At 41.7% G+C, this 72,089-nt stretch overlaps 2 protein-coding genes across 2 annotated transcripts; one reads left to right on the forward strand and one right to left on the reverse strand.

The window, feature by feature from the left end:
• Nucleotides 1-26,146: 26,146 nt before the first annotated feature.
• Nucleotides 26,147-47,888, forward strand: cnpy1 (canopy FGF signaling regulator 1). The gene is made up of 6 exons (XM_079173861.1): nucleotides 26,147-26,285; nucleotides 29,335-29,437; nucleotides 32,788-32,903; nucleotides 45,172-45,384; nucleotides 47,105-47,201; nucleotides 47,733-47,888. Exons 2-6 carry the CDS (start codon nucleotides 29,344-29,346, stop codon nucleotides 47,771-47,773), a joined length of 561 nt encoding a protein of 186 aa, XP_079029987.1. The 5' UTR covers nucleotides 26,147-26,285; nucleotides 29,335-29,343; the 3' UTR covers nucleotides 47,774-47,888.
• Nucleotides 47,889-58,358: 10,470 nt separating this feature from the next.
• LOC306705804 (homeobox protein engrailed-2b-like) lies at nucleotides 58,359-61,897 on the reverse strand (the record flags this gene model as incomplete). The annotated part of the gene is made up of 2 exons (XM_079172660.1): nucleotides 58,359-58,675; nucleotides 61,399-61,897. The coding sequence occupies 2 exons, from the start codon at nucleotides 61,895-61,897 to the stop codon at nucleotides 58,359-58,361; spliced, it is 816 nt and encodes a 271-aa protein (XP_079028786.1).
• Between the last annotated feature and the right edge of the window lie 10,192 nt (nucleotides 61,898-72,089).

Genomic DNA, 72,089 nt, shown 5'->3' on the forward strand with positions numbered 1-72,089 from the left:
GAGGCCACTCTCTCAGGAGGCGTTTCACTGTCATTGACTCTTTAATTTTATCTCTGTATTTCAGGCGTTCGTTCTGTTGTTTTAAAGTGATGACTCTGCTTATCACTTCATCCTCTCTTTGACTTGCCTGAATCTCTTCGACTGGTATTGGTTTTACAGTAGTTTCGCATGTAGTGGTTAGTTCAGGTAGCACATCTACATTACATGTGATGGCTGAAATCCAATCAGTGTCACCTTTGTTCTGAGCTCGCAGTCCTTCTCCAACTGCTGCGATGTCATCTGGTTTACACTGCTCTGTGCATTCTTTTATCATCTGGTCCATTTCTGCTGGTTGACGGGATAAGAAGTCTGCATCGCGGTTGACAGTTCCTGGTCTGTATTTCAGAGTGAAGCGGAAATCTGCTAACTCTGACACCCAGCGATGTCCCACCGCATTTAGTTTTGCTGTCTTCATCACATACGTCAGGGGGTTATTATCGCTGTACACGGTGAAGTGAGGGGCATGGAAGAGATAATCCCGGAATCGTTCAGTTACAGCCCATTTGAGAGCTAAGAATTCCAGCTTCCCTGAATGGAGTCTGTAGTTCTTCTCTGTGGGAGTGAATGTTCGCGATCCGTATCCTATCACTCTCAATGCTCCTTCTTGACGCTGATACAAAACGGCTCCAAGACCTTCCTCAGACGCATCAACATGTAGCACAAATGGCTTCTCAAGATCAGGATATGCCATTACTGGAGGATCTGACAGTGTGTCAACCAGTCTATCCAACACTTGCTGATGTAGTGCTGTCCACTCCACTGGCTGAGATGGAGGTAGCTGGGGAGAACGACTGCCTCGACCCTTCTTCATCTGTTTCTTCTCAGTCTTTGGGTGCGACAGTAGCTCATAAAGAGGCTTGGCAATCCTGGAAAAATCAGCAATGAATGACCTGTAGTAGCCCAAGAAGCTAACCAGGGATCTCACCTCTCTGACTGTTTTTGGTTTTCTTTTTTTTAGAGCTTGAACAGCCTCTACCTCTGTCGGGTTCATTCGATATCCATCCTCTGAAATGACACGTCCCACGTAGCAAACTTCCTTTTTAAAGAAGTCACATTTTTTTGGTCTGAGTTTGATTCCACAGTTCTTTTGCCCTTGCAGCACCTTTCTCACATTCTCTACATGGAGGTCAAAGTTCTTACTAAACACCAAGACGTCATCAAGGTAAGGCACGCATACCTCATCTCTCAGGTCTCCAAGGCAACCCTCCATGTACCGCTGGAAAGCAGCAGGAGCATTTGTCAGTCCAAAGGGGATCCTGAGCCATTCATATAATCCCCAGGGCGTGATGAAGGCGGTACATGTCCGGCTCTCTTCACTGACAAAGCCCTGATGATAGGCTTTACCTTGATCAAGCACTGTGAACCATGAGTTTCCTCCAAGATTCTCCAAGATTTCCTGGATTCTTGGGATGGGGTGTCGATCAGGATGTGTCTTTTCATTTAGCTGTCGATAGTCTACACAGAGTCTGATAGTAGAATCCTTTTTCCTCACAATCACGATCGGTGATGAGTAGGAAGAGGTTGACTTCTGGATCCATCCTCTGCTGAGGAGGTCTTGTATGTGTTTCTTCACTTCCTCATACAGGTGACGTGGGATGGAATTGTATTTCTTTGTCACTGGGATGTCATCCTTCAAGCGTATTTTCATCTGCAGATCAGGAATACATCCAGTGTCCCAATCATCCCTCGCGAAAACTTCACTCTCTTCCCTAAGCATCTGTCTCACTTGGTGTTGCTGCTCTGATGTTAGGTGGGAGAGATCGACAGGTGGATCCCAGAGTTGCTTTTCTGGTTTACTTTCATTACAACTTCCGACTGTTGTTTCCTGACATGGTCTCACTTGTTCATTTTTGCTCAAATCTGCATTTTCATTTTGTGTTTCAGATGTGGCTTTTTCCTTAACTTCCTTTACAGCATCTACAGCATATAACCAACCAAGTACAGTTCTGTTTTGTAGTCTGATGTCATCATCTGTGTTGTTTTCAATCACAACCAAAATGGTGGCTTTATCTTCACTGGGTAACTGTACCAACTGTTGCTTTATATCCAGTCCAGCAGGCCATGGGGTGTCTTCATTTGGTTCCAGTATTGCATACTGCTCCCTCAATATACTCTTGTTGAGTTTCCCACAGACCACCTTTACCATCTTGTGCTTTGGGATGATAACATCCTGTCTTCCGAGCCTTGCAATCTGACTCTCTGAGATGGTGTTCTGCTTTTTCAGAACTGAATATACTGCTCTTGCCTTTTTGTGTCCGACATCGAGGGCTGATCCAAGACTGTGCACAAATTTGCTTGCTACTGTTCTGTTAGTAGACAAGTTGCTAACTAAGAGTGCTAACTCTTCAATCACATTGAACCCTATTATTGGTTTTGCAAGTGGGTTAGTGGTCACCAATAGCGGCACTAGTAGTTCACTGTCCTTATTTTCTGGTAGGCTGAACTTCACTCCTATCCATCCCTCATAAGATATTTTTTCCCATTTGCAGCAGAGAGATCCAATATACCCTCATCAAAGAGCTCTTGCACTGGTCGAATCTCAGCATCTGGTAAGTGTGTCATTTTCCAATCCATGTCAACAATAGACACTTGGGATCCTGTATCCCATAACACTGTAGTCTGAATTCCACCAAGGTTACACTGGACAAGACTTTTGCGTCCCACTAACTTTGCTGTTCTTTCTTGTTTTCTTGTCAATATGGTCTGACTAGTTAGCATAGCATCATCGTTCAACTTAACATCGGCCACTTCTATTTTGCATGTGCTGGCGGTGGTATCTTTTCTCTTTCGACAGCCAATAGCCCAATGTTCACTGCTGCCACACTTGTAACAGTGTGTACATCGGCTGTCTGGGTTGGATTTTTCACACTCAGAACACTTTCTCGGGTTTCGTGTCACATTACCAGAGTTGTTCTGCTTAGCTTTAGCTGGTTTGTCTTCTTCTTTATTTCTCTTTGCTTGGTTGAGACCAGCCACATGTGTAGTGAGGTTCTGGAGCGCTTCACAGATCACTTTATTACCAGCATCAAGCTTCTCAAGTATAGGATTAGGCTTAGCTGTGTGGCTTTTATTGTTCTTCACACCACTAACCTGTTCAACTTCACTGTTCTCCTCTTCTTGAACCATGGCCACTTTCACTCCTTTTGGTTTGGAGACAGATAAGAGTTTATTTCTCCTCTCCAGTTCCACACTGTAAGCGGCGCTCATTTTCTCAAGTAACACTTCGTCCTGTACAGATGGATCCTTCAGGTAAGGCTTGATATCGGTGCGTACAGCATCATCTTGTAACCCTGTCACCAATGTTTGCAAGAACTGGGTCTGTATGAGTTCTGGATTATACTTCAGCCCTACCTTGGCTCTTTCTGATGCAAATAGAACTTTCTGTCTGAGGTCCATAGTGCGGATTAGAAACTGCACAGGGGTTTCTTTTGGCTCTTGGACAGCACGGGTCAGTGAATGATAAAGTTCTGTGGCATCTTTCTCGACGAAATGAGTCCTAAGGACTTGTCTTAAAGAGTTCAGTGATAGTTTTTGTCTGCTCTCCAAGTAGCTCTTCAGTCTGACTTCAGGTACAATAGACTGGATTACTGCTTCTACAATTTCACCTTCATCATAGCCTTTTTGTAGTCCACGTTCAATCTGTCTTTCAAGGCTGGTGAAATTCAGCTTGTCTTTTTGGCCCACTTCACCAATTTGACCAATAATCCTGAAATCCTTCCTGTACATGGGATGCAGATTCACGTTGTTTCTGGTTTGTTCTGAGTCTCTTACTGAGCCTGTTGAGCTGCTTGACCTCTGTGGTGACAAAGCTGGTTGCGGTGTAGTACCATCTACCGTCGACAGGGGGCGCCCCATAACTGCCTCTGGCTGCCCACTCGTCTCCTCCACACGTTCCGATACGTTCTGTCCACCAGCATCGTCAGTCCCTTTTCTCAAGTTGTCAATAAAATCGTTTGTGGCTAAAAGCACTGAAAATCCTGTATCCTCCAAACCAGTAACATCTTCACTCTCCAGGTAACCCAGGATCAGCCTTCTCAGTAACCGACATGAAGATTGTATCTCCTCACTGGGCTGAAGTCCTAGCTCCTGACATACTGCACTGAGATCAGTTACTGATAAAGTTACAAGTTTCTTCTCAACATCAGCCAGTAGCGATTCCCACTCACTCTCCATATTTGTTCAGTCTTTTAATTACTCACAGCTCGAAGAAAGCAAGAGTGCTTTTTTTATTTTCCTTCCACGTGTGTCTTTTCTGCTGCATCGGTGAGCTGGTAGCTGCTGCTAGCCGCCATAACAAGCTAGCTCGGCTACACTCTCGTCGACAAAAACACACCCTTTTCCGTCTGAAAACTTGCTTAGACCGGGCGGAAACACCAAAAATTATGTTGCACCCTTAAAATGAACTGTCCAACAACACGCCCATCTTCGTTTGGCAACTTTTATTTACGATCCCACGGTTAAGCACAAGCACATCTTTTCTTCAGCCTGCATACATCACGTTCTTTTTTTCAACTCTCTTAAAGCGACAGCGCAGTAATACCAATATGAATGAACTTAAACACATATTGACAGCAAATGATTTTACATAGACACCGTGACACTACATCAGCAAGAAATATGAAATTAAATATTCCAGTGCGCTACATTTGATAAAACTTGCTATATCTGTATCATAACTGTTGGAAAAACTTGTAATCTAGGCAGCTGATTCCATAAAGTCTGTGTCCTTGTGTGAAGCAATCTTCACACAAGCTTTCTCAGCTGTGTTCTTCATTAAAGTGTCTTAGTTGGCTTTCTTAATGGCTATCTCATCTGTTTGTTTACTTATGACCAGGCGTCAAGGGAAGATAGTAAATCTGTTCTGTTCACGTCAGTATATACGTAGGCTGATTTGTAACCATGACATCTTACGAGATTAGGATAAGATGACCCTTGACAGAACGAATTATCAAAGAAACGGGTCCAAACGATGTCCGGACTTTGTGTAAATTATTCTGTTTCAACGCCTATGTATGTGATATCTGCAGTATATATATCAGAGACTCAGAGACAGGCTTTGAGCAGCAACTTGAAGCATAACCTGTTTGTGTTTCAATTCTTCTTGCAAGAATAAATGTCCTGATTAATGATTTTTACATCGGTGTCGAGTAAGATTTTTCTAACAGTAACACAGCCCCCTTCGCATTATGAACTGATAGTTAGTTTGTTTTCAGCTTCTTGTTTGTTTTTAGCATGCACATTAAGAACTGTGTCATCGGCTACATTTCAATGTTGGCAGATGGGCAGTCTAAAGGCAGGTCATTAATGTACAAGCTAAACAAAATAGGGCCCAGTATTGATCCCTGAGGAAGACCAATATTGCAGTTAAGGTATTAAGGTTAAAGTATTGCCAATACATGCTTCTTGTTTGTTAGATATGATTTCATCCATTTAATGGCATCAGAGAAGAAATTAAAAGAGGACAGTTTTGACAGGAGTACCTCATAGTTCTCTATATCAAAAGCCTTTAAATAAAAGAAAACTGCATATATTTCACCACCATCATCTAATTTTGATTTTACATTTTCTAGACAAAAAGTGGTTGGTGCAAAATCCCAATTGTGTGCAGAGGGGTATGACCCATGTTCAGTTGAGCGCTCAGCTGCTTCGATACCCAGTTCTCTGACATTTTGATGGGTGTATAGTTCCCAACTGTTGTTTGCTCACCAGCATTGAAAATGAGAGTTACAACAGTTGATTTCTAGGTACTTGGAAAAATCCCTTTCTTAATTGACAAATTGATCAGATGAGCAATACACCTACAGTAGCATGCATTTTTCCTGATCCAGATAAGATGTCTAGATTCAAATTATATGTTAACACCATCTGGAAACAGGGTCAGATTCTTTCCTGCCTGTGAATCATATCGTTGTTATTTTGCATTCACTTACTTAGTACTGATTGCTTTTATCTATGCCATGTGTTATCACATGTTGATGATGAAAGAATTGTGCACACAGAGCTGTACAGGAAAGCAATATTACATGACAAAAGTTATTTCCATGTGTTTTTTTATTACTGCAGTATTTTTTATTCTGAAAGTTCACCCCTAACCTTGGAAGTTATAGTCCCTTTCACATGCATTTCGTAGCCTTGTTTTCAACTGAGTTGCGGAAAAGGCCGAACCTTGGGTTGAGATTATTTTTTCAAAATTGTTTGTACATATTTAGAGCAAATAGGCTTTTAAATAAACATGTTTATTAACACAATTTTCTCAACCTTGTGTTAGATATTACGATATTTGTACAAGTGGCGCAGTAACAGCTGAAAACAGGGAATAGAAATTTCTGTAGAAAAAAGGGAACTTTGTGGTTATCTAGAAATAATACACCCCCTCTGGCCAATCAGAATGCAGTGCTCACCATGGCTGTGATTTAATTAAACTTAATATTATTCTCTCTGTTTCCAATATATTGTGTCTTAGTCTTCTGATGTTGTCTGTCCTGTCTCTTTATATGGTCTATCACACACATGCGCACACACACACACACAAACAAAAACACACACAAATCTACAGATGTATAGTATGGTATAGCAGTTATCATGAAAAGATTAGCAGGAGCATTGTGCACCTGCAGGGCTGAAAGCAAATTGATGACCGTGACAGGATACTGTCCTCAGGCCATATGCAGCACATTGCATCCTACATGCACGCACACACACACACACATACACATACACACACACACACACACACACACACACACACACACACACACACACACACACACACACACACACACACACACACACACACACACACACACACACACAGGCTTCAGTGAAAGGTTCCAGTGTTTGAGTGTGTCGGATTATTGCGACAGGCAGTGAATGAAGATGTTGGACTGTTCAGCCATGGTACTGCTTCTCCTGCTGACAGAAACACACACCGGGCACACTCAGCAGACTGCAGCGTTCTGACTGAAATGGCTTGGATAGTGTGTTTAGTAATATACTGGCAGAATGTGGAAAATGTGTGGTATGTACAGTGACTGTACACAGGAACACTGCTTCTTAACATACTCAACATAATAGCTTACAGTAGTAATGCGTTTTTGATACCTTCATTGTTTTGCATTAAATCATTCTGGGATGTTTGCTGAAATTGATTGGATGTGGCACAGCCCTACCTAGAACATTTTCCACCAGCCGCCACTGCTACAGAGTGACTGATGATTTAAGTGACTCACATCACTGAGGCCACGTCCACACCACTCCGTTTCCATTTGGAAACGCATATGTTTTGCTACATTTACACTGAGCGTCCACACTACACCGGTGTTTTCGAGCACCAAAAACGGAGGAGTTTGAAAACGCTCCCGAGGACGGATAAGTTTGAAAATGCCGCGGTTGCGTATTCGGGTGGACGGTCGAAAACGGATACGTTTGGAAACGATGACGCCCAGACCCGTGTTCACTACTTGATTGGTTCTTAGCAGTCATGACGTTTCCTTCCCTGATTTGTCACATCCCTATCACGTGACCGTTACCCGGAAATCATAAACAACAACATTGATTGCCGATCGACTACCAGGTGAATTTAACATGGATAACTGATTACAGGCGATGCTGACCTTGTTGTCTTTACTAGCAGCTGTTGTGCTGTTAAAGTCTGCTTTATTACGGAGGAAGCAGCTGGAGCGATTAGTGAGCGGCGTGACTAGCAGCGTTATCAGCCCTACGGAGCGGACGTCTGAAGTCACGGTTAGCGGCTTTAGGGAGGGTGATGGACACAAAACGGAGGACTTTCCTGTCCTTATAATGCTTATTTTGTTCTGCACAACTATTGTGAAGTCCGCAGATAAAATGTAAAGGAACAAAAGCAGTAATTGCTCTCAGGTAGGACAGATAGTTAAGCCACCAGCAGAGCTACGAGTGAGAACAGACAACGAAACCGAGAGGGAACTTGTGAGAGACGTGTGTTGACAACATTTATGGACCCATAATCTAGTAAACTTGTATGTGTAAGTGTTGATTTTAAAGTAAATTTGATGTGTGAGACAGAGAGATAGAGCAAGACCTGCAGCGCTGTAACTAACGTTAAGTCTGAAAAATAAAACTTCTAAAACTTTCCACGAACTGTGTCTGTTTGAGTTGATAGAGGAGATTTTTAGAGAAGATCTTACGTATCAAACACGATATTTCATTATTAGAGACTACTTTATTGCTCTGTCGTATTCTTTTTAACTAAGCAACCTGTAAGGATTACAGATACTTGAACCTAAAAGCACAACTCGGAGACAAAATACAAGTTTAGTTATTTTTACTAGTGTTCAGGCAGGGTAAAAAAAACGGGAGGTCAGTCAAACAGGCGAACAAATCCAATAAGGGGCAGGCAAAAATCCAAGGTTCGGAACAGGCAGATCAGGAACAATATAAAGATACACTGGAGAACTTGGCAATAACACACAAGACAATCTGGCAGGGAACAAGTGCAAGTGAGTGGACCTAAACAGTGAGGGGCTAATGAGGGAATGGCTGCAGGTGAGATGGGCGTGGAGGACCAGGTGAAGGGAATGAGATGATAGGGTGTGAATGGCAGGATCTGAAATGACAGGAGAGTTAATAAAACAAGCAGACAGGATGAAAACAAACTAATAAGAAGGGGAATTCGTGACACAACCAATCTACTTCCTGTTTACATCGGCACCCACACGCATGCGCAGTGTACGTGAAGAGTCACGTGATATTTGTTTTCATGCGTTTTAGTGTGGACGGAGATCATCTCGAAAACAATGCTGAAACGCCGTGTGGATGAGATCGTTTTCGGAGTAGTGTGGACATGGCCTAAGGCTCATGTGACTAATGACACTAATGACTTAGGTGAGTAACAATTGACATGAAAAAAATGTCAACTTTATAGTTTAGCACGGGAAACAAACTGCAGCCTCCTGGACTTTAGCCGTGTGTTTATTTAACCCATCCACCTCCCCTCCCTCCCGCCCAACTTATTTGGACTATCTCTCACTTTAAACCATATCAGTTGCTCTGCGTGCAATGCTGTGGTTGGGTGCATTGCATACACACGCTAAATGAGCGTCAGTGTCAGACACAGAGGAGCACTGACCAAGCTGCATTATCTGCTGGGTCAAGCCAATATGTTACGTAGTCTGACCTGCACATTAGAATCACTATTCAGATTTTTTTTATTTTAAAATTCCCTGTCCAAAATATTGCAAGAAATGTGTCCGTCTACCTTTAGACTTCTGGTCTTTGTCTGATGTAAATGCTTTGGAAGCAGCAGATAGACACTTAATCTAACAGCATGTAAATATGGATCGCTCCCACCCGTCCAGTGAAACCAGGACAATATTCATGATAAAACATATACTGATCAGAATTTGAAGCTTCTTGCATTCAGCGGTGCTTTGTGCTGTAATCCATTATATTACATTCCAGTCAGGAGAAGCACACCAACTAAATATCACTGGGACCGATTTGAAATGTCATGTTGTAGACTTTGATTACAGGAACAGTGCCAAGTCATCTGGTGTGTAATCCCATATACCAACATAGAGGAGGCGAGCTGACGATGGGGTTAATTGGTATTTTGTGGAAGACAAACACTTGCAGCATCACTGAGGACACACTGTAAACAGAAGAATAAGCTCTGTTAAAACCATCTATAAACAACAACTGACAGTGGGTGTCACATTACTGGGATAAGAAGACCAAGGTGGAATAGTTTCCTGCAGGTTTCAAGCACTTCATAAACCATCACTGTCACCTGGTTAAAGGGAAGTAGTGTGCCAGAAGAAGATTTCAGAATTACAGAAGCCACAGTGTCCTGGCTTTTCACAGGCAACCATCCGGTTCTGGCCACCGTTATTGGCACTGGTGTTTTCTTTTCATAACCAGTACAATATCTTCAGAAATAGACAGAAATGTACCACATTTGTATCATCAAAATATTTAAATAGGACGTCCAAAGTAATTTAGCAAAAAAACATTATTTGTCATGGTATAATTTCAAAGAACAAATAGAAGATATGACATGGACAGTAATAAAGGCACCCTTCCTTAATATTTGGTTGCACACCCTTAGGCAATGATGACTGCCTCCAAATGTAATTTTTTTTCCTTTTCAACCACTATTGTGTGCTTTTGGTCTTTATCGTGTTGGAGAACCCATGATCTTCGACCCAAACCAAGTTATCTGACGCTGGGCACATTTCACTTTAGAATCCCTTGGTAATCCTCTGATTTCATGATTTCTTCGATACGGTCAAGGTCTCCAGTACCAGAGGCAGCAAAGTACCCCCACAACTTTATGGATCCTTCACCATGCTGAACTGTAGGTAGGGTGTTCTTTTCCTTTAGGTTGTCTGTAGAACAAAAAACTCTATTTTGGTTTTAGCTCTTTGGACTTTTTAACATTGTTTTTTTCCACAGTATGCGCCAAACTTGTCATCGATATTCCTCTTACCCTCAAGTCCAAGGAGGTTCTTGACAGTTGCATGCTTAGCAAACCTTTTAATAACATTGCGCACTAAACCCTTTAGAGGTCTTGTGTTCAGTGATAATAGCACTTCTGATCCTCTCAGACAGCTTCCTTGTCTTAACCATTGTGGAAAAGGAACAGGGAATAACAAAGCTTTATCTACTGTATCTACCCTAAACCACATAGTGGCCACAACATGGAACATTTTGGGGGCGTCAGTACAGAGAGATTTTAGGTGATAGTACATACTTTGTCAGCAACATTGGATGTCTTTAAGCTCCTGGGCCACATCAGACTACAGTAGTGGATTTTCTTTCCGTAGGGCTGTTTTTGGTCTTCCAAAATTATAAACAGTGCATTTTGTACCATAATTTGTTCATTTTGGCGTGGGTACCCACATATAAGAGGTTCACCTACAGAATCAGAATCAGCTTTATATGCGTACGCATACAAGGAATTTGACTACGGTTTTCACGTTGCTCTCAACGTACATACATACAGTATACAAATAAACAATACAAATATAAAAAATAAAAAGGACATTAAAGACAACAAATTAGAACAGAGGGGGGGGGGGTAGGGTATGTACAGGTACATTTGTAGGTTAGTTGTGATCTGTTTTACATTGTTGTGAGTGTATAGCAAATTGTAAACCATATAAAATTGTTGGCTACCTAAGGGGGTGCTGTAAGGTATAGCTTTTGCCTGTTAACAATTGAAGTCAGTAATTGGTGTCACCTGCACTCATGGTAGGAACTAGATCCTGCTGATAGGAGGCTCTATATAACGAGATGACTTTGACAGAACAGGGTAGAAAGGAAGATCAGTGTGTAGCTGTGTGCATGTGATGATGTTACTTTATGATGAGTTGAGTTTATTCAGTTACGCTAAGTTAACGTTTTGTTTGTATATATGTTTGGTTAAACGTGTAGCAGGGCACTTTTGTAAATAAAACACCTTTTGTTATCAGAACAAAGTCTCTCGTGTCTGCCTCCTACCACTTCAGAAGCCACTCCGGTCAGCAGAAAGAAGCTGTTCCTGTGTCTGGTGGTTTTGATGTACAGGGCTCTATAGCACCTACCAGAGGGGAGGAGTTGAACAGCTTTTGTTCAGGGTGTGATGGGTCTGCAGCAGTGGTGGGCCAGCAAGGCCTTCTCTGCTGGCCTAGACAGAATGACAAAGTTATAGCTATTTTATAATTTTTCATAAATAGACTACATGTATTATTATTTTTTTTCCATTAGCTTATTTTGTCATTGCACAGCTACTGTCTTCCTCAGTTGCTCTGCATCCAGTGCAGCTTGTTTTAAGTAGAGCTTTTATCCAATCAGATTTCACCTCTGTGTCTCTAGGTAGAAGAGAGGCCCCAGGCCTGCAGACTCACCATTGAATCCATGTGCAGTTTGAATGAATGGGGACAATATTGTTGATTGTCATAGTCTTCAACCAATCAGATCTTTAGTTTGACATGTTGGGCGTATTCTTTGACGTGCCAGAGCCTGCTAGCTGGCCTACAAGTACGTGATTGGTCAGTGGGCTAGCATGACATGTTGGGCGGTGACAATCCCAATATCTGCTGCCTCTGTCAAGCGGACATTTTCAGCCCTCAAACACATTAAAACGTATTCAAGAAATACAACTGGGGAGGCTCGACTGTTTTCACTGGCGTCCATGAATCAAGAAGGACTTCTTACTGGAACAAAAAAGAACGGATGTACTGAACAACCGTGAGATTAAACTCTTTAACAAACAAAGGAGGATGGACTTTGTCTTTAAGTGAACAGCATTTGGTAAGTCATCTGCATTTGTTTTTACATCTGCAGTAGCTTTAATATGCTTGTTTATATATTATTATTTGTACAACTTGTTTTTATGAAGATGGATTTTTGTTTGGTTTTATATGTGATAGGAACTATTGTTGTGTCCAATGTTGCTCTGGGGACATATTTTGCTGGTGCCAGTGTTGCCAACATGGCGACTTTCTCGCTAAATCTGGCGACTTTCCAAACCCTCATGGCGACTTTTTTTGTCAAAAGCTACTAGCGACAAATCTAGCAACTTTTTCTGGTGTTGTTGGAGACTTTTCTGGTGTTTCTACAGTGGTCACATGTCAGATCTACACTCTCTACACTCTCTTGAGTATGGGTATGCAATTTTTGAGCAGAGGCCTAAAAATAGGCTTATGGTTTAAAAGGTTTTAACCCAAACTCTCCCAGCTCACTGTGCCAGCCTCCACCTGTCAGTGGATCACAAACTTTCTGACAGACAGGACAGCAGGTGAGGCTGGGAAAAATCACATCCAGCACCTGGACTATGATCTCCCTCTACACCAATGACTGCACCTCAAAGGACCCATCAGTTAAACTCCTGAAGTTCGCCGATGACACAACAGTCATCGGCCCCATCAGGGACGGGGACGAGTCTGCGTACAGATGGGAGGTTGAACAGCTGGTCCTATGGTGTGGTCAGAACAACATGGACCTGAACAATCTCAAAACTGTGGAGATGACAGTGGACTTCAGGAGGAGCCCCCCTTACCATACTCAACAGCACTGTGTCTACGGTGGAGAGCTTCATGTTTCTGGGATCCACAATCTCCCAAGAACTAAAGTGGGCCTCCAACATCTACACCATCTTGAAAAAGGCCCAGCAGAGGTTATACTTCGTGTGCCAGCTCAGGAAGTTCAACCTGCCTCAGGAGCTGCCGATTCTGTTTTACTCCACCATCATCCAGTCAGTTCTTTGCTCTTCTATCACTGTGTAGTTTGGATTGGCCAATAAACAGGACAGAAACAGACTGTCAGGTCTGCAGAGAGAATCATTGCTCTAGCCTGCCCTCCATCCTGGACTTGTACACCTCCAGAGTCAGGAAACGGGCAGGAAAGATCACTGCAGACCAGTGGCGGGCCATGCATTTTATACCTGGGCCTTCACTGCTGTCCTGCAGCTAAAACACAGCTACGGTTATTATTTGTTTTTGTGTAAAAATGAAAGGGTTATTTCACTGTTATTTCACTGATTTTAAAAAAAAGGAGGGGCCAGGAAAAGGCATTGTCGCACCCCAAAGGGAATGGGCCATGGCTTAGTTAGAAACCCACATTCTCAACCTGTGGTCCCTTCTTTACAGATAAGGTGCAACCATCGAGTTGCATTACTCTTGCCAAGTGCTTTTATTTTAGAAAGAAGAATTTATTGTCACATCTGACCTGCTTTATTGCAGATTTAGTTTCTTTATCAAATCTGATTCAGGTATAAAAATGTTAACTTGGAACAAGATTTCCTAAAACAAAAACATAAAGAACATTGTGTTTGCAAGTGTACCAGATGTTCCCTCAAACAGCTCTGAAACACTTAGTGGTAGATGGAAACCCTGGAGTATGTTTAGTAAAAAGCTGGCACTGGATCAAACCTGACAGGCAATCTTTAACGCTGTGAATCCTAAATTACAGCCCTGCTACTGAACGTCAAGGTTAATTCCCTCACCCAGTGTAATGAAATGATTCCACATGACACCTCCAATTGGTGCCTTTGGAACGCTGCCCACTAGAGAAGCTCCTTGTTATACAGGCTTTAAAATAGACATGAAATGGAAATAAAATTGGCACGGGACATTCAGAAGGAAAATTACTTTTTTTGTTGCAAAATTCCCTGCAGCTCTGTGTTCTTGTGTTATTAATTATTATTATTAAGGTGGTTGAAAAATATACATTTGACCAGAAAGAAGTTCAAAATATAAAGCTCTCCTTTAGATGTCTCAAAATAATATATTATATATGGTATTCTTATTCAAAAAATGTAAAGGCTCTTAGTTTGCTCAGCAAAACAGTAATATTTGGATGATGATGAGAAATCTGGTCGCAAGCCAGCTGTCATATTTATGTGGCAACCAATCTGCCATTTCCCTGCTCCCCCTCTTTCCATGTTCCACCAGTTTAAGTGCCCCCCTTCCCCTAACCATCCCCCTAAAACCATCCAAATACCCTGCCTCCTTTCAACACCCCTCTCCCCTCAGCTCCCTCCCTCCACCCTGTGTCTTTTGTGTTCAATGCCACCAGGCAGATAATGTCACAGGCAGTCAGCTTCATTGGCTCTATACCTGAATATAGTTTGACTGAGATCAAATAAATGTACAAATGTGTCTCTTATTCTCTCTATTTTGGTCTACCATCCATGCTAAACTGATGATTTACACCTCTGTATGCTGGTTGAAACACTCTCCAGGGTGGATTCATTTGAAAACGTCAGAAACAATGTGGAGAAAACTGGGAAATGTGGATGATGGAGCACTAGGAAAACATTGAGTGCGCACATCACATGTGGAGGTCGGAGTGGTGGATGATGTAGCTCATCAGACTTTCCTGCAGGAGACCAGTGTCCCGTCACAGACATGCAAGTAATGTATAGCTACAATCTTTAATATTTGTATCTGGACCACTAACCTTGACTGCAGTTTATTTGCTGTAAAGTGGCGGGCCGTGCATTTTATACCTGGGCCTTCACTGCTGAAATACCACCTTATAACCACATGATGGCGCCACAGCTAGGGTTATTATTCGTTTCTTGGGCTGTAACTATATAACGTTACGTATTCGTATTAAACCGTTCGGTACGAGGCTTACAAACCGAACAATACGTTTGAATAATACTAGTGCATTTGGAAAATGCAGAAGCTTAAATTGTAGGAAATATAATGTTTTCTGCGCTCACTAGGAGACAGCGGCCTGTGTGACCTCTGAACCGGAAAACAAAAACAGCTGAGTATCCGCAAGTGTTCTGAGAGGCTAGGCTAACTAGCTTAACGGGAAAACAACAGCAGTAACATGCATTCTGCTACACACTCAAGGGCCATTCAGATATTAGATGTAAAAAAACGAACCAGTTGACTTACCAAATGCTGATCACATCCTCTTTTCTTTGTTGACAAACCCAAAGAACCCACGGTTAAATCCCAACTCACAAATCCGTTTCTCTTTCAATTTCAGCCATTGAGTGTTAAAAAACAAAGCTAGGTAAAAAAAACAACCGACTATGCCTCTGCTGTTAAGTTTCGTTTCACGATAGTCACATGCTCACCCACTGACCAATCACAGCACACGCTGAATCTCAGAGCTGCACGTAATGCTGACGTAGCTGTAGGCCTGCAGGCCGCTCTGGCGCGTCAAAGAATGTTAAACTAAAGATCTGATTGGTTGAAGACTATGACAATCAACAATATCGTCCCAATTCACTTAAACTGCACATGGAGGCACTTGTGAGTCTGCAGGCCTGGGGCCTCTCTTCTTACCTAGAGACACAGAGGTGAAATCTGATTGGATAAAAGCTCTACTTAAAACAAGCTGCACTGGAAGCAGAGCAACTGAGGAACACAGTAGCTGTGCAATGAGAAAATAAGATAATGTGAAAAATATTTTTATGAATTAAGATACATGTAGTGTATTTAAGAAAAATTATTGAATTATAAAATAGCTATAACTGTGTGATTCTGTTTAGGCCAGCAGAGAAGGCTTTGCAGGCCCTGACGGCCCACCACTGCTGTAAACTAACTTTAACTGTGCTGTTGCTGAAAATTTGAATGTGAAAAAAAAGAACACAAAGACAAACAAAAAGAACAAAATCATAATCCAGGGTTCTGCAGAATCATCAAACATAAACAGTCTTCTTTAGCGATAGAGGTATGGGGATTACCGAGCTTGTTTTATAAAAGGGATGCTTATAAATGGTTCCGCCCAAACCTAATTGCTGTCGGGATAACGTTCACTGGCAACACTTTCTACATCTCAGGGAAATACTTTTTGGAACTCTACAGGAGGGATATTGAAAAGATAAGAATCATCTCAACATTGTCAGTCTATTCCAAATGTCAGTTTCTATTGATCCAGTGAGCACAGCAGTTACTCTGAAGCTTCGTTATAATACCCCTGTCTGTATCAGGAATACACTGCCACCGGCCCAAATCAGTGTGTTTTCTTCTGCCACAAAACATACAAAAGCAGAAACAATTATCTTGTCACGCAGGCACCTCATTATACCCCACTGATCAATAATCCTTTCAGTAAGGCAGAGTTTATCAGAGCCGGCCTTTAGTTTAGATTGAGGAGCTTTGAATTAGCTGTCACTGATAGCTGTCACAGCAGATTACAGAAATACACAGCGCACACTCTGCTGTCAAGGTCACATTGTAACAGTGCTTGCTTGTCCAAATGATACTAATAATAATTATGGATTCATAAGCAGCTTACAACATAAGATATTTGTTTTTTTATCATCTTCTATCTGTCTATCTCCACTCCATGTATGTATACTGGATTTTCCTCTTTAAAACAGTTGTGTTCAGCAAATATGTTGACACATTGAGTAGTATGTTAAAGTGGACGTTTGGATGTAAGAGTGGTGCTGAAGAAAAGCCCACAGGATCAACACTATCAATAGTTCATCCCTTGGGGAGTCTGACTGTGACCAGTAAAAGGACACAGGCGAGCAGGGTGGACAATGGACTCACATGGTTTTGCACATGCCACACTGTGAAACCTTGTGTGCCAAAATTGAGGTCAGTCCGACTTTCGGACCCTCACAGCTACCTGGATGAGTAACGCAGAGCTGGACTACACTGACCCGGGTCCACTGGCTTTGTGCACTCAGTGTGTGGAACTAATCTCAGCGGTACAGTTCAGAATATGCATTTGTGTTGTATCTATCCTGTGGCATTTGTGTTCATCCAAAGAGAAAGCATAGCCAGAGGGCAGTGGAAGAACTGAGGCTGAACAAGTTGTCAGTACAGACTCTCTGCAGGAAATAATGAAGCCAGTCCCAACCAAAGCTCCTGCCTCCCCTCACCCTTCTTATCTGCCTCCCTCCCTCCTCTTGGAACGAGGGCATTCAAACAGATCCGATAGATATGCAGAGAAGCAGACTCACTTTCAAATTCATTGACAGACTCATTGATTTTGGTGTCACCGAGGCACAGCTACCTCTGCTTTTGTGTTTGTTTTTGTGTGTGCCTATGTGTTTTCTTAGGCTTCTAAAGACTTGAAAGACTAAGCCCAGTGTGACTGAATTATTTTTCACTCATTTTTCACTCCTAACTGCTCCCCACTGCTCCCTATATACAGGGATGGGTCAAATGCAGAGACCAATTTCCCCTTCCGGGATGAATACAGTATAACAAAACAAAATAAAAGGCTCCACTTCATCAACTTGCTCTGGGTCTGGAATCACTTCTAATCATTTAGGCGGAAGAACTTTTAAGAAGTGTAGAATTTCAGGATACTATTAAGTATGTAAGTAAGAATAAAAAAGTGGTTTATCTATTTGGAAGATAACTGTAAAAATTCAAAATAGAAAGCCTTATATCAAGCTGTTAAAATGTAGTTATGTGTAGCTCTGTTTTTAACCAAAGACGCCAAAGAATCATCATCTTGGAACACAGGAGTGCACTCCTCTACACAGCGTAAAGGAGCCAATAGAATCAAACTAAACAGAGCTTATGTCCCAATCAAAGCCAGTAGGCGGAACATTTCCTTAAGAGTGAGTGTGTTTCTCGCTGCAACTGTGTTGTGCAAGCACGTGGCCGGTGCAACCACCATGGGCAGGAGCATCAGCACCACGCATATGAGCAGAGATGACAGGTAAGCGTACAGTCTGTTGGTCGGTGATTTCAGTGGATGGTGTTTTTCCCTACAGCGGAGCCTATGCCTCCTGAAGCTAGCCACATTTGGTCGAGGTGGCGATTGCTTATTCCTAAAAGCACATAGAACATTGATAAGTAAAGACAGCACATTCAGCATGGAGCCCAACAAACTACACTTGTCTGACACCAACTCCAACGATATTGCTCTGCTAATATGGTAGAACCAACCTTCTCTCTGGAGGAGACAAAGTTTAGAGAAGACACTATACACTGGTCTTCATCGGAGGCAGGACACTGGAACTAAGAGTAAACAACTTGCCTCTCTGCGCTGTTTCTGATTCATTCAAAATACATTCCAGCAATCATATTGCTGGAATAAAAGGAGGCAGGAACAGAGCAAACAAAACCAATAGAAACGTTCTCATCCAGTGGGACCTTTGTAGAACTGAAATTAAATTTGATTTAAACGCATTAGTAATTAACATCAAATTAGTGGTTGGGCATTCAGAAGAGTGGAAGGGCAACACGTTCTCATTCCAACTGTTCTCATACCAATGCTTTGTCAGCCTCCTTGGCATCACTTTCTGACGTACTTCTTAGTCCAGCATGAATTCAAACAAAAACACTTACATTTAGGTAACAAAACCGACTAAATAAAAGGTAAACAACATAACATATCTACCGAACACCAGTCTCCTGGTTGAAAGTCCTGTGCTTCCTCCCATCCTGTTTGTGTTAGTGGTCTTTGTACTTTGTCACCTCATTCTCTGAGAAATTTTCCTGAGCGTCTAATTTTGACGCTGCTGGATTTACATTGTAGTCCCTTGAAAGCCTGGTGCATCTCAACCTCTAAACGGTACCTTGTGCGTCTCATGAAAATTGTACAGGGGGGATTTTTCTATAACCCAAACGTTACAGTTACATCACGGCTTAAAGTTGTGCAAAACTGCAGGGGTGATGGCTTTGGGAAGGAGAACGTTCTGGGTAGGCACATATCCCCACCGTCCCGTCAAATTACACCCATGCATGACGTTACCACGGGGAAACAAAAACAACAACAATTAAGGTAATTGAGAAAAACAATTCTAAGGAAAACAAGAGAGTTATGAACTGTAACAGTGTCAGAGTGATGTTACCCGTCTTTGTTCAAAAGAGTCACATAATCCTTGTTTGCCATTTTGTCAATAGATTGATCACATCACACTTGTATGTTCACCTTGATCTTGCTCTCGTAAAGAGCAACATGAGCCTTTGCCAATACTACAAACACACACACACACACACACACACACACACACATATATATATATATATATATATATATATATATATATATATATATATATATATATATATACAGTATGCAATGGTGTTTGTACAGTCAGTGCTGACAGCTCATGGTGATGTGGGAAAAGTTCAAGTAACCTCTTAGTTTGGTCTGGATCTCTAAAGGTCAGCATGCAGCTCTTTATCTGACACACTCTGCTCATCAGTAGACTTTCAAACGCTGAGATAACAGACACTAATATTATCAATGCTGCAATGCAATACGTTTGTTTTGGTCAATCTTCACTGAATAATGGAACCAACTTGATATGTGTTTATTATACACAAATCTGAATTCAGAGTAGATCTTGGTTCAGCATGTATAGATTGGACACAGTCGTAGCAAAAACTTCACGTAACATCACATTTGCTAAACTTAAAGAAGCTCTAGCGTAAGTTCAGTCAGGAAGACTGACTCTTGCATGCCTTAGCCCGTAGTTTATTTCTCATACACCTGCCGGTCACTTTTCATGAATGCTCACTTAGAGTTCCATTGCTCGGGGCTGTCAATCATGATATCAGCTGTTTAGATCAGCTGGTCTCCTTTATCCAATAGCACAACTAAACAATTACATCCTTAGCCTATCATCTTGCTGCTCTGTACCTTTAGTACGTTCATCTTGTTGTTACGCACCCCTCCACCTCCCCATCTCCACCCAGTCTTCGCAGATCCATCGGCCTCATCAGCCTCATCAGCCTCATCAGCATCATCAGCATCATCAGCCACCACCACCAGTGTCTGGACTCTACGGGGGGATTTATCTTGCTGCTGCTCAGGGCAGACGCCCCTTGAGACGTCCCTAGAGTCCAAGCGCCAAAGACTCTGTCAAGACTTTATTACCACATATCATCTGTTGTTGACAAACAATGATCTTTTCTTCATCTGACTTGTCTCTCCTGATTGCAATACAGTGTGCTCCACTTCATGCAGAATTCCACATATTCACTCCAGCAGAGGGAGAAGGCAAAACAGTGTATGTAACCCTTGATCAAGACTATTTATTATGGCAATCGGGACCATCATCAAGGTCTTCATCTTATCTTAACCGCCAAGTGTGAAGGACTCTGGGGCCTCTCAGGATATCAAATATAATGCTATAGAGTCCTTGCAATCCAAGGCAGCACCACCTGCCCCCATCACTCTGTTTGACTCTGTGGAGTCCCTATGCTTCCTGGGTTCCATCATAACCCAGGACCTAAAGTGGGAGCTGAACATCAGCCGCATTACCAAGAAGACTCAGCAGAGGATGTACTTCCTGAGGCAGCTCAACATGCCAAAGAACATGGTGGTGCACTTCTACACTGCCATCATTAGGTACATGCCAAGTCTCTTAATTGCATCCCCGTTTCCCTCACTTGGCTCCTTTCCTTGCGTCTTAGTCCCTCCCACCAGGGATGCATGGAGAGACGCAAGGAAACCATGCGAGGAGAGAGGAAACGAGGAAATATATTTTCAGAGACATGAGACGTCCTTTCCTCAGTTGCATCACGTGAAGCGACGTCTGTTTCTGATGACGGAGGATCAGCTGATCACAGCTGGATCAGCTGTCAGTCGGCTTTAACAGCTGGAGAGACTTTTGAGAAGTTTGTGTCTGTTCACATGATCACTGTACTTAATAATAGTAACGAATAATACTAATAAAGACATAGTAATCATCACTGTAGAGGTGTTTCTCTCTGTAGTCTGTTAACAAACTGTGTCCTGTGTTCTGTTTATAAGCGCAGGATCGATAATAATGTTAGATGACACATAAGTCATGACAGAGATAAAGCTAGAGGGGCTCTACAATTTGCTATAACTCACCAACACTGCAGCTCCCTGTCTGTTTGTTTTACACCTTTACAAGTATTATTTCTGACTAATGTTCAGGGTTTTATCTCCAAATGAATGTAGGACGTCTCAACAGAGATATTTCTGGCTAACGTTGGCGAAACAATGTGCAATTGCTAATTTAGTTCATTGACAAACAAAGTAACAAGTACCGGTGTAAAAGTTCAGATTTATAGACGCATTACCAGTCCTTGAAGTGGACAGGTACTCATCCATACTTCTCACAATCTGTCGGTACTCTCAATCTCTCTACATCAGGTTCTCTGGGCAAATCATAATGGGGTGCAACGATGAGAAAGTTGTTGGTCATACCATCTTTATTTGTTGAACAAATAGCCTATAATGAAACATTTATTGAAAGTTTTCTGAATCTGCTCTTTTGATTTACAGAATATGGTTTCACCAAAAGGTAACCACCGGTTCTGTAAAGTGAAGCCAATACAGAAATGTCTTAAACTTGCATTTTATCTAACCATCAGGGGGCGACTCCTCTGGTTGCAAAAATAAGTCTGATTATATGGAAGTCTATTAGAAAATGACTCTACTTCTCTCTTGATTTATTACCTCAGTAAAGATTGTAAACATGAGTTTATGGTCTCAATTGCTAGTTTCAAGTCTTCTTCAATACAGCATGATGTTCATTTAGTAAATTACGGTCCATTTAGAGTTGACTGTAAAGCGGAGTTTTCTTTAGGGCGAGGCTACGTTGTGATTGACAGATTGCTGTGGCTAGCAGAGTTGTATACGGCGTCTCTACGTCACTCCTCCACATTCCAAATATGGTCACCTCCGTTCAGAAAACAAGATGCTGATAGCCGTGATCCAAGATGGCGACGGCCAAAACGCTGAACACGCCTCTATAAAATGTGGCAATTGGCGCCACCTCCTGACAATAATAGAGAGTAAAGGTTGACATTAGCCCTCCTGAGTATTATTAAATATCATTAAGAGTTTGATGTTTGGTTAGTCAGTAATAACAAAGATGCTCCATTACAATCAAATACATGTATACTAACGGCTTGGCACCAAGAGTTCAGTGACGTAATGACCTTTAATATAATCCTCGTTGCAGTGTATGTGAATAAAATTAGGTGACAGGAAGTAAACATGAATCCAAGCTGTTGCCTAGCAATGCCAATCCATTAAAATGATCTACTGGCCCTTTGTGAAATAAAATATTGTTTTCGATCTTTTAGAGAGTGCTACTAAAGATAAAGTTAGCTTAGCATTAGCAAAGAGTGAAAAAATAGAGACGGCTCCAATTTCATCTCAAATTTATCGTCACTTTTGTTTGTCAAGTAATTCTCAGTTTACGCTACACAACTTAAGCCTTGATTTTCCTCTCCCTGACAGTTTTTGGAGCTGACGGACAAAAGTCCCAAAGGCAAATCGCAAATCGGCACTCGAGCATCTGTGAACTACTCAAAGACGCAAGTCGAGAGGCTCCGCCCCGCGGATGCATTCCAGATTTCAGCATGCTAAATATCTGGATTTGTTGGGAGCTTGTCTCACTGCCAATGAGAGCGCAAGATACGAGTTGAGGGGAAACCTGGCAGAGGGGTCGTCTCGCCTGTAGCTACCTGAGCTGTGTTGCATTTGCAGTTGTTGTTGTTGCACCGGTGTTGCTTCTCGCGTGTGTTTTCCTGACAAAGGATATCATCGGGGATTCCCCCCGGCGGAAGTTCTGGGTGATCCATGTTAAAGTCAAAAGTCATGTTTATATTCATTGTAACTCACCAAAAAGAATTGTGTGATTCCCTGAGGTCTAACAAATGTGTTGAATGCATTCTGTTCTTTAAAAAATGTTGATTACTTTGCAAAAGTAATCTAAATGTCTCTAATGTATATGTATCTAAAAGGCTGCAGCTCTGAGCACAAATCCTTCGTATTTGTTCTCAAATAGAATTCTAAATCAACATTACAAGTGAACTATTTACAATCCACTACCTAAAACTCAAAAGCACACTTTTGCTAACCTCTGTTAAATGTTGTCTAACAGCTTTCACCCAGCTCGGATTAGTCTGACTCTACCTTTCACAGCGCTGCACGTCATGATGTACTGAGGACATTTATCTCTACCTTGATGTTATAGTCGACATTCAATTAGTAGGAGGGAAACCAGGTCAGATCCCCCTGTGAAGACACCACCTGGCTCCCTGTCTTAACACTCACACACACACATGCACATACAAACACACAAGTGAGAAAGATTTACAGTGTTTTGGTTGATTAACCCCAGCATAGAGGAGAGCTTTTATGTTTTTAGGTAGTTATTTAATGTGAGCTTTTTTTTAATTTTAGCATACATTTAATTTGCATGGAACCATTTATACTTAAATAGAATCCGTTTTTTATTAAAGATTACATCTGTGTATTGCATTTATCTAACCATAACAGGGAGAGGGTTTTTTGGGGCATGGTAATTGGATTGCATTGTATTTATTACATTGTATATATGGACCCATATTAATAATCTATATTCTGGTATTTGGTAGCAGAAATTTAAATCTCATTCTCGTTCAAGATGAACTGCGCCTCGCCTGGAAAGCAGACGAGAGCAGGCGGACGTAGAACGGGGCGTTGAGAAAAAACTGCGTTCAAGTCGGACCGTTTTCAGCCGCCTGCTTCTTGTTCTTCTTTTGCTTTTTATGGTGGTTGGCAAACAGCTTTCGGGTGCATTACCGCCACCCACTAATCTGGAGTGTGGACTAAGGACTCAAATGCGACAACCAAACGAAAAGAAATACATACACACATACCAGTGGCGGGCCGTCAGGGCCTGCAAAGCCTTCTCTGCTGGCCTTAACAGAATCACAAAGTTATAGCTATTTTCTAATTTAATATTTTTTCTTACATACACTACATGAATTATAATTTATAAAAATATTTTTCCCATTATCTTATTTTCTCATTGCACAGCTACTGTCTTCCTCAGTTGCTCTGCTTCCAGTGCAGCTTGTTTTAATTAGAGCTTTTATCCAATCAGATTTCACCTCTGTGTCTCTAGGTAGAAGAGAGGCCCCAGGCCTGCAGACTCACAAGTGAATCATTGTGCAGTTTAAGTGAATGGGGACGATATTGTTGATTGTCATAGTCTTCAACCAATCAGATCTTTAGTTTGAGATTCTTTGCCAGAGCGGCTAGCTGGCCTATAACTACGTCAGCATTAAGTGCAGCTCCGTTTTCAGGAGCAGTGCTGCAGTGGGGTGCAGTGTGTGCTGTGATTGGTCAGTGGGCGAGCAAGTGACTAATGTGAAACAAAACTTAACTTGCCAGCAGAGCTTAGTTGGAGTAGTAAGAGTTCAAATTGAAAGATATGGAAGAAATTATAAAATGTTTAGGGTTTTGCTTGGTGTAGTTTATTTTTTACCTAGCTTTGTTTTTTCAACACTCAACGGCTGAATAAGGAGGAGAAATGGATTTAGTGGCGGAGTTACTGACAACGTCTTTCTCAAGAAAGACATCGGACTGACTGACTGAGTTTAACACCAGAGTGAAGACAGATCAGATTAAACTCTAGTTTATATTTGATTAGTTTTCTGATTCACCGTCTGGTTCGTTGTAGTCTGAACAACAAAAGGACCACAAACAACTTTCTTTATTTATTAGAAAGATTTGTCTTTTCATGATCTGATATTTCCCTCAATAACTTTTATTATGGATATAATTAAAGTCAGAGAGCGTTTTACATAATTTATCATAATTCCATTCAGTCACGTGAGGCTGTTCATTCCTGAGTGTCGGGTTTGATGCGTTTTATCATTTAAGAGAAACAATAATCATATTCTGGGTTATTTAATGTCGATGTCACAATCTTAATTTCAAAACGTACAGAAGCAAATAAGTCATAAATAAGACGAACGCATTCCGCCGGTAGAAATCGATCCTGCGCTTATAAACAGAACAGAGACACAGTTTGTTAACAGGCTACAGAGAGAAACACATCTACAGTCATCATTACTGTGTGTCTTTATTAGTTACTATTATTAAGTACAGTGATCATGTGAACAGACACAAACTTCTCAAAAGTCTCTCCAGCTGTTAAAGCCGACTGGCAGCTGATCCAGCTGTGATGAGCGGCCGCCGTCATCAGAAACAGACGTCGCTTCACGTGACACAACTAAGGAAAGGGCGTCTAGTGTCTCTTAAAATATATTTCCTCGTTTCGTCTCTCCTCGCATGGTTTCCTTGCTTCTCTCCATGCATCCCTGGTGGGAGGGACTAAGACGCAAGGAAAGGAGCCAAGTGAGGGAAACGGGGATGCAATTAAGAGACTTGGGATGTACCCCAAGTCGGACGCAAATCTACCCGGCATGCATTGTGCGCTGATCGCCGGTGATCGATTCTGCGCGCGCCTGGCTTATGTCGAACCAGCCTATTTCCTTATTCTACGAAAGCGTTCTGGAACACGCCGCCTGAGACACGTAGCTGTGTGATTGGTCTGTGCTCTGGGAGTGGAACATGATTGGTTGACCAGGCCGGTGCCTGGCCGAACGTGGCTACACAACAGCCGGGCACGTAAAGACACACGCTTCACTGACAACCGCCCCAAGTTAGAAGGAACTAGGCGGAGGGACAAGAGAAGTTACTGTGCCTTCAATATTAAAGCAGAACTCTTCTTGTATGGAGTAGGCCTTTATGATAAAGTAGTGCAGGAAGCACATTTTGGCAAATCAATGTTTACTTACTGGGACTTACCGTCTTCATCTTAAGTGTGCTCTCAATCCCCATTTATTACCATAGTCAGTATAGTCGTGTAATACTCAAGTATTGCAAAATGTTGTTCAAAATTAGTTTTACTTTGAAAGTCACGACCGGAAAGTAAACACTAGTAGTGTGAATGAACCTGTCAGTAAGTTGTGGTGAGATACTAAGCATGTACAGAAAAAGTAGTTCATGACAGCTCGTCATTGTAACGTTAGTCACAACACCGCTGAACGAACCCGCGTCCGCTGCCAGCTATAGCTTGCTCTCATCGACAGGTAAGACAATCTACCTGCTAGCCGACCAGCTATCCCATAGCCTCGAGATGTACAGCCGGTACGCTACTGCGAAATATAGGAATTTAATTTGGTCTCGCGTAATGGCCAACATTGGTCGCGGCAAACACGTAATAAAATAGGTTTTACGTTTTTGTCTCGAGTCAGCCCACATTTCGGCATGCACACAACACACCAACCACCACCGGTTAGAATCGAATTTGGTCTACTTCATGTTCTCCTGTTATTCTCATTTGACCGAAGTACCCAACTGCACTTAATTGTGTACACTTCCCACGCGTCCCAAGATTTCTTCAACAGAACACACGATGTACGTCTGCCCGCAGGCTAAGCGGTACAACACTGCCAGAGGTTTCGGGTGCAGTCACACCGGGGGTCTGCTCACCATCAAACGACCGACTGAACACCTGTTACGTTATCACTGAGTGAGGCGTTTGTGTGCAGTACGGGCTGCCAAGAGCTGTCTTTGCAATGGCTAAAGTAACGTAACCTGAGCTAACAAGGAAGGTAAATGGAAAGGCTGAAAATGCGTGTCACCTGTCCGCGTGCACGTGGCAATGCAGGCCACTTTAGGGTTGCCCGACATCATACAGAGTTGACAACTCTTCACACTCAGTCCACTTGAACTCGGTGGCGTGAGCGCATTCAAAAGTCTGGACCCAAGCAAAGTCCAGGGATGATCTTTTTTTATTGTAATTTAACCTCAGACTTAATTGTTGTTTGTATGCATTTTGCCACATGTAATATTAGTTATTTAAAATCAACATTTTGAGCAACTATTTAGGTGTAAATAAAAACGTGTGTCCTGTCTAAGGCCAGCTGATGATGCTGTTAACGTAAATGATTAGATACAGGAGAGCATCTGAAAGCCCATACACACCTACTGTACACTCAAGCAACCCTATTTCCTGCTTCCTGGTGAATTGTTATGCACCAATTCATGGTGAACATGTATTTTCATTTGCTAGTCTGCTGTGCAGTGTTAGAATAAAGTCATATTTCTGTGTAAGAGACACAGAACATGGCTTGGGACTCTGGTCTCTGAATGAAACAAAAGTTTAAAGAAACAGTTCTGGTCAGGCTTAAATCTCACCATAATGTGGCTTATTGTCTACACAAATGTCCCAAACAAAGCAAAGATGTCTATAAGCGAAGGGGACGCAGAGACAGTGTCCCTGAGCTACCGCTCAGAGGAAACCACTGCAAAGCAACCTATTCTATTACACCTTTATTCTGGAAATGGAAGTTTTTTTCCCCTGAAATCTCAGATTATTTTCTTTCTAACAGTGGGCCAAACATTCCATTGTGGTTGACAGATTGCAACCATTGCTACTGAGGTCGCATGCTGCCCCTTACTTTACCAGAGGCATTGTTACGTTCCGTCTATTAGTCACGTTCCAAATATGGCTGAACAATGAATCGAAATTGTATCAAAATATCAATATGGCCTGCTGCAGTTTGTATGTTGTCTGTGTTTCAAAACACCATGCTAAATGAAATATTGTTGTCCTGGCCGACACATCATGTTCTACTGAATTACTGACTGAAAAGATCTTTGTTTGGTTCAGATCACAGCAAAAGAAATAAACATTTTAATGTTTATTAATGATAATGACAATAATGATGAATAATAAATAGTTATTTTCTCGAATATCACAAATGCAACATCAGTCAAAATAGACATTTAGATATAAATAAAATTTCAGAGATGTTTTAGAATAAATGTATTTATCCAAAGTGCTCTTTAATTATTTTTTCCCAGTAAACCTCAAACACATCGAACTGTGACCCCAGAACTCTGGTAGCTAAATACTGAACTGTGGATTTTGCATTCTGTTTAAATCCTAAATTACACCTTCATGATTGTGTCCCACCTTGACTCCAGCCAACCACTGCTTACACGTCAGAGTGAGGTGGTTGTGTCTATCCAAACTGGCACCAAAGGCAAAGACGCTTAATGATAAACGCAACAAAAGCATGCTGCAGGGGATAAATGAGGGAATCATTGGTTCCTAAAGAAGATACACCCATCACACATGTAATGGGAATGCTTGACAGTTACTCACATTAATGACACTGGAAAGTTAAGTTTTATGCTTTGAAACTGAATTTTAGAAGCTGGAATACCTTTTTAAATCTCAAACACTCAAACTTGTCCCCTTTTAAAGCAAAATGCGCCGTTTGGAATCCGAAATAGGACACAAACGTGATTCATGAGAGTGAGGGGGGTTTAAATCTTTGTCGCATTTGTCACTCCTGATGCATACCTGTTGCATGCCTCAGTGTTTCCCCTACCATCATATTAGTCCACCTGTTAGGTTGGGTCAACCTTTACTGGGTTTTGGTGACTACAAATTACAAATGATTCCAAATTAATCTAAATTGTAACTGGTTGTTCTCTTATAAGTCAGAGAGCTCATCAAAGAATCAAAATGCCACATGATACGTATGATAGTATGTGGACAGATAATACAAATAGAAGTACAGAAAAGGAGCCCCTGGTTCCTGAAGTGTTTCTCCATTCTGTGTTCCCATTTCATTTTTTTTTTTTTTAAATGAACACAGAAAGTCAGGACTCTGCGGGATAATGTAACGCTCATAGCAGTTTGAATTATGTACACTTTCTTTCTGTTTGTCTTTGTCATTTTGGCGAATGGCTCTAAATACTACAATACCCAAGAGCCTCTGCCCCTGTTGCTATGGAGAAGAAACTAGTCAAGAGGCACAACTCGGAGCAGTAGCAAATTCCAAACGCTTCCTTGTTGACATTGTCATAATTTCTGAATTCGTCCAAAAGTGAATCGATTTCAGCTGCAAATTGTAAAATCCATTTTCTCAAAACTGTAAGCATCTGTTTCCAGCTGTTTGTTAGTAAAAGGTTGTAGTTGAGAGATTTCCTGACTCGCTTCATGTGCTGGCGAATAATTCAGTTGAATGGAAAAGGGCAATTTTGTAAAAGACATCATAATGGGATGTAATGTGCTACGGTCTTAATTTCACTGTCCGTATAACTGTCTGCCTGTCCTGTTAGGTCATCAATATGGCCTCATGGATTATTCAGATGACTGTGATGGTGCTGTCTGTCTTCACCAGCAGCAGCCAGGGGAAGAGGGACAAGGAGATCTACTGCTCTGGTAAGTCACCGGTGCTCTAACTGTATGATGATACTGGTCATAATGTGACCAGTCGGTTTCAGAGTTATTTAACAGACATTCAATCTGTCAGGTTTGACATTTGAAACTGCTATGCTATTTGACCCGGTAACACTAAGGTCCATTCCCTCTATTAACACCATTGAAGGTGTTGGTTTTGAGTTTGTTGATACATATCTGGGCTGAACAAAAACATTACCTGCAACCACTGTTGTGCCTACTCATTTTCAGCATCATTTTAAAAGAAAAAAATTAGTTGCTGCGATCTTTTTTTTTTTATGTATTTGAAGGTAAAACTGTAAGCAGCCGTACCTTAATGTCTGTAATATGCTCAGTATACACACTAGCACAGGGGTGGCCAACCAGTCAGAGACCAAGAGCCACATTTTTTACTGTGTTACCGCAAAGAGCCACATCATACACATGGGCACACATGAACATCACCCTATCCCTTCCTCACACACACACATACCTTTGCTCAGCCAGATTTATTGTAAATGTCACACACCAATATGATAATGACAGAAATTGACTCCTAAGACCACAGGCCAGTCATTTTCAACAATGAACATTGTGTGCACTGTCTCACACAGACAAACTCTCAGTTCAACTAAGTCCACAAACAAAAATATAATAATTTACAATAGTGTTTTTCTTTTACTATGCATGTTACTTAGTGGGACTTCTGGCATTCATTGCCTTGAACAATCCTCTTCAAATCTGGCTTGTATTCCGTTGTTGCCACTCGAAGCAATTCTTTCACATGGGTGTCAGTCAGAACAGATCGATGCTTTGATTTCACGTGTTTCAGGGTAGAAAACACAGACTCGCAGACGTATGTTGACCCAAACATTGACAGTATCTTAAGCGCAGCCCGTTTGACATTGGGGTATTTTTTCATTGGCACACTTTTCCAGAACTCAATGGTCCCGTCCCTTAAAGCAGGTTTGAGTTGGTCCTCCTCACAAAGATCGATCATCTCCAACTCAGCCGCAGCCTCATCTGTGACTAGCGGGGCTTTCAAACAGTCCGTCTCGGCGTTAAATGGGTCGACGAGGAACGTAATCTGTGGCCGCACATGCGCGTTTGACGAAAATACCGTATTTAACTCAAGCGAAGGGAACACGAACATTAAAAAAACACAAATACAAACTTCGATATGAACGTAAGAGCCGCATGAAACCGGGCAAAGAGCCGCATGCGGCTCGGGAGCCGCGGGTTGGCCACCCCTGCACTAGCACAACGTTAAACCAGGAAGTACACTACCGTTGAAAAGTTTGGGGTCACTTAGAAATGTCCTTATTTCTCAAAGAAAAGCACTGTTTCTTTCAATGAAGATAACATTAAATTAATCAGAAATACACTCTATACATTGTTAATGTGGTTAATGACTATTCTAGGTGGAAACGGCTGGTTTTAATGAAATATCTACATAGGAGTATAGAGGCCCATTTCCAGCAACTATCACTCCAGTGTTCTAATGGCCTTAGAAGACTAATTGATGATTAGAAAACGCTTGTGCAAATATGTTAGCACAGCTGAAAACAGTTATGCTGGTGAGAGAAGCTATAAAACTGGCCTTCCTTTGAGCTAGTTGAGTATCTGGAGCATCACATTTGTGGGTTCGATTATACTCTCAACATGGCCAGAAAAAGAGAACTTTCATGTGAAACTCGCCAGTCTATTCTTGTTCTTAGAAATGAAGCTATTCCATGCGAGAAATTGCGAAGAAACTGAAAATTGACACGAAATTGTCTGGGTGACCCCAAACTTTTGAACGGTAGTGTAGCTGTGGAAGATCTACAGTTTACTGTGTAACATCAGACAATATTTGCACACCACAGTTATATAGTATCAGTGTATATGTTGGTCAACAAACAACAGTAATTAGTGGTGCAACATGCCCAAAAACAATGTGTCCATTCAGCATTCTGTCCTCCAGAGAGCACCGATAACACTGCTCAATGTCGTGGTCACAGTCCTTCTGGTAACCATATCTGAGAGATACTTTTCAAAAATGCTTATGATGTGTATTTATCTTATATAATGCATTTTGGCCTGTATATTATTATTGGGTCATGTATTTAACTCAAATATTGATTTTGGTCTTGGCCTTAAAAATCCCCAAATCAGTTTGGTTCACCAATCACTTTCATCCCAAGTAAACATGATGAAGCTTCAGATGATTGTCTGAACGTCTGTGCCCAATAAGAATAATTAATCAAAATTCAAAATTAAAATCCAGACGATAAAAAGACAGATGTTTGTGTTCAATACTAATCGTGCTTTCATTGCCTTCAGCTGGTATTTTGTATATTATATATTATATTTAGTGCTGGGCAACGATTAATCGCATTGTTATGCGCAAAGTTTAATAATGAATTCAAAAGTAGTGTATTGCACACTTATATTTTTAAAGTACTGCTATATGAACAAAAGTGCAGTAACATTTGGTTTGCAAACACTTTAAACAAATATGGTGCTTTTTAACAGCAGTATTCACTTTACACTAGCAGTTATATTTCTTGCACTATCTGTGCTCAGTGTGCTGACTTTATGTGAAACGTTCCACTGCTGAGCAACATGAATAAAATGTTTCAGCACGTTTCATCAAAATGTCTGTCTTCTGTCTTCATGACAGTCAGAGCATGTGAATGCAGCTCTACTGTTCATCACTATAATGCTGTAACTCCGAGGTGATGATGGTTACCCAGCATGTCCAGTAGTCTCCAGTGAGAGCAACAGCTGATGCACGTTGTAACGCCGTCGCTTTTGTCGTCCTCTCCTTTAATACAACTCGTGTATTCTTCTTGTGACGGTGCGTCTTGAGGCTCATACGTGCCGTCATTCGTTGCGATCCTAAGAACGTTCCTCAGACCGACATCTTCCACAACACTAATCAGCTGCAGTGTGTAGCTATCCACTTAGCTGTGGCATTTGTTAGCTTGTCTTGCTTTTGTTTATCTATATTTCTCCCACACGCTGCAGCCAACGTAGTCTGCCAAAGACTTCCTCCACCGCTGCGTTAACGCGCGATAAAACAATTGTCGGCGTTAATTAATGCGTTAACGCGTTAACTTGCCCAGCACTAATTATATTGTATAAAATATTATCAGAAACTCAGTGTCATCTGAAGTATGAGTCTATTGGACAGACACCTGTTGCAGCTCATCAGACGAGTTAGTCAGTTTAGTTTAATCGTGACACGTAGCACTCTTTATTTACCAGGAATGACCTTTTAAATAACTTGTACGTTTACTGTCTCAACTGATGTTCACTATGAGCTACAGCTTGTCTTGTTGCCATCACTGAGGTTTACCTGTGTTTCCCAGCATGCAAAGCAATTGTGGATGAACTGAACTACTCAATCAGTCAGGTGGACCCAAAGAAAACCATCAACGTCGGCGGCTTTAGACTCAACCCTGATGGAACCATGAAAGACAAAAAGGTACAGCACACTGATGTGAAGACACTCCAGCTCTTAGTTTAATGTAGTGATTGAAGTGAATGCTGGTTCACACTTAGCTAGCTTTTGTTCACAGCAGGTCAGTGGCATGTCAACAGGCGCTAATACAGGATCCCTAAAGACAAAACACATACAGAGTGGAAATATTGACATACAGAAAATACATGACTACAAAATTTGCAGAAAGAGAGAGTGACATCATTGTGTACAGATCAGCTGTTTAGTATATAGTACCATCTATTTAGTCATATATCATTAGTTATTCAATACGATTTTTTTTCTATGATCACATGGCTCGTTGGATTATGCATTAGATAATCTAACTCCAGTTTAAAACATTGTGTAAAGGGGCACTACACCAGTTTCACATTTCAATTTACTTACAGAGGAGTACTATTGTAAAAAGTGTGATGTCTTCTGTGGCTCTGGAGGATCTTTGTCTAGTCTGACAAACTATGATGTCATAGGGATGTTGTTTGGGTTATCTCAGCTCAAGATGTTTGAGACTTTAGGTGTGTGGTTTAACATGCAGGGAAGTTCTAATGAATTATGCCATCTAGTTGCATTATGCGTATTGTCTATTTCAGTATTGAACATTGTAGTTTTTTTTTGTTCCCACTTTTTTAAGCTTATATGCATTAGGGCTGCACAATGAATACAAATTGTATTGAAATGGCAGTATGGCCTACTCTACGGAAGCCCTAAACGGTCATGATTCAAACATTTGTAATGCCGTTGTCTCAGGAAGCAAAGTGTTCCTCTTATTACTTAAAATATTTGCATCCAATCAGCTGACAGTAACTGCCATCTGACGGCCCAGATAGAGATGACAATGACGGACTTTGTGAAGTTAGCTGAAGGATACACGGTACATGCAAAATACATATATGGAAATAAGATTAAATAGATTACATTCACAAGCGGTGTTAAATGATTCCTGACAAGAAGATCAAGATGGCGCCGCGGATGGCAGCCTCGGTACTGCGCTCTCTCGTACTTTTTCTGTTTGTTTGTCTTGTTTCCAGCTCTCCCTCTCTGATCACATTCAGTAGAGAGGAACTCTTAAACATCCGTCTAGCCACTGGTCAAACCCTTTCGCCGCATTTCTTCAAACCAGAAAGTTTTTCGGAGATTGTAGCTGTGGGGGAGGGGGGGGGCAGCGGCTCTACTCGGAAATGATCGGAGACGGCGACGAGGGAAGCGAGCAGGAGCGCTTGTTAACCTGCGCCAACTGGGACTCAGAACTGCGCTCCCGTTAATTCACCTGGCGAATGCCCGCTCTCTGTCCAACAAGATGGATGAGCTGCTGCTGCTCAACAAACTAAAAAAGGACTTTAGCAGATCCGCCACCCTGTGCTTCACTGAAACCTGGCTCGGTGAGCACATCCCAGACAGCGCACTACATCTGCCGGGCTTCCAACTTCTCAGAGCGGACCGCGTAACGGCGCTGTCGGGAAAAACGAGGGGAGTCGGAATCTGCTTCTACATTAACGAAGGTTGGTGTACAGATGTCACAGTGTCAAAGGAATCATGCAGCCCTCACTTGGAAACACTTTTCATAGACTGCAAACCTTTTTATTCACCGCGGGAGTTTTCCTCGTTCATTCTGGTCGGTGTTCACATCCGACCTCAGGCCTGTGTGAGTGAGGCGCTCCAACACCTGGCTGAGCAGATCACCAACATGGAGCACAAACACCCAGACTCCCTGCTCATTGTTCTTGGGGACTTTAACAGAGCAAACTCGGCAAAGAACCTTCTGCACATGCAACAACAATAAACCCTGGTTCACTGAAAAACTCAGGCAGCTTCGTCGGGCCAAGGAGGAGGCCTACAGAAGTGGAGACAGGATCCTGTACAACCAGGCCAGAAACACATTGACGAGGGAGATCAAGGTAGCAAAGAGGAGCTACACTGAAAAGCTGGAGAAAAAGTTTTCAGCCAACGACCCCTCGTCAGTTTGGAGAGGCCTGGAAGGACTGAGGCCAATCACCAACTGGCTGACGACCTGAATGTTTTCTATTGCAGGTTTGATAAGCCTACCCTCACACCCCCCACCTGCCCCATCATAAAACAACCACCTACACCCCCTGCCTCCTTCTCACCTCTCCCAACCGATCCCCCACCGGCACTGAGGATCTGCGAAGAGGATGTGAGTCGGCTCTTCCACAGACAGAAGATCAGAAATGCACCAAGCCCAGACGGTGTGTCACCCTCCTGCCTGAAAGTCTGTGCTGACCAGCTGGCCGCCATCTTCACACAGATCTTCAACCGATCACTGGAGCTGTGTGAAGTCCCCCCATGGTTCAAACGCCCCACGATCATCCCGGTTCCCAAGAAATCCTCCATCACAGGATTAAATGACTACAGGCCCGTCACCCTGACATCTGTGGTCATGAAATCCTTTGAGAAACTGGTGTTGACCCATCTGAAGAACATCACAGGGCCCCTGCTGGACCCCCTGCATGCAGTTTGCCTACCATGCAAACAGGTCGGTGGTAGATGCAGTCAGTATGGGACTGCACTACATTCTGCAACACCTCGACTGCCCAGGGACATATGCAAGGGTTCTGTTTGTGGACTTCAGCTCTGCGTTCAACACCATCATCCCAGCAATACTCCAACCCAAACTCTCCCAGCTCACTGGGCCAGCCTCCACCTGTCAGTGGATCACAAACTTCCTGACAGACAGGACGCAGCAGGTGAGGCTGGGAAAAATCTCATCCAGTACCCGGACTATCAGCACTGGCGCCCCCCAGGGAGGTGTGCTCTCCCCACTGCTCTTCTCCCTCTACACCAACGACTGCACCTCAGAGGACCCGTCTGTTAAACTCCTGAAGTTCGTAGATGACACAACGGTCATCGGCTTCATCAGGGATGGTGATGAGTCTGCGTACAGACGGGAGGTTGAACAGCTGGTCCTCTGGTGTGGTCAGAACAACCTGGAGCTAAACAGGCTCAAAACTGTGGAGATGACAGTGGACTTCCGGATGAGCCCCCCAACACTGCCCCCCCTCACCATACTCAACAACACTGTGTCTGCTGTGGAGACCTTCAGGTTCCTGGGATCTACAAACTCCCAAGACCTGAAGTGGGCTCCCAACATCAACACCATCAGGAAAAAGGCCCAGCAGAGGTTGTACTTCCTGCGCCAGCTCAGGAAGTTCAACCTGCCTCAGGAGCTGCTGATCCTGTTTTACTCAGCCATCATCCAGTCTGTTCTCTGTTCCTCCATCACTGTGTGGTTTGGATCGGCCACCGGACAGGAACAGACTACAACGGACTGTCAGGTCTGCAGAGAGGATCATTGGTCCCAGCCTGCCCTCCATCCTGGACTTGTACACCTCCAGAGTCAGGAAGCGGGCTGGAAAGATCACTGCAGACCCTTCGCACCCTGGACACAAGCTGTTCAACTCCTCCCCTCTGGTAGGTGCTACAGAGCTCTGTACACCAAAACCACCAGACACAAGAACAGCTTCTTTCCACTGGCCGTCACTCTCATAAACAATAAATAAGTAATATTGCACTACTACCTCTGTTTGCACTATTGTATTATTTATTTATATATATATATATATATATATATATACACAGTTTTTTTTGGATATATTTATACTTATATTGTATATAGCTGTTAAATGTTTATAACTACATCTGTTCTACTTTTTTGCTGCCCTTTTTTATTGTTATATATTTGTCCTTGTTTATTGTAAAATAGTGTATGTACATTGAGAGCGGAGTGGAAACCGGAGACAAATTCCATGTATGCGTATGCATACATGGCCAATAAAGCTGATTCTGATTCTGAAGACATCTCTGACTATACACAGTCACAAAATATAGCATCAATTTATCAATACTACTACTGCATTTTCACAGACAGCACGCACAATATTGCGAAATGTTTGAAAATACCATTTCATATTATATATTGTAGCCTACAGTGATGTCTCGGCCTACACATCATATTCTACATACTCAGAAAATATTTCAATATATTTTTCAATGAAAAAGAGAATAATGATGAAAATATATCATTCTAATATTGCAAATCATGTAGCAATTGCAATATCAGTCCAAATAATTGCAATTAGTTACTTTTTTTTCTAATCCTTCAGACTATGCATCCAGGTTATTGTTCGTGGTCTAATGAGGTCACATCCCACTGGAACCTGCACATCCTCTATTGCCCAGGGACCAGGCTATCATGAGGGGCACAGCTCTGCCATTGATTTCCTGGGCTTTAATCACTGATGGCTGCCCTGAATGGTGTGTGTAAGAAATACAACAGGGCTGGATGAGGTTCCACTAGGCTGACTATTAGCCACCCTTCTGGTATGAGAACCTTGTTCATAAATCGTTTACCTTGACCTGTCTTACCAAAGAAAAGAATGTAGGCTATTGGGCCTGATTCACAATCGGCGCATATGCACAAATCCTGGATTTATCAATATTTTCTTACCTGACTTTGTTCTTACTCTACGAACAAATGTAGAACTGCCTCAGACCGTGCATACACACAGATGAGGAAGATCCAGCCAGCTGTCGTAATGTAAACAAACACTTTTTGAATAGATGCATCTAATATTAGAACCTATTCATTTGAAAGAGATTTAATAGACAGTAATGTTTAAAAACTTAATTTACTAATGCATTGACCAAATGTATTAAATAATAATGGAATTTCGATAAATGTCGACTTTTGGTCTTCACAAGACTTTGGAGTTATGGAAGTGTTTGGATCACACCAATTGGAAACAACACAGCCACCACTGAACTGCATTTCTACAAATAGTAGTAGTATTAATATTATTACTGTAGCCTGATCTTTATCTGACACTGTGCAGAAATACAGAATTAACAGAATAACTATATATGCAAAAAAAACAACGTTATGAATAAAGCTTCAAAATATCCGGGGCAGCCGTCATACAATTATGAAATTAATTACATCTTACTTAAAGTCCTTGCTGGCATATCCACTTATTAGTGTTTGTCCAATAATTGCGTTGAGTCTCTCGTCTTGGGCTGACCAATCAGACGGTCCTTGTCCTCCTCCTCCACCTGTTTCTTTCTTTCCGTCTGGTCTGTTCTTCTTTTTTTCACATGACCTTATATCAAACCATTTCTTTTTTTAACCTGAGCCACAGTCCGTATCTCAGGGGACACAACATTCACCACCTCGCAGCCCAAGCTTCCTTTTTCTTTAGCATCATCACTCCCTTGGAAACATTTTGTAAAAATGTGCCTTTTGTGTCTTCCATCTCGGACACTATTGTCTCACTTTTTTCAGTAGTTGTTTTTCAGTTTAAGGACTGTGCTTCTCTCTTTTACAACAACTTCACCGCTTTCTTCATGATAAACCTCTGAGCAAACGTAATTCTTTATATAGAGAAGGGGCGGTAGAGGGCGTGGTAGTAAACATTCTACTGTTTTGTTGCTGTAACTAAAAAAGCAGTTTGAGCACATTTTAAGATAAAATACAATAGATGTGAATTTTGTTGATCCCACATCATGGAAATTCAATTGTTATAGCAGCTCAGTAGTCTTAAGAAGAAAAGTGATTGAGTGATTAATAAAAATGAGGTTGGATAAAAAACTACAAATAAAATAGCATAGCAAAGTACATATATACACCTTTCACTTATTGCACTAAATTATTGCACAAGAAAATAGTTGTGTAGCATTGTACTGTATAAAATATATATTTGAATATTAATACATATTATTGCCCAATATATATATATATATATATATATATATATAATTTGCATAGCATAGGCTGTTGGGTTGGTGGTAGTGGCAGACAGCTGTGATTAAATTGTGTTAAAAAGCCTGACTGCCGTTTGAATGAAGGACCTGTGGTCGCGCTCCTTCTTGTACTGTGGGTAACGTGGTCTGTTACTGAAGAAGCTGCTTAAGGCCCCTACAATCTCGTGCAGTGGGTGAGAGGTTTTGTCCATGATGAACTTCAGCTTGGCTAACAGCCTTCTCTCACCCACCTCCTCTATGGAATCAAGAGGGCAGCCCAAGATGGAGCAAGCCCTAAAAAACTGGTTTTTGAGTCTCTTTCTGTCCCGCTCCCTGCTTCCACCTCCCAGGAAGAACACTGCATAGAGGATGCATCATAAAATGTTCTTAAGTGTCCCACACACTCCAAAAAAATCTCAGTCTCCTCAGCAAATGAGGATGACTTTGGCCCTTTTTTTACAGAACACCTGTGCTCTGAAATTGTAGCATTGAGTTGCATTTGAAACCTTAGTGGAGCTGAAAATACAACTGAAACATCTAGCGGGTAATAAAATACATATTATATTCCATTAACACTGTGTTACAACACTAGACTAGTGTGGACCTGTAGAAACACTGGGCCAGTGTTTGTTTGAACTGATGTAGCATTTGTCTAACACTAAGAAACGTCATGAATCAATGAGTTGACTCCCCCTGACTATAACTTGCAGAGGGCAATGGTCATGTGGTAGCAAACACTATATCTTACTTTGGGTTGCGTAAATGGCACCAACAAAAAGCCAGGACTCCATTTTTTGACAAAAATGTTTTGACTCTATCACAAAAGTATCTGACACACCACGAACAGCAGCCCTGATGGAACTATTGTTAATCTCAATAATGGATCATTTTGGATGTCATCCAAATCCAAGTTTCCTTCGTGGTGCTATTGATGCTGCTATCTGTGTCATTCTTGGCTTCTCATTAAGCAGTTGTCTTTAGGTCTATTGTCTTTTTTTTTTCTTTGAATAGGTTATTATAACTCTGCTCAGCTTTGCTGTTGAAAACAGTTTGGGTTGTTGTCATGCTGTAGTCACCACGCCAGGATAGTGTGGTTCCACCAGAGAAGAGCTCCTCCTCTGTCCTTAGCTGACACTAACCTCCACCTGTTGCATTGTTTGGTCAATGAAATGTTACTGAGCCACAGAAGAAGCCAAACCTTGATCCCATGCCCTCCCGGCTCCCTCCTTTTCAGAAGCTTTTGACCTAGTGTGAATCGGAGAGGGAGGGATGTCACAGCTTAGATGCCATCAGTGAGGAGGATTTGCAGGTTTTAAGTCTCTGCTCTTTGGCCTCCTCACAGTAGGACTTCCTGGGGGCATGGGGCTGCTCTGTGGCACAAAAGTTAAACCTGCCTGCTGCAACAATGACACATTTAAGGCCTCCAAAGACATTGAACTTAGTTGGAGCGGTGAGCTGATCTCATGGTGTCCGGTGTGAAGTCATGCATTGAGAATGAGAGGATGCACAATGTCAAGCTGACACAGTGACACATAATATCATGGCCCAGAAATGTGACTGAGTGAGGTGACATGCAGTTTACTGATTTTGGTTTTTAATCCATGGAGGTTTTGGCTCTCTGCTGGGTGCTTAAAGGAATGGTTCAACAGAGTAAGCAAGAGAGGGGGAGAGAGAGACATTGTAACTGTTCAGCTACCAACATGCCCCATGTCTTGTTAACAACAATGACATGCATTAAATATTCCGTTATTTTGCCCTGATTCTGAAAAGGACAATATTCCTACTGAATGAATATCCCATTAATATTCCTAAATGCAGCTGTGCATACTGCAATTGACGTAAAACGCCCCCACGTGCACGTCCTACAGCAACAACCTGAACGATTACATTGTCCTGTTGCTCCTGTGGTGTTCCCTCATTGTCACTGTTCTTCAAGTTTCGCAAAATAAAGATAAAGAAGCCTTACAAACTGTTTGGCTTGTTGGTTTCTGTACACCACACAGAGCTGACCATTAACAGGCTGCAGTAAAAAAAACAATTGAGACGCTTATTCCGAATGTGCTGTAGACATGTCCAAAGAATGCTCCTTGATAATATCAACATGTCTTATGGGGAAATTATATATTCAGATGAGTCTTAATTTGGAATATCCAACAGGAATACGCTGATTACATGACCTGCATCAAATTCAGAATACTCTCATAATCAGAATAATACTGTGATATCAGTGTGCATGCAGACGTAGTCATTGTTACTGAGGGAACAGTGTGGTCCTCTGTATAACTTCCAAAGTAAAAATAATCCACCTGCCAACACTAAAGCTCGATAGTTAACGCATAGCTTGTGTGTTTGATGTGTACACAAACAGAAATGTATGGTTAAAGGGGGAGGAACTACTTGACGAGCGACAGGGTATCCATCTACCCAGTACACTGTAGAGTGCTATGGTTGGGTAGCCAAATACAGGTAAGTACAGGGTTTGGTGCACAAAGTCACTGTTGTTGTCCCAGCAAAAAACACAGCAACTGTTGTTGTTTTTTTATTCCTGTTTGTGAGCAGATTAAAGACGTGAGCTTTCGCGATCTCGTTAGGTGTATTTTTGGACTGTTCCTTAAGATCGCGATGACCAGCAACAAGGACGATCACTGGATCATGTCCACTGAGAAATAGTTCCACCACTTATCTCCTCCTAAAACTACCATTATTATTATTTTCTTTTTGACAGAGCCAAGCTCACAGTTTACCCCTTCTTTAGTTCCTCATGCCAAGCTAAGCTAACCACTTCCTGACTCTGGATGGATATTGATCTTGTCATTGACAATGACTCGCGGAAAAGAAAACAGCCTCTTTCTAAAAAATATGCCCTATCACTTCTAAGCACTGTGCCTGGCGCCACCTGCTCTCCATCCTCTTCCACAGTCAGAAGTTAACCAGCTCTAGGCTATGAATTAATGCTATGCTAAGGATGCATATCATTTACAGTCAGAATTGCCAGCTAATTACAAATGGCTTCACTATTTATCTCTTGCCGTAATGTGTGATATTATTATCATCAAAACCATTATCGTGAACTTTCTTATTCACTAATCCATGCTTTAAATGGCATATTGGTCAAAATGACATTTCAGCTTCTCTTTCTACTCACCGCTTTAATGACTATCATTATTATTATTAATTTATGGGTCTTCATTGGTCCATAACACCAGGACAATGAAATTGAAAGGCCCCTGTCCACAGTGGTGCAATAATGGCTCCCTATCCAATGGGAATTGAATGGAGGATAGCATCCCTGAGAAGCCTATTCTCTGGCCCAACCGGTCTCTCCGCCCCCCACAGCACCACCGCCCCCCAGCCCCATTCTTCAAACAACACTGTGACTGACAGCTCCCTTTCACAAGACTCCGACTGGCAAGGAAGGGGTTTAATTCCAAACCATTTTGTAGCATGGCATGATAAAGACTCAGACCTAAGCATGGGCTGAGATGGACCGACTTGGTTTTATTGTCGGGCAGGGGGAGTTGTCTTTTTTTTCTTCTTTTTTTTTTAATGGGGTTTGGATGAGATTGAGGATTCAGTTTGAGTTTACTTTCCAAACTCTGTTGTATCAAATTCATATATTTGATGAGAAAATGCACCTTTGAGGTGTAATGATGTCCTATCGTTGTCCTATGTAGTTTGATAATTGTATTATTTCAGACAGTAGGAAAATCTGCTTATTAAACAAAAAGAGGACACTTTCTACCTCACATTTACCTGACAGCCAAAGAACCAGCTGTCCTTTTGTAGAAATGATGCATTGTTCTAGATGAAATAAAGTAATTTCAGATTGGCTTCACTTTGGCCAACTGTAACATGTAAATGATACTCGCCTATTAATGCTAATAATAATTTATCAAAATGTATTATAATATAAATCTCTGAAAGACATTTTCCATTTGATTACTTTTAAATTTTCGTACTTAATATATACATTTTACTGATTGACACCAGAGTATTTTTACTTTTGAAAGTTTTTATTATTTTGAATGCAGAACCTTTACACGTGTACTTTAACGGGAGTCGACATTACTATAAAACCTGGAAGAGCCAGGCAACTATAATATACATTTTTTTTTTAAAAGGTACTTTGCTGTACTTTGTTTGTATATACAGTATATGTATATATTTGTAGTCTAATTTGAAAACTACCAAATCAAATGACTTTAACAATGTTATCTCTGTTATATCTTCCATTTGATCCGCCTAATCATTCAAATCTGGCACTTACTTAAGCAAATTTCCAAAACCTTAAAGTAAATTCAGAGGATGTAATCATACCTAATCATAATAAGTGGAAATGAATATTTGTATGTATTTGAGCTCTGTCCCCTGATGAATATACATCAGCAGTCAAAGTTGTTGCTGAACCAAACCACCAAAACACAAGAGAATAGAATCAACCCATGAAATATAGAAATGTAAGGAAACCATTGTGCTGTAGTTTTAGGTAGAACATTGTAAATTGTATTTTGGGAATATAAACTTAATAAATAGAAACAATAATATAAATAAAAGTAAGAAATGAATAATGGCCACTAAGCCATCTCCATGACAAATATGCAAACCATAAGATGTGTCGAAATCCCCAATAAAAGCCAGTAAGCAGACCTTCTTGTGTCCTGTGTTGGTCCAGCCACAGAAAATGAATCGCCAACAATTCTGATTTGGGCTTAATTGCAAGAGTAACTTCTGGCTGGTTCAGGACCCTCAAAAGCGGTAACTCACTGCTTCTCTTAGTTTTTATTGATAGGAAAGAAAATATCTGGCACTATACAAAACATTTTGTACATTCTTAGACCAAAATATTGGTTTATTGATCGAGAAAGTAGATCATGAAAACAATCAGCCCCACTTAAATCTGTCCCACAAATATGCTGGCCTAGACATGATCACTAATTTCACCCACTCAGTGGATGACATGTCACCACTGGTGTCAAAGTCATCACAAGCAGATTTTGATTGATAGGTGAACCTCATCGTCATTGGCCTGCGTGACCTACATCCCTCGGTGCTCGCCCTCCAACCTTTGGCCCTGTGCTGTAACGCATTCTGTTGACCAGCCAACTTCCTTCCTCCTCAGCACAACAGTGTTGTCAAGCTCAAGGGATCTCCCGCTGAATGAATCCAAAAGTTAAAGAGGTGGGGTGGACCTTAAAGACGGAGGGATTAGACTCATTTTTACTAGGAAGGAGCTATTTGTTGAGTGGAGGAAGAGGCAGGAAAACAGAGAATGCAAAGGAAGGAAAACAGATGGTGGAGAGGCCCTTTGTCACTTTGTGACATCTCGAAGAGTGTGTGTGTGTGTATGTGTAACATAATGTAATCAGTAGGCTTGGCCCGGAAAGAAACACAGTCATTTCAGAAAAGAGACAAAGGGTTCAGGGAATAATAAATCTGCACCGTTACAAAATCCAGTTCATCGGTAAGATGCCCTCCAACCCTTCCCTCTTCCTCTCTGTTCCATACCCCGACAACCCTCCCCCACACCCACCCTGACACCTTTTGACCAAAGAAGACAAGGAAGATTTCCTCCTTTGATCATTGGAGGATGGAGGGGGGGATGAATGGGCCAAAAGAAGCAGCAGAAGCAGAGTATAGGGGCTGAGAAAATGAGCTGTTTACCCTGCACTTGGCTTCTGTGGAGGCCTCCTGCTTCTCCCATCTCCTCCTCTGACCCCACCCCTCTCAGGGAACCACCCCCACCCATTGGCTTTTCTCAGCCCGCTTGGAGGTGTAAAGAGCACCCCCCTCATTCGCCCTTTTAACCGCCTGTCCTGGCCCCCTCATCCCCCCCGGGCGTCACCCCCTGTCACCCAATCTCCTTCCGGGGATGGTGGGAGCAGGGTGCTGCACCTGTGTTGACCCGTCTAGACACCGCCGCCTCGCTGTTTTGTCCTCCAAAGGGGGGAGAGGAAGAGGATGGTGGAGTTTGGACAGAGAGGTGGGGAGGGTGTGCACTCAGGTTAAAAGTCAGAGTTGGAGGGTGAGGTTTGTTAGCGAGGACGGAGAAAACCCAGCGGAAACAAGAGGTCACCCCGCTGACCCGCACAGAGCCCTGTGGTGTAACACAGCTGACACCGGGGCAACCCAACCTCCTGAGGACTGTCAGCATCACAGTGCTTCATAAAGACTTTTTATTTCCTCACCATTAGCCAACCGTTTGTGTTATTTGGTTGTCATGGCAGTGTCACATGTGCCATCGTAGATTTGGAAGTCTATTTTAAATATTTTAGGTTAGTTTTTTTTATTTGTTTTACCATATCTTCAGCTTGGTCTACTTGTGTTTACCCAAAATTCTGAGGAATTTGAGTTAGTATAGGAAACATTGGGGAAATGAGAGGAATGTCGTAGGACAAAAGATCCAGACCGGAACACAGGACGTCAGTCCACTCAGGCCATCAAACAGCTCAACGTCTGGTCTCCATGTTCTCTCTTTCTCTCTCTCTCTCGGTTGTGTGGCCAGGTACCGCTGGCTCGCTCAGAGACTCACCTCAGCGAGCTCCTTGATGCGGTGTGCAACAGCATGAGCGACTACGCCCTCCATGTGGACCCCGACACCCAGCACAAACGGTACATGAGGTTTGCTCCCAGGAGCAGCGGGGCCACCGGGGACTTCCCAGACTTTAACAATTTCCAGTTCGACGGACCTGAGGCATCCAACGCCCTGAAATTCGCAGTGAGTGCAAAAGTGTAGAATTAAAGTTTATTTGTGATGGAGCTGTGCAGTGGACTAGTTTAGGGACGTGTGTAGGTTGGAGGCTTTTGCAGAGCAGGACTGGGTTTCACCAGCTTAATTCTTCTCGGTTTGTGTCCTTCCTAAATTCTTAGTAACTACTTGCTACTTTCAACGAGTCGTTTACTAAATTTGGTTGCGGCATAAAGATTGAAAGGAATGTCTAAAGGACCCTGTGTGAATTGGATGCATATGTTGCACTCCAATCAAAAGTAATCCATTTTTGTAAACAGGAATTATTGCCAATAATAATTTAAACTTAAAATCAAAAGAGGAAAAAATATTCAAAGAAATATTGGAACGACACATACCAAAGAAATTAGAACTCAGAAAAATGAACACGTGTTTTTGAAACTTTCAAGTATCTGGAGTCTTTACTGTGTATAGTTTTAGTGCCCACTGGTTTCAGCATAGTCCACGGTTCACTCCTCACACTCAGCACAGTCATCCCAGTCTCCGATCCCACGCGTAGCCGTATATCCGCTTTTATTCTGTAATCTAAATGTGTCATGTTTGAGCTAGCCTGCTCTCTCTACAGAATGACTAGTGTGTGTGTGGCACAGCCTGTTTACTGATGTCTGTGACTACTGTGTTGTAACTCGGCTTTATCTGAACAGCTGCTAGCTTTGCAACATTATGCCGTGTTGCATCATGTGACTGGTGCATCGGTAGAGTTTTTTTTTTTTTTTTTTATGAATGGGACTTAAATGTGGATCCAGGTGCAATAGAACATACAGATGATTTCTGCCGTGTTCACATGATACGATAACTGCTCTCACATTCCGAATGACCTGAATACATCATGAGTTTTGTGCTGTTTCATTCAGACATTTATGGTCAAATGCAGTTAACACCAGAGAGCAGTTGTATTTATCTTGCATGTGACATGCTCAATGTAACGTTCTAGTGTAATACAGTCTTATGGCGAGGTCTCGCTTGAAAAAAACATCCCTCTTTAAATTCAAGCATGTCGTAAATCAAACAGATGTATGAAGTCGTGTTTGATCAGGACAGGGCAGTGGATTCGATAAAGGTTCCCCATGCAAGAACAAAGTGACGTAGAGAACCACCTCAAGGGCTTTAGTTAGTGTTTTAAACTCACTCCTTTTATCCTATTATTTAGTCTTACTGACTAAAGATGCATGTCCACATCATATTTGCTTGTACTATACATCTGTATAATCTGGTTATCGTAGACAGACCTGAAGCTGATTTTAAAAAGTCCTGAAGGATCTTGAGCCAGATTTAAAATGGGAGTTCCCGGTGCTTTGTTCAGGATTCAAGATGTATTAAGCTCCAACCTGATCTTGCTGCTCACCTCATTTATTACCCTGAACCTGACATTCACATCAAAAAAATACATTTACATATCGCCGGCTCAGGTTGCATCCAAATTCTTCCAGGACTAGCTGCCGAAATCAAAATCGAGTAAACTAGCATCGGGTTGTGAATAGAAGTGAATCTGAGGAGTTGTGTCTTTAGCGGTGTGGTCAAAATGGCTGAACAGTTTGGCAAAGCGGAGAGGAAACATGGCCTCCGCCCTGCAAAACAGCGTGACCACCATTGTGCGAAGAGACTCGGGTGTGTGTTGTGTATGCATGGCCGAGCCTCAGCCCTGTTTCCCCGGGCCAAGTCTTTCTTCTGCGCTTGTTTTTCCTCTCAGTGTGAAACCGTCGTGGAGGAGCTGGAGGATGATATCATCTCTCTGTTCAGCCAGGACGTAGAGCATGTGCACCAGGAGTTATGCAACACTGTCTCAGGTACCAAGCCCCCTTATAGTGCACACATTCTCTACCAGATAGCTTTGACACCACACAAGGGACATCTAAATCACTCCTCACATCAGGTGGAATCTGTTTTATTAGAATAAAGCCAGAGAAATACACGGATCTGGTAATATTCATAACATTGATAGAAATAGCTCACGTGCTTTGTTTCTGCATTTCAATATGTTCATAGCTGAATGTATTTCTCTTTGCTTGGAAATACGAAGATGATTTGTAAAATGTCCTCGTCTGTGGTTATATTGACTTATTTTCCCTGTTGGGTTTTGGCTTCCACAGCCTTATGTAACCACAGAGATGAGAGAGACGCCATTTTGTTAGAATGTGACTCAGCTGAAAAGCCACAAGACAGAATTATACTGTTTCACACAAACGGAGCACAATAAATCGTCCTGGTAAACTCCTTTTACAATGCAACATAATACAGCCTTTTAATCTATCTATTTATTAATGTCATTTAACCTCAACACGACTGCTCATATTGTTGTCTCTTGTCTTTGATTTCAGACTACTGTAAAGACAGCCGGCACACAAACGAGGAGTTATAGCGGTCGAGATTTTCAGTGGTGGAAGGCGGGACCAGTTTTGTAATAGAGATCATAAAAAAAGAGGCTTTAACAAAATCAGTTTTTCACGAATAATTGTCAATCTTTTTTAAATAAATAAAAGAATGAAATTTTGAGAAACCATTTTGTTCATGTTGTTTTTTTTTTTGTCTGCGGCTTGAAGTCGCTGCTCGCTGGAGTCAGACCAGCGTGTTGTGTTGTCCGCTGCTGCCTCTTATTGGTTTTCTGGTTTTCTGTCTTAACTGCAATCACACCTACAATCCGGCACACTAATGAAGATGGGTGTGTTTCTGCTATGTTTGCATGCTTTCAGTCAGTGTGACTCCGGCGCTTTGAGCTGCAGGAGAAATAGAGATTGGAGAAGGCGTTCCACACGGTGCTGCAACAATTAAACCCTCTTCTGGTTCCAGCTTCTCCAAATGTTTTGTGTCACAGTGGGACATCTGTGACACATGATAAATCAAGAAATTGAAATACATTTTTTTGAAATGATTATTTCAGTTAGTTTATTTCACATTCATTTGTGTTATTATTATTAATAATAACATTGTTATTACAAATATAGTGGTATAATCCTTGCTGGCGCAAAGCCACATCATGATTTTTGTTTTGAAAATGATTTGACCTTTTGTTGCTCTTTAAATGATTAAGATGGGGAGCGTACAGCTTTAGTCTGAACGACAAGCTGCAGCTGTATGTGAACAGTCAAGTGTCTTCTCATACAAACTAGCAGGTCTACAGACTGCAGCTAACGGAAGGATCCATTGTTTGATTGGGCCAGATGTAGCAGCAGCTGCTTGATGATTGGCCTAGCACCCTGTGCATTGATATGCTAAAAGGTGCGCGTCCGCAGGGGGAGCGTGTTCAGTGACAGAGACCGGGTCACACTGAAGCTCCTCTCAATATATTCAAACGTTACTCAAACCCGACTTTCAATTAACCTCTCAAATTGTACCACTAAATTGTAGGAATGTAACACCTTAAAACAGTGTTTATGCAACCTTTACATGGACAGACTTTTTTTTTTTTTTAAATCCCGGTTTTCTAAAAAAGTCCCGGTTTTCCACCGGCACTTAAACGCAGCATGTGTTTGTGGGTCTGTGTGAAGCTGGGGACCGAGGAAAGAGCCTCAAAACTCCACACGCAAATGAAACCTGATCCGTGTGCACACAGCTAAAACAAAAGAATGTCACATGTTTTTAGCCTCCTGTATACGCAGGAAGCTTTTCAAAGGTCAACTAAGTCAGATCTGTGACACTGAAGTAAAAAATCTTAATGTGAAATCTTAATATTTATTTATGTGTGCATTTGTAAAACTGATTCATTTGTGTTCAAATTGCTGGGTATTCGTGTGTGGATTGAAACATTCATGAATACCCAAAATTACAAACAAATACACAAGTGCACATTTGTAAATCTTATTATTCTTTTTAAGATACTTGTGCCTCTGAATCGGTTTTGGCAATCAATCACACATTCATACAATGTGGTAAAGCCCGAAAATAGCAAGAATCGTGCATGTACATCAACTTCAAGCGCTACATTTAGATACAATAAGAGAAAGAGTTTTTTTTATTTAATGGGCCATGGTGCAGCTCTGTCCTCCATATGTGAAGGCCAGTGGGCGTGACCAAATCAACGCTCATATGAGGTCACATATACAGCGGTGATCTCTATACACAGTGGTGCTATGGTGCTTTGCTGTGAGGCAACCTTGGTGCTTCCTAGCATGTCGTGTAGCACTGGTACGTAGCACAGGGTCAGTCAGATTAGAGGTGGGATCTTTATGACGGTAAAATATAGCGTTGCATCGAGGCCGAACTTAATGCAATATGAACAACACAGTATTACAGACGTTATAGAGAAACGTGGCTTCTCACATAATTCCACTTGGCCCTAAATTTGGCAAAAGATTGGGTGCAACGCTCAGTCACAAGAAGCACAGCGCTGACTGGTGGTATTCTATAGTTTTGCTATCGTGTGTGTGTGTCTTCCTCCTCTGTGCCATAGAGCTGCATTATAAACACACACACACACCGTCCTGCTGCCACAAACGCTCACTAGAGCACCAAATGTGGATTAATCCGTCGCTGAAAGTAGTCCCCAACAAATGCACTATTTCCTGCTGTTTGAGAAAATGACTGCATATTTGTTACCCTGTTACCCTCTTACATAATTACACTAACAATGTTCTATTTGATAATGCAAAATGGAGGAAATGTGTGAGTTATGCTGAACAGATCACCATGACACCAAACCATCTGAGGAGTGGTGTGAAAAATATTTGAGCTTTATGTTCGGTGGATTGCATTTTAAATTATTTCCAATAAGAAGAGAGCGTCTGTGACCGCCTGAAGAAAAAGCGCCGCCTCAAGCATCTTTTTCTCAAAGCGCTCAGACTTTTTTTGTTGCCGCCGCTTCAAGTTGAAAATCTCTGAACTTTTCAGCTTTTTAGCTCTACTAGCAAGATTCATCATTAGCGTTCCACAGCTTGGTGGAGGCACACGGGTTACGTCTGTGGATCATATAGCAAAGCGGATCACAGGACCGATAACAGTAGTCAGTGATGGGACCCACCAACAATCAATGTCTGATCACAAAACTGACTAAGAATGTCTGTCCAGACAAACAACACATTTCAAACTATTTATTTATTGGTTTATTTGATAAGGGACAGTGCACATTAATAAAAACATTGCTGTAAATGCACCAGAGTTAGCCAAGAGGCTATTTTTCATCCGTAGTCCCGAGAGGCAGATGTTACAAAGTAAACCGAAAAACAGAATATAAGATTAAATTTACAAGGTTCTACGATATTGACCCTTTAGAAAGTGTGCACAAACAATGAAAGAAGTGAGAATATTAATACAAGTAGTATCATCATTCAGGAGACTCTTGAGCTACATTGTCAACAAGACATGCAACACAGAGGCTCACAAATCCAACACACACAAAGCAAACAATCAATCATTCTATATATATATATTCCCTAAACCTACAACAATTCTACATATCACATGAACGCTGTATCCCCTACAGTAGATCTACCTCCAGCAATTCCCCCCATAACTAAAGAAATTACGTTTACAGTCCATTTACATCCAACTCACTCCAGAATGATGTTGACGTCCTCCAACAAAGACGACCCAGCAGCACCCAAAAGACCTTTCTCCACTCCCGTCTCAGTCACTGATCAGAACACACGGTTCTTCCTCCACTTAGTTAAACAGAAGTTAGTTTGTCAAGACGGCTGCCAACAAGAAAAAGATGCGACCTTTTCCTGAAGCACTCACGAGCTCGGCCTGCTTCCTGCAGTCGCTCGCTGTCTCGCTCAGCCCGCTCCCGTCCTCTTCTTGTGTTGATAACCGTGCACTAAGCTCAGCCTCCGTCTCCCTTCATTTACATTAACAAACTGAAAGTAAACCAAAATACGGTCATCATTCATTTGCAGTTTCAACAAAAAACATCTCTTCTCTCACTCCTCAAACAGACAGTGTTTGCTATAAAACACTACCAGCAAAGGGCTCACCAGCTTGAACGTTTTGATGCTACAATAAGCGTTCATTTCTAGATAATAATGCTGGAAACATTTACAAACACACACTCTCACCAGTGATGTTAAACCATTTACCATTGTAAGCCGAGAGTGTGCAAGTTCTGCGTCTTACATAGTGCTGCACCTGCTTATTTTGTTAGTTGACACGACAGACATCCAGCATGAACGGGTCTACCTTCACGTTTCCACCTCTCTGTCTGTCCGTTGATCCTACCAGCCAAGGACACATGCGAGATCATGGCGTAGCTGCACAACAAGGGTTACCAGCAGCCCTTGCACCCGTTAAATGCTCATTTTCCCCACAGCCCATTAATTGACGATTGAGCTTGAGATTCAGGTGTTGGGGTGTTCACACCCAGCTGACGTTCATGTTCCTCGCCTCCTCTGATGTTCTGTGTCTCTGCAGCGCGGCTGGGCACAGGAGGTCTTCCTGCATCCAGTGGCGTGACAGCAAAGTTGTCGGGAGTCCAAGAAGAACCACAGAGTGCAACCTCAACTTTGGCAGCTGTCCAAGCACAATGCCATTTAAAGACATCCTTGTTTTCTTTGCTGGTGTTGCAAACTAGTGACATTTCCAACAGCGAAAAGTAACATCCCAAACTTTTGAGTGCAGATAACGCTGTTTACGAAGATGTTGACATAGCTAGCTGCTGCAGGGAGGATATGGCCGGCGGGGATCCTCCAGAAGGCACAGCTGCCCAGAGCACACACACCAACCGGTGGAGCCTTTGCTCACATTTTCCTCTGATGGCAACAGAAGCAGAATCCTTTTTGCTGTAATGAATGTCAATGTGGGCAGTTTGTGTTGGATACTGTTGCCGACGACAAACCAGAGAGAGCCAGCCGTGAGTGCGTTCAGGCTGGTCACATCCAGCGTTCATAGCTGTACCTACAAAAAATAATGGAAAGACTAACCAAGACCTGTTTGGTGAGTTTTATTTTGTGGTGTGTTTTACGATGAGTTAACAAGGCAGCTAAGCCGGCCTTAGCTCGGTGTAAGGGACAAACTTGAATTCAGAAGGTGTGCTATTATATATATATAGGAGTAAGCTTTTTTTTTTCCTTCATTGACATTTTCTGATTTTATTTTGTTGAGTTAACAGACTCGCAGCTCACGCAGAATGCGTCCTGGTACATCTCGGCACAACAGCACTGCGGAATTAGTTTCTTCAGTGGACTACATTTCCCATCAGCACTGATTGGACATCCATATGAAAGGTAGCAGGTTTTCACTATTAGGAAGAGATCGAGGTTATGGTGGAAGGCAATCGTTGATCTGTGATGGGACATGAACTTCCGTCTCCTGCATGAAAGTGGACAAACTCGTCCACACACCTCCACACACCTCATGCAGGACACACCAATGTCCTGCATGGACACTGAACATTCACCTGGGACATAAATAATGAGGTATGCAAATGCTCAATACAGGTGTCATTCCTTACTGGGCTGTCAGCTGATAAGGGTTTTCTGCCTCCAAAAAGAAGCTCTGTTTCTGAGAAATACTTGAATAATGACCTAATCCTCTTCTGAATATTGATTATTGAGCAGAGCACTCTTTTTTTCTTTACGCCTGTGTGTCATGACCGAGAGATGTATCATTACAGCCGATGATGTCACAGCTAGGTCTCTCCGTTACTTTAGGACATGTACTTAGTGTTTGGAGAGGATTATGACGGAGGTATGACTACTTGAGAATTCCTCAACTGTTGTTTTTCTGATACTCAACATTCACTTGTTAAATAGAGAAACCTGGAGACAAAGTGTGATTTTGTGTTCTTGTCCTTTTGCTCTTATATCATAAAGTTTGGTCACTGAGCTGTGGCATTAACTTGTATTCTAACAAGATTAAAATATATTTGTCCTGGAGATTAGCATAGTTAAGTCTCCCCTTTTTTTGGCTTTTGGGGCGGCTGCAGCAGGCTTTGATCAGTGTTGCGCGGCGTGGCCCAGGCTTGGCCCGGCCATCCGAGGCCCGGGTGTGAAATTGGTCTGATGTCATCCCCCATTCTCCTCCTCCACCAGCTTTTAGCTGCCGTAATTATATTTCCGCCACAAAGCCCTCGTCCCCTTCATTCCATATTCCAAGTTTGACTAGGAAGCATTTAGAGAACTATGGCTAAATTACTCAGTGGGGGGAAGGGGGACTGGACGGGCCGTCTTTTGTCTGACGGAGACACGGGGGACATCAATACTTTGTGATATGTACTTTTCTTTTCTCTGCTCGTCTGCCCTTTGCCTCTGCCTGTTGGAGGGGTTAAGTTTATGACAAGGAGATGGATGAACTTTGAGTAAATAAGATGTTTTTTTGTTTTTTTTTATGTTTTACCCCCTTGATACTGTTTTTAGCCAGAAAACAACAGGACAGATTTAGCAACATTTGTGCCTCAACAAGCAGACAAGACACCGGTGCTTGGTTTCACTGTTCTGCTCTCTTTGGGTCCAAATGGTTCATCATGTTTCTAAGAGGTTGTATATGAAATTCTTGACATTTGGAAAGTTATAAAAAGAGCTTTTGGCTCAGACCCAATATCAGAATACATTTGAGATATAGATTTGAATTTGAACAGAATATAATTGATGCAACATCAGAGCCGTGATGAAAACAAGCCATTTTGTACTGGGAACGGGGATGTTCATCTCTCACCATTTCTTGGCTGTAGTGTTGTCACCTGCTGCTCTTTGCATGGACACCCAAAGCATTTTGACCTTCATCCAGGTTCTCTGGCCCATTATACCCCCCCCCCCCCCCACCACACACACACACACACACATACACACACAACCCTTTAGACTGACAGCCCCACACTGTGCATAGAAACCCAGCTCGCAGCTTTTCTCCCTCTTTTCCTCTCTTAAGTCAAGAGTAGCTCAGCTCATCAAGTCAGCGGCCGTTGGGCGTTACTTCCACATACAAGCCGGCTAAGAAAGGAAATGCAGATGAGGGCTCCAGCAGCCATTCACAGAGCTCAGGTCAATGCTGCTGCCAGTGGACAAGTCACAGAAAAACCCTCTGGCTTTTTTGTTGATGGATCTCCTTCTGCTCGCCATATTTCTTTCTCGATTTCATTTTTCTCCTCTATTTCTCTAACTCGGTCAGATTTTCAGGTGAACAACATACAGAAAGTACATTATCCATGATGCTCTACGATACTTGGTGGACTCGGTTAATTCGACTGCTGGGTCGTTTTTGTGAAGGAGGCAGTGTTCTGATGGACACTTTTTAGCTTTCAGGAGTCGGTCCTTAGTCGATTGTGTTTGAAGCTCCTTCTATGATGTGGCAGACTGTGTTACTGAGACTTAGACAAACTGATCGGGACAATAAAGTCAAAGTAAAGACCATGAGGCTAAGTTTGCCTTGTTACCATTTTATCTAGGCAAACACTCAGAACTATCAGTACTTTGTCAGTTGTTTTTGTCATGTGTAACAGACAGGAACCCTCAGTTTGTGTGGATGCTGCGTATTCAACAATAAAAGACTCAAACTGTTTCTCAAATCCTCTGAATGACTCCCATAGACAGACACAAGCTAACTTATTATCAAAGATGACATGCTAACTTATTCCTAACTTGTAAAATAATCGATGTTCACTGTCTTCATAGCAGTTCATCAGGAAGTCAATGTGTAAGGTTATATGTTCTGCTTCCAGAACTCTGTTCTCATTTGTGCTGTTCAATCCTCATTATTCAAGTCATTATTTGATACCTTTTTATTCTCAGATCATTCCTCTGTGACCAGTTCAGTTCTTCCAAAGTGGCTTTCATGTTGCGTTGGTGTGATCAAGCAGAGAAACAATCCTGAATTAAACATGAATATGATCCAATTCGTAGACGCTGTGCTGCAGAGATCAAAGTTCTGATAGCCTGGAGCAAAGACTGTTGGTTCTGGTTGAGAGAGTTTGATCGTTGACAAACACACTGCTTTACATGAATAAAGCACAATGTATCTTCATACTTGTATGATGATGTCATTACATCAGAGAGGTGTTGGCCCCAACCGGACCAGAAAGGCAGGAGTCATCTGTTTAATGAATGGGATCGATTTCTTATCCACCTGTTCATGTCCACCATCAGACACTATGGTGTACTATGATTTTCAGCCTAAATTACAGTTTCTCAAAATGTTCTGGTCCTATTTTGGAGTCTCAGAACTGTCAACACCAGCAATTATGATTGGAAAAGACTGAATCTGAGTATTTACATAATCCGTTTTTTAAGAACTTTGTATCTCCAAAAATCCAAAATATCAGGATTAGGAGCATAGAAAGACAACTTGTTAAAATACACCTCTGACACAACGCAAGCACGTTCAAAATGCTTCTGAACCCAAGAAGTGTTCTTTTATCAGAAGTCCTTCAACTCGTCTAAAAACATGAGATCAGAGCTTTATTCAGATTTTTTTCTTTTTTAAGTATACAACATGTGGGACAACAACATATTGCTGTAACTGACATTACATTAGACTGGATTGATTTTGTTATATTTAATATGGGCTTGACTTTGTGATATTATTGCACCGTCATGAGCCCTGGTATCATTTGAACCCATTCTCTCCAGCCTGCATAGACACACATGACACAGTAGATGTTGATATCAGTTCTCTGTCAAACGGCCTTTTGTAATGTATTTTTAAAAGTGAATGTAAAATAGAAGGCTGTGGTTTTTAGGACGAGTCAGTAGTGATAGCTGTGTGTGCAGACTAGAAGTGTCCTCCATGTGTCTGCCTCCTCAGTCTCTCTTTGTCATGCTAATCATTAGGAAGATATTTCAACACAACCACCCGCTGACTCATCAAATCAACTCCACAGCAAAATACTAAATGTTTGGCCCATGTGACTTTTTTTTTGTGTGTGTTTCAGGGTATCTAATAAAATGACCTTCTGTAAATACACATTTGCATTGTTGTCTTTTATTTACCATCACACTGTTATGATATAAATTATTTACATCATATAAAAGAGACCCTCAGCTGAGAGGGGGGAAAAAACACTAACTGTGTTCGTTATTTCATCTTTAAAAATCCTGATGTCAAAATGTAATTGTAGAAAAAACAGCTGCTCTTTATAACACAGTAAATATCCCCTGGTTGTATTTACTAACACTTAAGGCAGATGCTCGGCCAGGTTTGGGATTGAATGCAAGAAAAACGGACCTCCTAGAACACAGTAGAGAAAATAAACAGAGACATTCACAGCATCGTAAGACCACGGTTTGGTTTGGATCCACATCATATTTAGACCCGCAGAAGGCCTGACACATGTAGCATTCTAACACACAAGTTATTGCAGGAAAAATAAGTTATGTAAACACTCCAGAGCCCCGTTTCCACATGGCTGCAGATGTGCCATGTATAAATAAAAAATATAATGGTCTTTGTTAACAACACATACACTTTGCCTGTTTTCTTGAACATTCGTATAGAAGTACATGACAGCCTACACTAGAGGTCCAGGGTTGGTGCCAGAGGGTGCGGTGCCAGAGGCGGCCGACGGTCGAGAGATGAGCGGGGAGAGAGTCATGTTTGACGGAAGTCGGGCTTTAGGACAGAATGAGAATTGTTTGGAGGTGTTAGTATCAAATCCGAGTGTCCCGGTAATTTATCTTTTCAAATCAGCGTTAATATAAAATCTACATCAAAACGAATGTGATCTTTAATTAAAGAAACAAAACATGATAAATTCAAATGGCACCTGGAATGGGCTGTTGTGTTCAGTTGCGTGTGGGGTAAATTGCCAGCTCTTTAGTGAGGACTTATTTTGTATTAAACAGACATTCACTACAGTATGCGCCGGCAGAACACAATAAGAACGAAGAGGGGGAAAAGAGCAGAAAGGAGCCAATAAGGTCAGAAAGTACAAAACACAGACAACACGAAAGCGGCTATTTTCTTAATTCACAGTTCCCAGAATGCAGCAGAAAAAAAAAATATCTTTGGATTTCAGCATATAGTTTTCATAATCAATAAAGTTCCTCACACACAACAGTCGAGCCTAACGGGACGCGGGGGGCTGTAGTGCGCGTGACGGCTGTCCAGTCCACTTTTCCCATGCCTCGAACTCGTCGTCTTCTCGGCTCCTATTGGATGTCGTTAACTCGCTTTCCCCGCCTCTTACAACACCAGAGGCACAAAGTCCATTTATGTTTACCCTTTCTCTACTATTGAAAAGTTCAGTGTGTCCACTGAGAACAACTGTCCGTTGTCTTTTAATTCGTCTGTACATAATGTCGGAGGGCAGAGGGACACACTTTCTAAAGTCCTGAACCATCAGGCGGAAGCTGTTTCTGGTCCACATTTGACCCGTGATGTGTCCCGGGTGTCTTACGTCTTTGGACCTCGACTCTCGCGCAAGACCCGATAGTGCATGCGTGCTATAGGCTATGCGTCAATAACGCTATTCTGGAAAATACAACTCCAGTAGGCTGAAACGTCAGGCCATCTGACGTCACCGTATGGTAACATTAATTATAATGTTGAAAAATGTCAAGTAGTCCTTATTTTATTAGCGCATCATTTGAGTCCCATCAGTGTTGTATCCCTAGTATAAATGGTATAGGCCTACTATAGTGCCTATCGGCTGCTAACATTTGAGCTAACAAATAATGCATGTTTTAACCAGCAGCAAGCAAATGGTCCACAGTCTTTCTTTTAAATGATGTTGAAGAGTGTCCCTTATGTGACACACTCATAGGCCGTGTAAACGCCTTTAACAGTAGGCCTAAAGGTGAGTGCACACAGGTTTTCGGAAGTTGCGTTTTGTAGGTTGTTATGTTCTATAGAAAATTCCGACTTCTGGCTGTGACGTGAACGCAGTAGAATTTTTTGGCTCGGATTGGACATTGTCATTACTACTACAGCCCCGAGGACACTATAGCATGCACGCACACGCGCACACAGAAGGTCAAAGCAAATGTCCCAATATCGTCTCTGGTTGAGTTTTTAAATATGAATGCTGGTACTGGAGTGATTTTATTGCATGGTTTCAGAACCCCCCTCCGGTCCCCGGGCCCCCTCTACTCGCTGTCCGACTTGCCATCCTTGGACCCGGCGTGGTTGTACAGTCCCTGCGCCATGAGATGCAGCGCCAGAGAGTTTTTATTTCCGGTGGCTTTCTTGATTTTGGCCCGTTTGTTCTGAAACCAGATTTTGATCTGAGACTCGTTAAGGCCAAGGTCCAGGGCGAGGCTCTGCCGCCGCTGCTCGGTCAGGTACCGGTTGTTTTGGAACTCCGTTTTTAACCGGTGGAGCTGCTCCGCGGTGAAGGCCGTCCGGGGCCGCTTGTCCTCTTTACTCGGGGTCGGGGCCTTCTTTGGCTTACGGGATCTGGGCCCTTGGGTGAGGGCGGGGGTGAAGACAAAACACGTTAGGATTCTGAAAACAGGATCTGATCACATTTTGCTTCATATCAGACTTTACTACATAATAATAACGTAAGTTATTATTACCTTAGTTATTACGGTAGTTATAATGTAACCTGTAAAGTATGCATTAATGTGACATGATAGGAAAGGATTAAGTTAAATAATATTCATATATATATATATATATATATATATATATAATTTAATAAGATTTTATTTATTTATTTAAATCTAAGAGTCATAATGGCTAAAGAATCACTGGGCGTTTGGGGGGAAATCCACTTTTGGTCAGGAGGGTTTTCAAGGCAAGGCAAGTTTATTTGTATAGCAACAATAAGGTAATTCAAAGTGTTGCACATAAAACCATTAAAAGCATCAAAACATAAGGCAAAAGAAAAGGAGATTTCAAAACAATTAAGAACATCCATTGAAGTAGTAGTAAAATGCAGAAATGCAGGAAATTGATTAATATCCTTGAATCTGGTTCAATTAAAGGCAGCAGCAAACAATCTTGATTTAAAGGAGCTGAGGGTCTCAGCAGACCTGCAGCTTTCTGGGACTTTGTTCCAGATATGTGGAGCAGAGAAACTGAACGCTGCTTCTCCATGTTTAGTTCTGACTCTGGGAACAGAAAGTAGACCAGTCCCAGACCACCTCTGCTGCTTTCACAAGTCCTCGAGGTCAAGGAATAATTTGAGTATGATTTAACTCAATAAAAAAGTTATGGAATGTAAAATAATTGAAATTATAGTTGTATATAAGATGATTAACCAATATCATGGGCTATGAGGGTTCGATCTGACTTTTCTTGATCAAAATAAAAATTGTCTTCTTGATATATTCTATGATACTTTATCATTTTGTTGTACCGGTAAGTCAAATATTTGAAAGAGGAGGTTACGTCAATCTAAAGTCAGAACTTTTCATTCCACCCTCAACAGCACTGAAATGGAGTTCAGAGTAACAACCCATCAGGCTGCTGGCTGCACGTCCTCCGGCTCTGCTGCAGACTTCAGCGAGAACGGGAGGAGGAGGAGGGTGCAGATGGGGGTGGGGTTAGGATATGATGGAGGATGGGGAGTTAGGCGCCTCTTTCCCTCCCTGTTACCATAGGAACTCCATTAAAAAAAAAAGTAGAGTTTCCTAAAAAAGAGCGTTGTTTCTATTATAATATTCAGACGGTTCTATCGTGACGAGTTCAAAGAGCAAATGAATGAGAACGAACGGAATCAAAGATATTTCAGCTTTGGTACGGAAGTGTAAAAATATAGCATTGTGTCATCCAACAGTTAAAAGTTATGTATTATCCCATTAAAGTAAAGGGCTTCGTTTGGTTTGACAACAATCATGACACTTCTATACAATCTTATAAAATAGAATCTTATAATGTAATATAAAAGGGTTTACTAATTCCTACAAAGTTGTGCTTCGGTTAGCAGCAGCCTCCCTGACCTCTTTGAAGGCCCTTTGTGGTAATTTCCATAAGCTCGGCCTAGACCTCGATGGAAACTTTTTTTGTTTTTGTTTTTTCATACAACATGTAGGACCGTTTCCGCTTCGTGTTGAGTTTGTTCAGACGCTCCTTCGACACATCGCAACAGCTTCCCCACCGCTGGGCTGCTAGTTTGTTTGAGAAACATTATTTTAACAGTTGAAGGCCTTTTTCGAAAGCACGACAAAGGAAAAGTCCCAAGTGCGCCTGCTTTCATTTCAAACAACTGGATCGAGCAAACGTTTCACTTTGTCTTATAAAACGGAACCCTGTTCATTTAAAAGCTGTGATAAAAACAGCACAGCGGTGCGACAGCACAACAACAAGCTTTCACGTCTGAAATAGCAACTGTTTCAAAACCCCAAACATTTCAGATGTGGTTCATAACGTAGACATGTTGTCAAAAAGCGTTTTTTTATTTCGTTGGCGGACGAAAAGACATTGAAGTTCTGTTTAATATTTCGCATCGAATGCTGCTGTTTTTTGGGACACACGGCCCTCACTTTTTAGACCCCCCATTGTCAAAAAGATATGCTAATATACATCAACAAAGAAGACTGAGGAACAATGGCGTTAAACTTGGTTTTACTTCACTTCTCCATATTTTTCACTTTATGTTCGACTCGTATTTCATTTTGATTTAATTTGCACAACAATCTTCCACAACAGCGTGTCGTCTCGTTCACTTTATCGTCATTTAAAGCCAAAAATCCAATTCCACCCAAAATAACTCGAATTACTTTCTAATTTGCGTTAAAGTAGTTTGTTTTAATGCCACACATGACCGTGTCTTTTCTAGGAATGTTATATCATTTTTTTAAATATTGAAATTGTGAAATAATTAAGATAATATAGTAATGATGGTGCAATAACTGCGTTGTCAATTGTTACAAGTGATATGTCCATTAAGTAGGATTGGGGGTTGCAGGGCTCAGAGAATAAAATGTCACTATCTTTTCTAAAGAATTAACCTCTACAGCTTTTAAATTGAAAAAATGATGCAATCGGAGCTTTTCTCTCTCTGAAAGAAGAACTAGCTGCTTTCTGTAATTCACCTATTTTTAACGGACTTTAAATTAAGTAGGCTTCCTTAATTTACCTTCAATAATGAATTCATTGATGAATTTCATTATTTTGTTTATTTATTTGTTCGTCTTTCAACTAACAAAAAGTGGCCGAACAATATATTTCCCCACCAACCTGCTGACGGACGGTCTGAGTAGCGGGTACAATAAACCCAGGCTGGCCACAGCATCGGCTTGGACGCAGGGGCCGAGCCGGCCTCGGGGCTGCTGCAGCGGTCCCCACCACCGCCCCCACGACCCTTCACGGCCACATCAACGGCTATCAGGTCAGGCCTCCTGGTCTCAGTGTCCGGATGCTGGTCGTCGGATGCTCCCGTGTCGTCCTCCTCCTCCTCGCCTCCTGCTCCACCCTGCTGCGGGTTGCCAGTTTTGGAAGACTTTCTCCCTGTCTGCTCCTCTCTTCGTATGATCACTCCCAGACAGTCTCCATCCCGCACCAGAGTCCCGTCCTTGCTCTTTCGGCCAAAGTCCGGTCTTAAAATGTTGTCGATGTAAAAGTTGGTGATCCGGTGGGACTGCTGGTTGCCAGGTGGGAGGAGAGGTAGGATTGCCCGGTTGGACTCCTCGCCGGAGTCCTCTGGGCGCTCTGGGTCTCGGCGAGCATTTTCTTCCATAATGATGACGCCTGCTCACCCTCAGCACCTCTTTCTCTGCGTCCTGCTACAAAGTAGTAATTCCAATTTCGTGTTGTCCCGTTCACTTTCGTATCAGTTAATTGGCCTACTATATTTCTGACTCCAAAAAACTAACACGTCGATGAGCTAGACTAATTCCTTTTGGGGCAGAATAGCGGATATTTCTTTTGCTGTGAAAACGCGCCTTTTATGATTTTGACAAAGAAAAATCATGCTTCAGTTTCTGGTAAAAGCCTACTCCTCATGGCTGGACCTGGTGCTAAAAAAATGTAACTACAAAAATGTAAAAAGATTGAAAAAAAAGAGTCTAGCCTCCTGAATTTTTCCGGGTCCTTTGCACACAATTTTTGATGCTTCCAGCAGAACTAACTGCCCTGATGAAGACGCCGCTGAAATACTTTCACTATGGATTTTGGTTCTCATTTATGATTGGCTGCGAGACACTGTGATGACGTTGTACTACGGGTCTCTTAGACACGTGCCTCGGACCAATAGAGCGGAAGAGTTGGTGTCACGTGAGTTTCCCGGAATTCCCGTGGGATGCAGATTAATCCAATCCACCCGGTGAGTTTATGATGCATTCAGGTTACAGCGGAAATTTCTTATTACTCGAACATTTAAAGGCACAGATTGAATTTTTAATATGGTTAAGGTTGTTAGTGGAGAATAATGTTCAGCCCAGCTCTCAGACAGTAAGTGATGGCCCCGCTTACAGTCATCACATGACCATTAAGAGACATTTACACAAGACCAAACTGAAATACAGTTGCACTTCCTTGAATGCAGCTCAACATATATTTCCAAATTGTTGTGAGAGCTGGTGGTGTGGGACCAACATGATTTATATCTCAGTTTACCCAAAACAAAGTCAATGCACTTCATTTTTCGACACAACATGGCACGTTGTTAAAGGACAGAGAGACTGATGTTTGGGTATATTTCCTGGTCAGTGGCCCAAAGAGTTGTGAGCAGGGCTGTTTGTGCTGTTAAGTGTCAAAGTACGCCTGGTTTGAATTTTAACAGTATCAATAATTATTTAACTTGACTGAATTGAAAAAGTAATTCAAATGAATACCGGCTGTGGAGTGCTAAACCAGGCTGAGGTAAAGTGTATTTATTGGTGGCCTTTTCACCTACTTGAAATGTATAATTTACATTTAGTTTCAATACTGGGATGACCTGCAAGCTCTGCTTCACCATCTTTCCCACAGAGCCTAAATGCAGCACCCATCAGTCATATTACCAGAGTATAAAATATAGTGGATCATAACACAGTGACTGCAGCATCTCAGTCTCCTAATGCTTTAGTCATTTTGGAATAATATAAATATTCATCGGCCAGTTTCCTGATTTATGCAACATTTGTCTGCTAGCTTATTGTAAATATTTACATCACATCATGGATAGTGCCTTTGAACCATCACTGCTTTTAATGCCTGCATGTGTGTTGTGTCCTAGTGACGTCAGAGGTCTTGATGGGTGAACTGCAGGCTCAGTGGCCCAGCCTCCGGTCCGGATGAGGCATTCTGCATGTTGTTGGGGATCACGTGGTGTTGCTTGTAGCCATACGGGGGGCGATCTCCCTCTTGTTTGCATACTAGAACTGTGAGGTCCTCATTATATTAATCATTATGTTTTCATCTTTTTTTTTTTTTAAATATGAGAGACAAAAAGGCTTTGCTTCAACCAGGATTGATTTAGTTTGTTAGGTCAAGTTTCTTAACACAAATAACTCAGCACCATTTATGGCTATACATGGGATATATTTATAGGTAATATGTAGTTATTAATATATAGTTAGTTTATAATGTAGTTGTTACAGTAAGCTAGTTTGTGCCTGCTAAGCGACCGCTCTTTACATTGCATTTGGGAATGTTTCAGTTCACTCTACATATGATATGATAATGAGGCAAATGTGAACACATAGTAGCCTATTGGAACGGAGAAGGCGCGTAACAAACCAGCAAAGTGGATGCATACCAGGTCATTTTGTCGCGAACAGAGACGGCTTCGCTGCTTCCAGCGCGAACTGAAGCGAAGATCCGCTCCGATTCTCTGATCTGGATGAGTCTTCTGTGAATGAAAGTGACGCAATACGTGTGTGTGTGTGTGTGTGTGTGTGTGTGTGTGTGTGTGTGTGTGTGTGTGTGTGTGTGATACTCCGCCATGTGTCAGCACACTGCCTTGGTTGAGTGGAACATTCCGGTGGTCGTTTTTTTTGCGCAACTAAAGCCAGAGGAAAATGCGTTTGTTATTGCACCTGAACACAGCTCAGAACAAACTGAATACTGCTGGAGTGGTGACAGTCACATTTAACCTATAGTGACACCCCCTCATCACACACAAGAGAGAGAGAGAGAATAATGTATTATTGTATTGTTGTATTGTTATTGCGTAGTTTTGCATTTGATGCGTTGGCAACATTGTAGTTTTGAAGCTTTCAATAAAATAAAATAAAATAAAATAAAATAAAGTAAAGTAAAGTAAAGTAAAGTAAAATAAAATACAATTTGAATTGAATTGAATTGAATTGAATTGAATTGAATTGAATTGAACATTGTGGGCTTCCATCTGTAGGGCTAGCAAAAATACAAAGCTCTTCCGTTGACGTGCTTGTAAATGCACGGCTGTTTATTTGAAGGAGTAGCCTCTGACATACTAACAAATGACCATGCCGCTTAAAATGTGTCTTTTTGTGAGAAATATTAAGCAACGAAGTGAAATTATGAGATGTTGGACTGGCTCCATCCATGACTTAATAAATACTGTTTGCTCACAAAGACCGACCTCTGAGTGTATTGCTGAGATCACTGATTTTGGCCTAATATGTCCATATATATGGTCATTTATATGCACATTGGCCGTTCATTTAAAAGCTGCAATAAACGCAAGAAGTTCATTGCTATTTAATGTGGCCTATAAAACAGGCCCGATCGTTCTGTTCTGCTGTTCTTCATGTTGATGATGATGAGTTAGGCCTACCCTCTTCACGGACACTGTGGGCCTTTAACAGCGGTGTTCGGCTTTGATGCATTTGTGTTTGCTTTAAAAAAAAAAAAGATGCTTCTCTGAATGGTGAGGACCCAGCTCTTCGCAGTAAAAATATTTAGAACGGAACTTGTCACTGAGTTGAAGCCCCTGAAGCACACAGAGGAAAGGCCTGTATCTCCACAACTTCTTCGTCAACGACTGTCGCTGCTGAAGAAGCCCCGAACACTTTGAATACAAGTAACACGACTAAAGCCCCGCGTTCAGGAAAGAATGATCAGCAGTAAAGAGGGCTCAGCCCATCAGAACTGCAGCATGTAGGTCACCCTCCTCTCGATATGCTGTTAAACCATATCACCAAGCTCAAAGTGGACTCGAACAGAGATCGTTCTCCCGAAAACGTATCCCACACGATTTAACTACAAAATTCTCAAATGAAATAGTGAAAAGTGACAAAGCATTTCCAATGGTTGTTATGAAGCCATGAGGACGAGCCATGAACGATCCGCAACTGGTCCAAAGCACAAAGATAGCAGAACTGGAGATGCGCGGCTTTTAAACTCAATGCAGAATATGAGGTGGGTTGCAAAAACCACATCTTACCAGACGGCCTGATTAAATAAACTACATCCTATGCGAGTAACGGCTTGGTTTCACCAGCAGCCTGCTGTATTTCCCTCCTTAAAATCAACATGTGCCTGTGTTTTCTGACAGACACGGAGCTTTCATGTTGAGCGCTTCTCTGCGTGTCTCAAGTGAACGGTGAGCAATCGAGTTGAACTTTTCTGCCCCTGTCTCTATTAAGCTATTATTTATAGTGGAGAGTTTAGACAAAACATATACAGCTACTGACAGCTATACACCTTCCACACACACTTATTCTACCCCAGATCAAAAGCTGCTGATTATGGTGACTTTATGCAAACGTCCTTTTTTATTATTAGAGGTATGAACATTTACATGTACAATGTATTTATATTAATTTATAATTTTTATAATTTAGTTAACTTATTGCAACTCAAAAGCTGATGAGCAGGATCCATTTAACACGTGAGTCAAATGTGTCCAATTTGAAAATGAGAGGACAACAAAAAAAGACAGCAATCACAAAATCCTCAAAAAAAGAAATCAAATAAAACAAAACAGGAAGGTGGGAGTGTGTTCCTGAAGTAGTCACCAGAGTATCAATGCTCAGACACACACAGGTGTCTTTTGACTAAATAAACAAACTAAGTCCCGAGTTATGAATATAATGAGAGACACGGTATGTATATAACTGACATCACCACCATGATGGTGAGAGACAGACTACAGTGTGCACAATATGTTGATCTGATTCATTTTGACGTATCAAAAATATATAAATAAATAAATGTATAGATCATACAGAAATTAATATTCATTGAAACGTATCAAAGACAAAGGTCCCCTGAATATATATATACATACATAAACTATACCGGGTCTCCTCCTGTTTTATATATCAGACTATATATAATATGCACGCATTCATTATTATAATTATTAGTATGCATATAATGTGTTGTTAATATTTATGTATTGCTATTTAATGTGTGTGATCGTATCATCTAATATTGATTGGTTATAGTTTCCACACGTCACTAAGCCTGAAGCTGCCTCACCTAGAACAGTCCGGTTGGCACAGCGGCACAAAACCATCACGGCACAAATAAACACAGCAATCACTTATTGAAAGGTTTGAATGCTGCTGTGATCTGAGGTGTGTTTACCACGAGACGTTCACAATCCTTACAACACAGTCTCCCTTTCAGGCCCAACATGATGTGTTTGATATAAACGTAAAAAGTATGATCTAAAGCAACGTGTGATCTAAACAGTCTATTCACTAATGTAATGACAATAACAAGTCAGATACACAAACTTTGACAAATGTGATTCCATTTCATGAAAGTTAATAAGCTATAGGTAAAAAAAGTGTCTCTTGATCCCATAGAGAGGTAATGGTGAGGCAAAGGAGCAGCAGCATTCACATGCTTCCACTGCGACAGGATCCTTTCAGAGAGCAGCAGGAACATTTCCTCCTCATCACCTCCATATACCAGAGGACATTGAAGTGTATGGGAAGCAGCATGGAGGAAAAGATGAGCGGAAGGATTGTACAGGTTTTATACTATGTGAAATAAAACCCAGCGGAGAGCAGACATGGACGGACACCTGACGACCAACAACAACATCTCTGATATCAATTCCATATCTCGACCTCTTGAGAGACAGGCTTTGTGACACACTGAATGCTGCTGTCTCCTACATTGTGTCGAAGCCCAGATGTGAGATGAGCTGGGAGACAAAGCAGAGGTCAGCCGAGACCATCAGCTTCCTGTCCGCTTTACAAAACCTCCCTGAGGGGGAGGAGGGACCAGGGGAGCTCTGAGGTTAGGGGACACTTCCTATTCCACTCTGTCTGCTCCGTTTACGCTGGGACGGGGGAATTAGTGCGGGGACACACACTTTGATGAAAACGCTGGTTGAACTATGACCACAAGGCCAACCAAGACCAACACAGAAAGCTTTTGTGTGTAGTTTATGATTTGTATGTTTCTTTCATTCTCTTATATCTTTCAGAGACCGAACTGCAATAACAGCCGTCTCAGATAGATTTTCGGTTTTATTCCTTTCAGACTTATTTTTCTCAAACAGGAAAAAATGGCCAAATGTCACTGAAGCAGATCACTAGAAGACACATTTTCAAACAAATACTGAATAAAATGTGAGTGTGGGCTGAGCCAGACGTCGTGTTATCTGGTGATTCTGGCCTCATACATGTTGAGGAGCAGACCTAACACATGGCTGAGACATTTGGATATTAACATTAGTATGACTAAGGACATAGTTTGTTCACATCTGGATACTCATGTTGAAATCAAACTAAAAAACATTCATGCTGTGTTTAAAAGGGTCTATTTCCTCAGGAAACCGAGGTTCTTCCAGGTTAATAGGAAGTCCTGTTTGATGCAGTTGTACAATATGATGGAGGAGCAGCACGATTTGCTGAACCAGACTGAACATGTGGGTCCAAAAGCTGGCTCTATAATCCGTTTCAGGAGAAGAGGTACAGGTGGAACAATAGTTCTAGCTATTGGTTAGAATAGCCATCAGACCAGAAGTGTTTCCACTCACACACTCCGTCCTCATTCCGTCTTTCAGGCCTGATGTTGATGTAAAGTTGTGTCTTTATTGTGTTTCAACTGTATTTTAATGATACGCATTCATATCGTTTTATTTGTGAATGACAAAAACTATTGGAGAAGTTTTTTTCAGAAGGTTTTGTCTACGTTTGCACTTCAGTTAACAGCTGATTTAAAACCAGTCAGGGTTTTGAGATCTATCTCATAACTTTGATATTGTCTGTCAAAACCTGACATTTATTTATCTACTTCATTTGTCTGTCTTTTGCAGCTGAAAAACAATACTGAATTAAAATGAAAAATTTACAAAACTGAAATATAGATAAATATGAACCTCCACCACATTGGTATAATGAATTTAGGTACATTCACCCTCATCTATAACAGCATGGTCTTACTGTAACAGTCTACTCAGTCCTACCTGGACTCGGTCCTTGTCCTCGTCCTCGGCTCCTCCAGCTCCACTCAGCTGTGTCTTTCTCTCCTGGCCTCTGACAGCATGTTCAAAAGGCCGTGAGCAGCCTTGTTGCTATCAGTTACTGCTCTAATCCTCCTGATCGTCGTGCCGTGGATAAACCCGGGCTGAAAGCAGCCTGTAGGCCAGACTGACGGGCCTCCCGGGCTCCAGCGGAGCTTGGCATCCCGGACCGTAGCTCGGTCCCGCATGAGTTCACAGCAGTGCTGGCTGACAAAGGAAGGTTTTGCTCCGTCGCTTTTTTAATTTTAAAGGGCCTCCCTAACCTTCTCCTCTTTAGAAGAAAAGGATGCAGCACACATGCCTCTATAGCAGGAGCCTAACAGGGATGTGTTTGAAGTGGAGGAAACGCTTGTTGGAAAGGCCGAAGCTGAGCTGCCGTTTGGTCCTACTGCGTCCTGAAGGAACAGGACCAGGTTCTTAAGGACCAGCAGAACCCTTTGTGTGCTCTGGTTTCTCCACATATGCACTGCCTTGGATCCAGAGTCATTTCATATCATCTAAAAAAAGATCCACTGTTATGAATGCAGACGTGAGGAGTGTTACCTGATATTATCAGAGGCTGTGGTCTTATTTCTCTTCATGTTTTACATTAAAATGATTCATTCATTAGTCACACTCCCAAAAGATCAAACATGGTGAGGTGGTATGTAGTGTTGCTATTTGTATTTGACTTTACTCTTGTTGTATCTTATATTCCTCATGTTCGTTCATGTGTTTATAACATACCTTGAAAAATGTTTTCCGGTTGAAAAATTCTGAATCTAAATATGCAAATATCTTTTTGTTGTGGCATCTCAGTTGACATCTCAACTCTATAGCAGATCTGTAGCTCACCAAAACATTCCCATCATGCTTCAGAGCCTGGTTATTATGAGAGTTTTGTCATGGTCTGAGCCGTACTGGTCAGATGTTTCTTACATACAGCTCTCTGTTTAGTTCTGCTTACTGTAGACTAGAGTGTCAGTGTTTTCCAGCTGAAGTCATTCACAGTGAGACTTTTAGATTCCCGTTTCAGTAAGTCAGAGTTTACTGGAGAAAGTGAGCTCTGTACAAAGGAATAGACATTTGTTTGTATGTACACAGTGAATTTATTTGTGTATCTGAATCAGTAATGTGTTACATGTACTGTAAACTGAACCCCCCCCCTCATCTTTCATGTCAAGTCATAAACAGTGAACAGAAGATGTGCGACAAAATGACATCCATGCAACAACAAAAAAGCCAGTATTAAACCTGCGACAGCATATTAAGGCCATTTTAGGTTAACAAAAAAAGAAAAGAAGATGAATAAGAAAGCTGGGGAAGAGGGTTAATTAATATATATTATAAAATGAAGCTGCAGTGGTTGAGTTGAAAACAAGTTGTACTTCTCACATTACGTAACACCATTTCATATATTTATGGCACAGTGGAGTCAACATCATCACAGTCAAGGAACACAAAGTGAAACACATCGTTGTGTGCATTGAATGAAGTGGAAGCTGATGCCTAAAGACCTGAGGTGTTAGAGTGTATTTCTACATGCACACAGAGCTCATTCAAGTCCTCTGATAGTCCTCAAGATAGACAGAATATTCATTTGTATGTGTGTTTGTACTTATTATGGCACTGGCCTAGGGTTTACGCAATAACCATGTACACATGCAGCTGTGTGTTGTACTGTGTTTATTGTTGTGTGTGCACTTATTTTATTGTTATTATTAGCAGTCATCATTTTTCCATCTGCTGTTATATACTGCTGCTATTACTACTCTCAAAATATGATTATGTTGCTAATTCTTTACATATGGAATCTGTTGCTCTTCTGCCCAACCCAGGAGAGGGATCCCTCCTCTATTGCTCTACCTGACGTTTCTTCCTTTTTCCCTGTTGAACGTTATTTTGGGGGATATTTATCTTATCCAATGCGAATAAACATATAGTAAATAAATTAAATAATTTAAATCCCATCTGAGGGGATTTGTTGCCTATGAATTGTGTTTATTGTATTATGATCCACAGAGTCGTTATGTGAAATGTCCCAAAACCGCATTTGCCTTCATCATGTGAAAAACTCTAACGACACACATCTGAAAATTAAAAGGGTATTTCTTACATGTGATATGGATTTCCGATGCGGTTTGTTCCAACAAGCACATTAAAGTGTTTTAAAGTAATATCTGTTGATGGAGGCAGGATCAAAGGTTTAGTGCAAATCAAATTGCCCTTTTCAAATGACTGAAATCATTTCAACACAAACTCTAACAAAGACATTTGATTCATATTTCGTAGCTATTTCAAAATGAGGATGAAGGCTGTAGTGTACGACATTCATAAAAGAGAATCACCGCGGCAGGAACATGACCTTGGCCTGATGTATCACAACCATCTCCTTTTACTTTCCATTATCTTCTCTCTTTCTGTCATCTTCACACCAACCATCAGCCAAAAGCTATTATCATTCCAGCTGAATATCATACTTTAAGTGCCCTAATTAAAACGGTGTTGCTTTGTGTCTTTAATCTGGTGGTGCTGATTGAATGTGGGTGGTAGTAAGTACCACTGTCTGTAAAACCCTTGGGAGGTTTTCTATTAGACAATCTCAGGCTTCTCTCTCTCCAACTCTGGCTCTTGGAGGTCATTGTTTTTTTTTTCTATCAACAACTAGGTATTAAAATGTCCTGCTGCTCCACAATGGCCCGATGACAACATTTTGTCTACGGAGAATACACTGTGTATGGAGGACGTCTGTACTGGTAGAAGAATCTGTACAACAGGAGCAGTCTATTTTTCTTACATTATCAGCCTCTCATTTAAAAAAAAGGCCGATAACTCCACATCTCTCCCTGCTGTTATGCTTTTGCATGGTGCATCACACTGATCATCTGTCAATCAAACAGTGTGGGCGGATTCAATTTGAATTTTTATGAGATTTCGTCTTCATCTTTTCTTCGTCTGGCCGTGGTTACTCAAACACACTGTTCAGCTCGTCCTTTATATGTTCTTCATTGTCATGTTTGGAATTTGTGTCCTACACTGTTACACACTACACTATTACACTGCTCAATATACATATCTTGTTCCCTCTATTTAGTTCCCTTGAAATACTTAATTTGTCCCCTTAAAAAAAAAAAAAAAAGTATAAAAATGTAAGCATTTGGAATATTTAGAATTACTTGGATTTTTCTGTTCAATTCTATTTTCTGGACTTCTGATGAACACAATGGTGTAAATGTTGCTTCAAGCGATTCAAACCTTGGTGCTATCTGCATGGTTGGGTACTTCTGCAGGTAATAGGAAGAAATATTACAGAACAGTGTAACTCATGTGCTTCTTTGCTGTGGATTTAAGAGCAAATGTTGCTATCATGCATGACAGTTTCTCCTGGCTTGATGTTACAATACATTATTGTATTTAGTACCTGTTTCTATAAGAAATATCATAATGCATCACTGCAGAGCACTCTGGTCACAACCTGTTTCATCGTCTTCCCTCTGGGAGGCGCTACAGAACACTTTACTCTAAACAACCAGACACAAGACCAGTTTCCTGCTACAGG

Source organism: Pholis gunnellus, assembly GCF_910591455.1.
Source record: "Pholis gunnellus genome assembly, chromosome: 14".
Classification (NCBI taxonomy): domain Eukaryota; kingdom Metazoa; phylum Chordata; class Actinopteri; order Perciformes; family Pholidae; genus Pholis; species Pholis gunnellus.

Excerpts from the sequence above, each read along its gene's own strand:
- cnpy1 (XM_079173861.1), top strand. The coding sequence starts at position 29,344 with ATGGCCTCATGGATTATTCAGATGACTGTGATGGTGCTGTCTGTCTTC. Across the intron at positions 45,385-47,104 it reads CCAACGCCCTGAAATTCGCA|TGTGAAACCGTCGTGGAGGA; the intron begins GTGAGTGCAAAA and ends TTTTCCTCTCAG. Across the intron at positions 47,202-47,732 it reads GTTATGCAACACTGTCTCAG|ACTACTGTAAAGACAGCCGG; the intron begins GTACCAAGCCCC and ends CTTTGATTTCAG.